The 53,512-nt window shown below is 32.4% G+C and overlaps 4 protein-coding genes across 4 annotated transcripts; 3 read left to right on the top strand and 1 right to left on the bottom strand.

Moving 5' to 3' along the window:
* The first annotated feature begins 504 nt into the window (after positions 1-504).
* LOC129905321 (homocysteine S-methyltransferase-like) lies at positions 505-2,491 on the top strand. Its single transcript, XM_055980777.1, has 5 exons — positions 505-675; positions 800-979; positions 1,044-1,306; positions 1,367-1,492; positions 2,015-2,491. The coding sequence occupies exons 1-5, from the start codon at positions 519-521 to the stop codon at positions 2,276-2,278; spliced, it is 990 nt and encodes a 329-aa protein (XP_055836752.1). The 5' UTR covers positions 505-518; the 3' UTR covers positions 2,279-2,491.
* Positions 2,492-3,926: 1,435 nt separating this feature from the next.
* Positions 3,927-4,600, top strand: LOC129905324 (NEDD8). The gene is made up of 3 exons (XM_055980780.1): positions 3,927-4,083; positions 4,154-4,284; positions 4,361-4,600. Exons 1-3 carry the CDS (start codon positions 4,066-4,068, stop codon positions 4,443-4,445), a joined length of 234 nt encoding a protein of 77 aa, XP_055836755.1. The 5' UTR covers positions 3,927-4,065; the 3' UTR covers positions 4,446-4,600.
* Positions 4,601-8,952: 4,352 nt separating this feature from the next.
* LOC129905317 (transport and Golgi organization protein 6) lies at positions 8,953-14,638 on the top strand. The gene is made up of 4 exons (XM_055980772.1): positions 8,953-9,049; positions 9,118-11,331; positions 11,402-11,553; positions 14,287-14,638. Exons 1-4 carry the CDS (start codon positions 8,983-8,985, stop codon positions 14,635-14,637), a joined length of 2,784 nt encoding a protein of 927 aa, XP_055836747.1. The 5' UTR covers positions 8,953-8,982; the 3' UTR covers position 14,638.
* A 142-nt stretch (positions 14,639-14,780) lies between these two features.
* LOC129906518 (uncharacterized) lies at positions 14,781-50,561 on the bottom strand. Its single transcript, XM_055982297.1, has 5 exons — positions 50,098-50,561; positions 16,219-16,429; positions 15,965-16,146; positions 15,267-15,908; positions 14,781-15,199 (listed from the first exon to the last, which is right to left on the bottom strand). The coding sequence occupies exons 1-5, from the start codon at positions 50,300-50,302 to the stop codon at positions 15,042-15,044; spliced, it is 1,398 nt and encodes a 465-aa protein (XP_055838272.1). The 5' UTR covers positions 50,303-50,561; the 3' UTR covers positions 14,781-15,041.
* Between the last annotated feature and the right edge of the window lie 2,951 nt (positions 50,562-53,512).

Here is a 53,512-nt window from a genome sequence, read left to right as displayed (position 1 = left end):
TGACACACACTGTATCAGACTTTTGCCCGGATACAGATTGTATAGCTGGTGGGAGAAAATATGTAAACAATAGATAAGCTCCTGCAGCATTCGCTATATTAGCTAGAGCTGCTCTTTTGTTCATGTGAAAAATTTTTTCTTCAAAGCCTGTTTTATATTGATTTTATTATTGCTATTTTCTCTGACCTGATAAGAAAGAACTGCGATGATAAGGCTACTTAAGTGCTCCTTTGTTATACCTTATCGTCAAAATTCATAACTTTTGTCTGATGATTTTAATGCGAGCATATCTCAAGCTAAATATAGCAGGTGTCTGTCTAGGTATATTTTAAAAATTAAAAACAAATACAATAATCTTGTTAAAAACAATACAAAAATTAATGTCAAGGCAGACACATAAAATTTAGCTTATCTCAAAAACCTTTAATATTTTAGAATTATTTTCGTTTTTTTTTTTATAAACAACAAAGATAATAACATAGAATTTGTTTTTTCATTTTGCAGAGTAATAATTAAAAATGGGACTTGGACGAGTAATGATCAAAGATGGGGGCTTTGCGACCCAACTAACTGTCCATGTGGGCAATCAAGTCGATGGTGACCCACTGTGGAGTGCAAAGTTTAATGCTACAAATCCACAAGCCATCATCGACACACATTTGGACTTTCTTCAAGGTACATAATACGACGATTTATTTTGAAACATAAAATTTTTAGAACGATCTTTGGACAAAAATTTCAAAAATCTTGTTTTTTATTTTCTTATCATAAAAATAATAATATTTTTGTTTGTTTACAGCCGGCGCAGACATTATCTTAACTAATACTTATCAAGCCAGTGTGGAAGGTTATGTTGAGTACTTGGAGATGGATGAGGAACAGAGCATTGAACTGATAAGACGTACTGTCGAGTTTGCTAAAGTAGCCAAGGAGAAATATCTTCGTGAATGCTATGCTACCAATCAGAGATTACAAGATGGTAATAATAAACAGACATCATGTTGTTTTAAATAGAATTTAATAAGATTATCTATTTAAATTAGGTCTTCCAATGATCATTGCATCGATTGGACCATATGGAGCACATTTACATGATGGTTCTGAATATACAGGATCTTATGCCGATTATGTTGCACCAAGAGTTATAGCCCAATGGCATAGAACTCGAATTGATGCGTGTCTTGAGGCCGGTGTTGACGCTTTGGCTATTGAGACAATTCCGTGCCAGGCTGAAGCTGATGCTTTGGTTGATTTGCTATGTGATGAATATCCTGAAGTTAAATTTTGGATCTCTTTTCAATGCAAGGTAAATAATAGTTTTTTTTTCATAAAATTCAATCTTTTTTCAACAAATTGTAATCTACAGGATGCTACAAGCTTAGCTCACGGTGAAAGCTTTAGGGAAGCTGCTTTGTCTATTTGGGAAAAGTTGACAAAGAGAAAAGCTTTAGATAATTGTTTAGCAATAGGAGTCAATTGTCTTCATCCAAAAGTAAGTTTTTGCATGGTTTTCTTGTTTTCCTAGCTTATAGGAAGCTTGTTTTTTCTGAAAACCGTGTGTCAAAAAAATCGGCAAGTGTGATTTTACAGTGGTTCAAAAAAAGCTACTCAAGCGTTTCCTCAATTAATGAGCTGTCAAAAAAATATTTTTATAGTCAATTTTGTATTGAAAAGTTGACCGGAAACTTAGTCAAGAAATCGCGACACGAGTCAATTTATGCCGAAAATCAAACTAATGTCTAACTAACAATTTGGCTTCTATAAAGCCTTACAACAGCTATAGAAGCACCTATAAAGCTTTACCGAAGCAAAATTGTCTATTTGGGGTTTTAACCTTATGATGATGACTTTTCTTTGAATTCCGAAAATGCTCAAGGAGTATTAAACTGATCTTTCGGAGCTCAAATTATAAACAACTCCATACAAAATTACAGTCACCGAATTTGACACACGTTTTTTTTTTGTATTTGCAATCTTTTTCTAATAATCAATTCTTTATTTTTTTTTGTTTAAGTTCGTAACTCAACTATTCCAAAGTCTGAATGGAAATCGTACAGAGAAAGACAAAATCCCACTTGTAGTTTATCCAAATAGTGGAGAAATTTATGATGTGAGAAAAGGCTGGACAGGTAAAGAAGATTGTGTTCCATTGGAGAATTATGTTCCCGAATGGATTCATTATGGCGCTAAAATTATTGGCGGCTGCTGTAGAACCTACGCTAGAGATATACAACGCATGGGCGATTGTGCTAGAGGTCTTAAAGGAAAGAAGATTTAGATTAAGTTTATTTACTTATATTTTAAGTAAAAAAAAAAATATATTATGTTATGAATACATAGATTGTTGTCATATACTTGTTAATATGTACCATGTACTATAAATTAGGGTACATAATTTTGAATTAATAAATTTTTATAAAATTTTAAGAATTAAATATTGTTAATACATAAATAAAATATACCTAAAATAAATTCTTTTTTAACGTTAAAATGTACTTATTTTATTAGTGAGAATTTTAAAGACTGATATACGGTTGACAGATGCATTTAAAAGCCATAGCAATAAATTGAGTGATATTGAAATAAGGATCACCTTGAAAATTTTACATTTATTATATTAGCATTTTAAACTGCATTTTGTAAATGCTCGATAATTTTTAAGCATTGAAACGAATTCTTGTCCAAAAAACGAGCACACGGAATGTTAAGATATACTAAAGTATCGAAGATGTCTCGATCCAAATTGAAAAACCCTTTACAACCACAAAAAAAGTAGCTCGGTGTTACTTCAATTTTAATGGCTCATATAAAACGTATCCTAACCTAACCTAACCTAACCTAACCTAACCTAACCTAACCTAACCTAACCTAACCTAACCTAACCTAACCTAACCTAACCTAACCTAACCTAACCTAACCTAACCTAACCTAACCTAACCTAACCTAACCTAACCTAACCTAACCTAACCTAACCTAACCTAACCTAACCTAACCTAACCTAACCTAACCTAACCTAACCTAACCTAACCTAACCTAACCTAACCTAACCTAACCTAACCTAACCTAACCTAACCTAACCTAACCTAACCTAACCTAACCTAACCTAACCTAACCTAACCTAACCTAACCTAACCTAACCTAACCTAACCTAACCTAACCTAACCTAACCTAACCTAACCTAACCTAACCTAACCTAACCTAACCTAACCTAACCTAACCTAACCTAACCTAACCTAACCTAACCTAACCTAACCTAACCTAACCTAACCTAACCTAACCTAACCTAACCTAACCTAACCTAACCTAAGCTAACCTAACCTAACCTAACCTAACCTAACCTAACCTAACCTAACCTAACCTAACCTAACCTAACCTAACCTAACCTAACCTAACCTAACCTAACCTAACTTAACCTGAATTCTTCACTCCCAAAATTTTGAAGGAGTGACGGAGTGATTACCAATACTTCTACATTTGACTTTGTGAAGGAAATTATATTTATTTATAAAAAAAAAATCAATAAAGTATTGTAAAATATCAATACAAGTGAATTTAAAAGATTGTGTTATTTTTGTATTTATTATTTAGTATTACAAACACATGCAAAGCAAACGTCAAATCACTCCACTTGTCAAATTCATCGTGAACAAATTCCAAAATTGCACAAAAAAGAAGTGACTCACTCCCAAAATTTTGGAAAACGACATAACCTAACATCAAATTAAGCCTTATCTGCGAAAATAACGCGTCTAATAATTTTTCGCTCTGCGATAAAATTATAAATATTAGTGTAAGCCTACCTTTAGTAAATAATTTTATCTTCCAATCATCAACAGCGCCACTATCAAATGAGCTTTCATCGAAACACTTCGATACTCGTTTTCAAATGACAACTTCATTTCGCGCTATCTGTCAAAAAAAATATACCAAACTTCAAACTATACCTTCAGCAGCGGCATTTTTTTTGCAAACTAATTTCTTTACACAAAAAATATAAAAAAAAGAGAAATCAATTGCTTTTTAGATTAAAATCTTTTATATTTATAAAAACAAATCTAATTCAAAATGCTCATCAAAGTCAAAGTGAATATAAATTAAATATTTTAATTAAATAAAATCACTTCTCTGACTCATGTGAAATTTATTCTTTTAGACTTTAACTGGAAAGGAAATCGAAATTGATATTGAGCCCACTGACAAAGTCGATAGAATCAAGGAACGTGTCGAAGAGAAAGAAGGTATTCCACCACAGCAACAGCGATTAATTTTTTCTGGAAAACAAATGTAAGATTATTGAAAAAGATAATTGAAATTTATTTAAAATGCTTGAATTTGTTCTTTGTCTTCTTTAAAAAAAAAGGAATGATGACAAAACAGCTGCAGATTACAAAGTACAGGGAGGCTCTGTTCTTCATTTGGTGTTAGCTCTTCGGGGTGGATTTTGAAGGAGATGTATTTTAATTTATTCTTTTTTTTTTTTATATAAATGTGCACCCACTCATTGGCAGGTAATCCAGATTGAATCTTTTTTCATTGTGATGAGTAAAAATTGATACAAAATAAAAAAAAAACATTATTTTTATTTAATAATTAAAAGAAATATTGGTAAATTTACGTCCAAATTCATTGCAGACGTATTTTTAAAAGAGAAAGAAAATACAAAGGCTGAACATGTGTTATTGGCTTTTCCTATGTCTACGACAACATCTTGCACATTTGGTTCTTCAAAAGATTGCCTACCTGTTCTGTGAGCTAAGTTGGTAGATAGAAGACCACTTACCTACGTACTCGGTCACAATATCTTAAATGCGGACCTTTATTCTTCATCAAGTAGATAATATCCTTTTTTCATGTTGTTCGTATCTAAGCAAAAGACCATGTGTGTCGTTTAAGGATTGTATTTGAAATAGCTATCTACATTCTATTTTAGCACGAATAAGAATGATATCGCACACAAAGAACATTAAAGACCACAACTTGGAATATGTATATACTTTTTAAATTCGGCACGTTTTGACCCTTTATAATAATTGAATCGTCAGTTTTAAGAACGGAATAAGTCCACTTTTTTTCGAAATTGACTTTTTGATGCAAAATTTATCTTTAGGCGTAGACAAATCTTCTTCTACAGGGCTTGAAAGATTTTATAAGTTTGGAGAACAGAATAAATCCAGGATTTCTGGTTACTGATTATGTCTTAATACGTTCACGGGTTAAAACGTTAAAAGTGTTATAAGAGAAGATAAAACCGCGGAGTCCTATTAAATGAGATGGTCGAAATTGAAGATAGGGGTGCAAAGCCCCCTTTTCAGTTTTTTTAATATATCTCGTTAACAAAGCATAATTTTGATAAATTGATTTTAAAACTTTCTGTACAGAATCAAATTCAATATCGGAAAAATGTTTTTTTTTTTAAATTGAAAAAAAAAATCCATACCAAAAAAAGTCTAAAAAACATGAAAAAATCTAAGAAAAGCGATTTTTTGAGTTTTTTTTTGCTTTTTTAACGGTATTTTTTTTCGGGCTGAGATAAGCTGTGTTTTTTTGGCATTGCTATCCGTATCCACAGTTGGCGTTTACATGCATTACAAAAACAACACGCAGCTGCCGATAGGAATAGAAGCTAAACCAAGCTGTGGATAGAAATTTGATGAAGTTTATAAATTTATGTTTTCCTTTCTCTTGGTGCGTGCATATGAATTTTTGGTCAGTGTTGATATTTGGGTAATCCTACTGCGAATAGCTTTGCCAAAAAAACACACCAAGTCCAACGTTTTTAAACCGTTATACCTGTCTACCAGAAACCGATAGAAATAATATTTTTACCTCATTCGACTCAAATCTACATAATCTTTATTTTATCTGAAGGTCAAACATCTGAAAACAGTAAAATATAGAAGCTATTCAGTTTTTTGCGTTTTCCCAACAATTTTGCAAAATGGAAAAAATTAATAAATTTTAAATTCAATTCTAAGTGGGCTTGAGGTCTTGTTCATAAATTTTTCCTATCACTTCTCCGACAGTTCGACTGTGTTTACAGTCTTCTTCAGAAACGTCGGAGAAATGGTAGGAAAAATGTATGAACAAGACCTCAAGCCCACTTGAGATTGAATTTGAATTCAAAAAAGGTCACGAATAAAGGAATTATTATTAACAATTTTTAACTCATGCCTGTAAGATCTTAGTTCTTTCAAATGCAAACTGCACGGCACTAGTTAGAAGGAATAGAAAGATAGGAGAGATTTTTGTTGGTACAGTGAATTGAGTGGCTAAATCTTCGTATCCGTTCACGAAACCTCAAGTGTACGAAAGACAATTACGTGGTACATTAAACGAGCACAGAGATTTGGATGAACGTTGGCAAATTTAATTTCGTTCGCTTCAGCTGCGTAGATACTAGGCTTAACGTACATATGCGACGATTTGAAAAAAAAATTGCTCTGGAAATGTATGTGATTTTAACAAGTTTCTGCCGAAAACTATTTACTTATTAAGGAAAATATGTTTGTATATTGATTTATCGAATAAATCAATATAAATGTAGAACTACGAACCAAATGCTTTCTTTTTAAAATCAGCTCTAATCTCATGCAAAACAGGTTGTAAGCCATTAGTCGAAACACTTGATTCATTGAACGGAGAACATTGGTATTGGGTGACATTAAGAATTTTTTCTGATTGAAAGTTGAATAAATTGGAATTATAGTTTAAAGTCTAGTAACGCAGATCGTGCTAAATTTTAGCTGACATTTTTTTCTCCGTTATTCTCTACTTATTTTACTTCCGCTGGATTGTGACAGATGCAAAATGTACAGCTAGAAAGGAATCTGTGATTTTCCAGCTGAATCTGCACACAACAAGTAGGTTGAAAGCTAAGCTAAATTTTGGAGATCATTTTGTATGGTTGCTAAAATCCAGCAGATAAGAAGCGATTTTAGTCTGGCCGACTCTAAATATTGAAAAGTACCAATGGACCCAAATTATGGAAAGCAGATTGAAAAACCAAAAACATTCAGTAAACAAAAGAACTGACATAATCTATAATCAATTTTGGCATAGAAGTTCATTTAAGCTAAACAATACGATTGGAATGAGCTCAAAAGTAAAGTTGTTATAGAATTGAATGAAACCAGAAACAATAAAAGGTGTGTTTTTTATTACCACCGGTCTTAACTGGACAAAAAAAACGCCTCGGGGCTTAACCTGAAATCTTGGCAGCACTGTATATTGAATGTTCCGAAAACAGCAGACACAACAAAAATTTAGAATTGTCATATTTTTCCTTTCGTCATTTTCTTGTATTTTTCATGTATGTTTTACAAAGAGATACAAAAATGTATGCTAGCAAAACTATTTTAATTCATTTTGTCCTTCCAAACGTCAGTTTTTACGTTTTTAAACCAATTCTAAACAATTTATGAAAAAATTAGTTTGGTAGCACAGATTTAAAACTCTTCAAAAAGTTAAGCCCAGAGAAATCTCCGGGCTAAACAACTAAGCCCAAGGGGCTAAGGTGTTGTTGTATTTAACATGGAAATTGCTTAGCCCAGACTGCGTTTTTTTTGTCTAGTTAAGACCGGTTGTAATAAAAAACACACCTAAAGACTACTTCTTCACAATTATGCAGACTTTTCCGAGTAAGCCGAGTATAGAGTCAATCGAAAATCCAACAGCGGTTACTTAATTAAAGCCAGAACTATAATTGTCGGATGCGTCGGACGAAACAGAAGGGAACAGCGCTCGCACTCGACGGATGAAAACTTGTCGAAAAGTCAAAGAAAACAACGACGAAAACGTGAATTTGACATTAGCATCCGACTGCTTCCTCCAATTATAGTTCTGGCCTAAGTTATATGGTGCTAGTCATGCATACTAGGGTGGTCCTCAGGAGAAAAAAATTGGGGACGCCCCCTAGATCGGTTCCAAATCAGCAAAAAAAAAATGCCCTAATTTTTTCAAATTTTTATTCCTAACCCTTTCTGATCCTATTTCATTAACAAGTTTATACGTATGAATGATCAAACATCCGCCATTTACCCAACTTCTTATCAAAATAGGACCCGGAAGGGTTAGAATAATATGAAAAAAATAGGTTATTTTTTTTCCTGATTTTTAACCTATGGGGCGTCGCACTCAATTTTCGCAAAAAAGTAAAATAAAAACCACCTAATATATAATAATGGACGAAACTTTAGTTGAACGAATTGATGACCTTAGCCGTGCGACTCGTGAAAAGTCGGCATAAGTTAAAAACAGTGGTCGAACTACGTCGTACGCACGTTAACGTATTGACACTATATCTGTCTATAATTTTCTTCTGATTAAATAGAGAGAGAGCAATAGTCAAAACGTTAACGAACGTATACCGTAGTTCGACCCCAGTTTTCTCATTAATTTTTTTCTATTACAATTAAAGCCTAGTACGCAGCTGAAGCGAAACGAAATTTTCCATACAAAATTTCGTTAACAAAAACTTGAACAAAATTAAGTTTGTTTTGTTTTTGCTTTAAAACTTGCATATTTTCTTTTATATGTTCTTGAATTTTTTTATTTGTATATTTTTATTATTTTACTTTGCTGTAATTACCGATGGTATTTTTTGATTAACATGTTGGTTGTCGTTTTTTTAGACTTAAAAATATTTCGTTTCGCATCAGCAGCGTACTAGTGTATTGAATTTCAAAATAATTTTTTTTATTATTATTTTTTCAATTGTGAATACAGCCTTACGTCATTTTGCATGAACCTGGAACGTTTCACAAAACAAGAATATTCGAGAATCATACTTCGAGTCTCGTCTTATCAGTTCCCCAAATAACAATCTGTCAAAATCACATCAAAACCACCAAAACAAAAACTTCTTCCTCTAATCTCTCCAGTGTGCTCAATTTGTATTAATTAGATTTTAGTTTTAATTAAATTAGAAAAAAAAACTCCAACATCGCCAAAAACACCAACCAACTTAAAAACTCATAATTAATCATGAAAAATATACCAAAATATTTATCAGCCATCGAATCAATTAATCTTATTTCCGATGATAAAGATGGTAAGTGTCAACAAAACTAAATTTTTTGTATGTACACTATCAAAAAATGTATAAACTTTTTCCATTAGAATTACCTCGAATCAAGAAAAACCTTGAAATCTTATCCACACTTATTAAACATGATGAAATTATCGATATCCTCTCCGAAGCTTTCAAACTGGAAGCAACATCACAAAATAATCCAGGATGGAGGTATTCTTTGTACATTTATCAAATTCTCCTTTCGGTTATAGACGAAGTCGATTTCGACTCTGATTCAAAAGAAGACCTCATCTCTACCAAACATGTTAATCTTCTGATTGATGCCATTCAAGATGTCTCCGGTTTTGGCCTCCGCGCCAATCTCCATTCAATTCTAATCGAACATCCAATTTTCGCGCCAATTCCTACCAAATCTCCACCCTCCACTCAAAACTTGATTGTTTCACTTAAAGCTTTTCGCAAAATCCTTGCCATTCGTAAATTCCATGTCGGTGGCAATCTAAGCATTGTCACACGCGATTACATTGCTGGAATCCTTACAATCATTGAACACGATTTGGAAAAGAAAATCCAACTCACTGAACCGCAGAGAAAACTCTATCAATCTGATTTGAATGCTATCTGGAATGAATCATCTAAATGTGATTATTTTAGAAATATCCTCTTATTCAGAGGTTTGCCAAATCTTCCACCGGCTCTTCAAAAGAGATTACATTTTGAATTGCTAAATAAACTTATGGCCAAAGGCGGCTTTACTTACTTTGTCAGTACTTTGCTGATGAAACGGACAGCTGTTGATGCAGCTGAGTGTGATTACTTTGAGGTAGTCGCTAATATTGTAGCTCATCCAAAACATTCCAATAAATTCTATCTCTGTCTGATAGAACAGATTTTTGAGTTTTTGAATCTTTGTATTTCAAATTCAAATATGGCTTTTTGCATGGGAGCAGGGTTACTGACTTTAAAGAAACTCTATGAACTTAAAGTTGATACCCAAAAAGCTATCACAGAAAGATTAGATAAAGTCTTTGAGAAGTTGGCTCATCCCGAGGACATAATTAGTGGATTGATTGTTATGGAACATAAGGAATTGACTTTTTTAAGTAATTTCCTATTCACTTGTTTTTGCTCGTCGTCGATGGAATGTTTGCCAAGTGAAATGCTTACCAAATATCTTCCTCTTCTCTTGTCTGTATATAGTTTTATTCCTGACAAGTTTAAAGAACAAGTTCAGATTCGAGGAGTTATAGTTCGTTGTTTGGCAAATCGATCTCGTAATGAGTTGGATAAGATTGTAAATGCTTTGGTAGCTAAAAAGTATCCAGATGAATGGGTACAATTACATCCGAGAGTTTCGATTCTCCCCGATTCCACATTTAGTCAGTTGACTGTGAAGATAAATTCTCCTGATGCCAAACCAGAGGAACTGAATATATCCAATGTTCTTCCAGAAATCTTGACCTTATCTAATCATAATATCCTGACTTATATCGTTTTTATGTGCCTTTTGGGCATGATGCAGGAGGCTTTAACAAAAGACGATGATGACAATCTAGATGCTTCCATAGACCTCCTTCACAGTGAAGAAGAATTAGTAACATTTCTTAATTCAAAGTATCCAATTAAAGTGGAGATTGTTCTCTGTCTTAGTACTTTGGTTAATCATTCTGGTTTGAAGGCACAAATCAGTGAGAATTCAAGTGAATTCTTGGATTTCCTTCGGACTTTTATTCAACGGAGAGGTGGTCAGTCGTTGGGAAATCAAGAAAGCACCGATCACACTTTGCTTCTTTTACTCACAATTACACAAGAGATGATTGAGAATTCAGAGATTCCTGAAAAGTACCGGGATTTCACGAAAGTTCTAAAAGAATTGCGAAAACAAACTCCAAATGAATTGATTGTTCATAGAATTGATAAGTTATTGCATTTGTTGGAAGGTGGATTAAAAGCATCATTTGTGAATCGTACAAGTCAATATAATCAAGCTAGAGATTTGATGAAGGAACGTGAAGCTCATCTAAAAGCTTATGGTATTAATTTAATGATTGAAATGCTTCGTCAAAATGATAAAGATGCTGAAGCAAATGGACATGTTACATTGGCATTGGCATTGCATGCTTTAAAAGAACCAGAATCGTATGTTTTTTTGAATTGTGTGAGATTATTTGTTGCATTGTTGAATGTTATGGAAACTGAGGTGTTGGAAACACTGTCGGATGAGTATTTGAATAGAGATAATAAAATTGATTATCGATTGGTTGTGGGAGAAGCTATTCTTAAAGTTACTAGAGAATTGGGTAAGATTTGAGTTTGTTTTCTTTTGTATTATTTAATTAAATTTTGTCTTTTTTTGTTTTGTTTTTATAGGTCAACTCTCTTATAAATATAAAGATGTTTTATTGAATTGTTTTATTAATGGATGTCGATCGGATAGTAATGAATTTCGATGGTCGAGTTTTTCAAATTTGGCTACGTTGTGTAAGCTATTGACATTCCAAGTTCATAGTTTTTTTCAAGAGGTAAGATTGTTGTTTAAACAAAATTATATACAGGGTGTGCGGTAAAAAATGGATAAGCCTGAAATGGCTGATAGCTGAACTTATGACTGTACTAAAACCAAATAGAAAAAAATTTCTATCGCAACCAGTTGAATGAATTTTTTAAATTCTTTTTCTTAATCATTTTATACAATAATTGTCTAAAACCATAAGCACTAAAAATTTTTTTTTGCTGTTGCACTTTTTCTTTGAAAAAATATTGAAATTCGTTTTTCGATGCAAAATGTAAAACAAAATATTTTAAACACCTGTGGTATAAAAAAAATCTATAGGATTGTATGTGGCAAACTTTTTTAAAAATATGCGCGTCCAAAGGGGATTGCAGATTGTAATAGTTTTTATCAAATCTAGAGTTACTAGGATGTTATTGGTACAAAAGTGCAAAAAAGCTTATTAATTTAATAATTTTCACATTGCTACGACAAATGCATGGATTGATCACTCATATTTTAAAATAATTTTTCTAATACAAAAAATAATAATATAACCGTTGAATAGTGGCTATAAAAAAGTAATTTAACTTTTTTTTTAAATACAAAGAAGTACAAATTTTTATTTTGAAAACAAATAAAAGACGAGGGTTTTGGCTTTTCAACAAGAGTATAGTCTTTTATTGTAGGAGTAACCAACATTTTTTTTTTGCCTTCAAAATTTTTTTGGAAATTATGAAAGATTTGACTTTCCTGGATCTAAATCTGGTTTCAGAATAGTTCTAGCACGTACCATTTTTTTAAAATGATTTTTGAAAAATATGAGTAGTTTTTAGAAAATATCCCTTTTAGATTCGGTTGACCTAGTACAAAAATATAACTAATATTCGTATTGAGCTCAAATTTGGAGGACTTATTTTTCATAACATGATCTATCATATGACACCAAATTTGTACTTATTAATTAAAGTTAAACACACATTTTAAGATACTAAACAGCAAAAATATTGAAATCCTGCAGTTTTCAGTGAATCCCACATGAAAAAGAATCTAGCACGTCAGGATTTTGAGATATACGCGTTAGGGAATCACAAAATCAAGTTTTTGGTTAAAAAATCTCAAAAAACTATTATATCTCAAAAACAGGAGCTGATCGAATTTTTTTGAATTCGGATTCAAAATCAGCATACTAAAATCTATTAGAAAAGTATACTTTTGTTCTTGGGAGAAAGAAATATGTATGAATTTTTAATGATCAGTTTCTTTATAGTAAGATATGCCGAAACTACTTAACTTACTTAAATTTAGATATCTCGAATAAGAAAAGGGATATTGAGGAATTTTAATAAAAAAAATAAGTTCTTTTATAAACCGTGACAAGTTTAGTTGAAAAAGTTTACTAACGCCAAAATATTGCTTCGAAAACAGCAAAAAAAAATGGGTTTTCGAGATTTTCTAACGGGAATATCCTAAAAACTTGATGTGCTAGGCCACTTTTGACTTCGGAATCAGAATCAGCACACAAAAATACTTTAGAAAAGTATAGTTTCATTAAAAGGAGGATTTCCTTGAAGACCAGTGTTATTAATATAATATACAACATTTTCCTTGTTTCAACCGAACTAATACGCTCTAGCTCTTTGACATTACATTCTTCTTGAATCAACCTGTATGAGCGCATAAACGCAAATCAAAAGGAAAAATAAGCAATTTTTTCTAACGACGGGAATTTGAAAAAAAAAATATAAAAACTGTTATACTCGTATGCATATCTTAGGCATGTTATAATGACATGAAAGTAACACCAATTTTAATAGTCCTGTTAGTGTAGGTAACAAAGTCATAAATAAAATGTACGACTGGGTCACACGAACTTGCTCTTAAAATGCAAGTTGCTTAAATTTTTAAACTTTTTCTAAACAAATTTGGTACATTTTCAGAATAGAAAATTCGTCTCAAAGGATAAAAACAACATCTTAAACTTGACTTTTAAGTTCTTTTAGAAAAAAAAATCCATTTTGTTTAAGTATGTGCAAAATCCATATCAAGTGAAAAAAAAATGTTTAAAATAGTATTTGCACATTTTTGAGCTTATGAAGTCTAGTTTTTTTTTTATTGATATCTCATAAATACCATCTTCTAAACAAATTTGCAATAAAAAAAAAAAAAAAAAATATGCCATTTCACAATGCTCAATAATCCCTACAAAAAAAAAGTAAAGCGTACTAGGTCCCAAGAAAAGAATTTTTTAAAAGTTTGTCACTCAGTGTTATTAACGTTACTTCGTCATTAAACCATTCTATTCATTAAAAATTTTAAGAATAGTATTTTCGGGTCTCATTTCATATAGCATTATAAAATACTTTTAAATAATGTCTCATATGGCCAGATTGGATGAACCAAAATTTTCTAGCCAGTTTATAAATAAACAGAAAAACAAAATCATCTCAAATAAGAATAAAACAAAATTTATTATAATTAATATTAATATTTCTTCAGCCTCGTTAATTCTGCATATTTTAAAAAAGCTACTAAAACCAAAACATATATAGTATCGAATCCTGTAAAGCAACTGTAGCGCCACATCTCATTCATAGCTCCTTTTTTCCTGGTGTCACTTATATATTTAATTATTCAATGGTTCTATGTAAATTTGAAATGCTGATCCATTAGTCCACTAGTCCACTAGTCCACTTTTAAACTTAAGTTCTTATTCAAAAAATTAAAAAGAAACATAAATTAATATTAAAACTTTTCCTTCCAGTTGCTGCTCTTGATAGAAAATGAAATTCAAACTGGCAAATATTCCCCATCTAAACGAGCTGCAGTTCTTGTCCTCAGTGAATTACTCTTAGGAATGGAAAATCTATTAGATCACGAAGAATATCTATTGCCAATTTATCGAGTTCTAAAAACTCTATCAACTGATTCGGATGATGAAAAAATTCGATTACATGCTGCCAATGGATTAAAGGCACTCGGTGATAAATGTAAAAAGTTCCTATTTCCCGAAGAAAAACGAGAAAAGGAAATTAAAATTATTGGAATTAAAGATTCACCACAAATGACGATTAAAAATAAAAACCAAAAACCTCACATTCTTGAATTAAATTAAGAAGCACAATGGAATTTGTTTTTTATAAATGTTTTTTTATTAATTTTTTTTTATTTTTAAATTTAATATTTAATTCACATAATCTTAAGATTTAAAAAAAATATTATTTATTAAAAAAATACACTAATTTATGTTAAAAAAAGGAATCATTTATAATTTAACTTAAAAAAACTAACGAGATTTTAAATTGAAATAATAGGAAGGAGCACATCAACTATGCTCAGTCATCTTGAGTCAAAAAGTGGATAACAAAACGACAATTCGACAAGACAAATGAGCATAGAAAAGTCTTTTGATTGTGATTGGATTTCAACTCGTCACCAAAATGACAAAATAAATCCAATCATTAAGCTTATCAATAAAATTTAATTATAAAAAAAAAAATTAGTTAGCTTACAACCTTTTTATGGGCTCTTAGGGAGCTGTTGCATATTACGTCGCGATATTGTATTCCGTCTTGATTCGCGAAACACAACATACACAAAAACTCCTACCATTATCACAGATAGTGATACTGTTAATACCACGCTTCCTAGGTTACCAGCAAAATTTTGGAAGTCACCTGTGGTAAAAAGAAACGTATAAGTAAACTGTTATACAAACTGTTATACAAAACTCATAAAACTTACTCTTAATTTGATGTGTCCCTCGTTCATCATCGAGTTGATTGATAAGCTTGGCAAATTTTGCCTGCCGATGATACATAACTGGTTCTTCATTTTCTTCAGCTTCAGTCGGTTCATGTTTTATGTCTTCTTCATTGACTCCAGGAATTATATCTTCAACTATCGCCACTGTTGCCATTGTACTGACTTCTTCTTCGTCAACACTAGCCTCTTCCTTTAAAACCAAGCCACTTTTGTCAACAAAATTCATTTGCCTCTGCTCTCTGCCCATTCGATCAGGCTCAAATGGATCATTCTCGACGGCAGCTGCGACTCCCCCTTTGCCAGGAACTGTGAAACTAGCTCTAACAGTTTGCATTCCTGACTGAAAACTACAAACGACTACAAATCTCCTTGTACTATGAGTAAAAATGCCTAAATTCTCTTGAACTGTTATAAAAGTTTCCACCGTATTGGTTTCTGGCTTGACTAAGCTTCCGCACATTTTGTGATCAATCCTCATCACATATTTGTCTGTGGGTGCCTTTGGATTCCCTCTGACTCCACAATTTCCACCATCGACCGCTATCTTTCCACCAAAATACGGTCCAGTTTCAACTTCAATTTCGGATGCATGTGGAAGGCATTTAGTAGCTTGGGCTGAAACTGTTGACAAAATAAGATTATTTGAATGGAGACCTACTGGAAAAATAAAAACTTACAGCCTTTAGTTGGAATAATAATAGATTGTCCCTGAAATAGGTCATTTTCGACTTCATTGTCCAACAATTCCGATCTGCCACTGATCTTTAGATTTTTCTTCTTTAATTGCGGTTTAATGTGGAAGCTATACTTGGTAGCCATTCGAAGATTATCAACTCTAGCAGTGTAATGCATAATGGGTCTGCAATTAAGGTCAATCAACAAAACTCATTTAAAATTCATGTCACTTCCGAGTTGTGTTCTATATACTCACTCATTTTCTTTGTCCAATTCTAATTTTTTATCTTCAATGACTTTTGAACGACATCGATGAGGTCCGAATGATTGCATCTCACAGTAAAATATTTGAAAAGTTTTTGGCGGTGGCAATGCATCGGTGTCATTGGTAGTAGCCGGTACAAATTCTACTTCCCACGTAAGGTTGACTGACTTGTAATTTGGTTCTCCGGAAACGGCACGAATTTCTGAAAGAAAAAAAAAAAGAAAAAAACGTAAGAACAAAGAAAAAAGACCGCAATTATTATTATTATGAGGTTTTGTTCAAGAGTTGAATTAAATTATGCAAAGTCTTTAAGTCTTTATTTGGGAAGGAAACAAGTATGAGTGTGCATTTGCATATCATGAAGGGGAATTAATTGGGTCAGTTGCATTGAGTAAACCTTCTTCGACATATCCCATCTCTATTCCCATTAGAGTGTATACAAAGTCATTAAGCTGCCCAGCTGCTGGTGTTCGATTCCACCTGGAGCTGGAGGATCGTTAAGATCAATTGAATTCAATTGAAAGAACATATTGCCAGTACAAATTGTGTCTGTTGAAGAGTGTGTGTAGAAATGTGGAACCCTTCTGAGAGAGCGCCATGTCTGCGTTAAGGCATTAGGATTTAAAAAAAGACGGTGGCGGTGGAAGAGATTTGTGTGTGTTTTTTTTATTTTGGTTTCGCGTGAGTGTGTCTTGTTTTGAATGAAATAAGGAAAACAAAAAAAAAAAATAAAACGAAAGAATCTTGATGTGCTCTGAACGAGAGGGTTATTTTACGAGCTCTTCATTTTGTATTTTATGGGTAAAGATGTGTCACTGGAAAAAATGTAAATCACTTACTGGTTCCAGTATACAAGATACCTACAATTTCTGCTAAACGAGTAGTCGTAAAATTAAGTTTTAAATGATCATCCATTTAGATTGCATTACAAATTGTTGCTTTGCAAACTAGAAATAATAATCAAACAATAAAAAAAAACATTAGGGAATGTGACGTTGGAAGAGTAGTTTTGAGGGGAATGTCCTTTTAACGTAGTGTTTATTACCTACTTGGAAATAGTTGTTTATTATTTGTACTGGATTTAAATGTAAAGTTTATGTTAAGGTTTTGAATGCATGTAAATACGTTAGGGTGTTTTTTTTTTTTTTGAAATTTTCGTTTTTGAAGTGATTTGATTGTTTGAAATGTTTTTCTTTTTGTGATTTAATGGGGGAAATAGAGAAATAAAGACACAATATTAAAAGCCGTATCGTAAGTTTCACGTTTACATTACTCCACTCCACCCTACAAATTTTTTTTTTTACTTTTCTCCTCCATTGTGAGTTAAATGCATAAGTTTGTTAACGTTGGGAATACTCCCCGTATTTTCCCATCGGGCGAAACGTCCAATAGCTTTCAAAATTCCGGGCAAGCAAAAAATGTTCGTGTTGAAAAATTTCCAAGTGATCATTTCAGTACTTTTTTAAATATTTATCCGGAAAATTGTATTTGAATTTTTGCCTATTGAGAATTTCGGGCGAAAAATTGTTCGCCTTTTTTTCATGTGAAATACAAGTAAATTATCAAGTTTTTGGTTGCAAAATCAAATCAATTTAGGGTAATTCTAAATTCCTGGCAAACAAAAATATTTTGAATGAACGTTTTTTGATATGAAACTCACAATAAGAATGAACATGAATTTAAGTTCAATAATTAAAAAAAATAGGCACTTGATTTTCAGAAGGTGAGTTTGATATGCGAAGTGTGAAATAGGTTTGCATTATAGTGAATTGCATTTGCAAAAATACTAATTTAATTTGCAAAGCAAAATTTGCATGAAGCAAATGAAGAAAAGTGTATGTAACTAAATAAATTTGTGCTACTTGATATTCTCGTGTCAGTGGATAACGGACTGGTTTAAGTAGTGTCAAGCTTTCTTCTAAAAAGAACCAAAAAAATCAAATTAAGAACATTCCCAAATTTAGCAAAAAGTAGCTGTACCTATTTATTTTAGGTATACCTACGTTCTAAGCAATTACGAAGTAAAAACCAGGCCAGAAAAACCCACCCTTATCTTTTCAAATTCTTTGCTCGGCGATTTTTTCTCCTTTTGTAACCTATTGAACAATTTCTGCTCTAGTGACCGTCTTATAGTTCCTAAGACCTCTATTTAAATAAGTAATCATAATAGTCCATAAAAATACAATTCACATCAATCAACGAGGCATGGATCACTCGGGCGTATACGTAATTTTTTGTTTAAAATTATTTTTTGATTTCGAAAGTCCACCATATACAGGGTGTCCCACAGTCACCGCCCCAAACGAAAACCATGGATTCCTGAGGTCATTTTAAGTCGAAAAACTTAAGAGGTAATTTTCTCGTTTTCGTCCCGTTTTCGAGTTACCACGGTTTTTATGATTTTTGTTCCCTTTTCCCTTATCTAGCTTTATCTTTGCCAAACTACGTTTGATTTGAAAAATTTTTTTTACAACCAATCAAGAATTTATTACAGTTTTAGTTTGTCTCAAAACTTTTTTTTCTGCGGACAACCGTTTCTCCACAATTTTGCATCAAACACAATTTTCTTCGTTTTTTAAGTTGTTTTTTACACTTTCATATCATTTAAGTCAAAAAAACACGTTAATGAGTATTAATTTTTTGTGCTTTTTATTAAAGCCCAGTTTATTTTCATAAAAAAAATAAGTTTTATTTCATAAAAAAGGCTACTGAAAGTAATTAAAAAAAAATAAACAAACTGAGTGAATTAAAAAAAAATAATTTTTAAATAAAAAATTAGTTTAAATGAATTAAAAACTTTTTCTGAGCTATTGTGGTTAAGAAAAGAACAAATAAATAAAGCTCAGAAAAAGTTTTAATTCATTTAAATAAATTTTGTATTTAAAAATTATTTTTTTTTTTAATTCACTCAGTTTGTTTATTTTTTTTAATTAATTTCAGCAGCCTTTTTTATGAAATAAAACTTATTTTTTTTATGAAAATAAACTGGGCTTTAATAAAAAGCACAAAAAATTAATACTCATTAACGTGTTTTTTTGACTTAAATGATATGAAAGTGTAAAAAACAACTTAAAAAACGAAGAAAATTGTGTTTGATGCAAAATTGTGGAGAAACGGTTGTCCGCAGAAAAAAAAGTTTTGAGACAAACTAAAACTGTAATAAATTCTTGATTGGTTGTAAAAAAAATTTTTCAAATCAAACGTAGTTTGGCAAAGATAAAGCTAGATAAGGGAAAAGGGAACAAAAATCATAAAAACCGTGGTAACTCGAAAACGGGACGAAAACGAGAAAATTACCTCTTAAGTTTTTCGACTTAAAATGACCTCAGGAATCCATGGTTTTCGTTTGGGGCGGTGACTGTGGGACACCCTGTATAATAGGTATATTTCGGTGCAGGAATTTTCTGCGTCTTCTTGGTCGATTTCAAAAAAATACAATCACCAATCAAACAATTCTTGATCGATTTGATCTTCACAACATTTTTAAAAGAGAAACATAGCTATATGCGTGTCCATAAGATTGAGGCGTTCCAGCTTAGGCAAAATGATAGAGCATCAGCTTTCAGCTCTTATATTTAGAATGGGCACGTTCAGAAAACATTAGGGACTTAATATTAAGTCAACGTCATTTTCTGAACGGAGATTTAGGTAGAGGAGGTAATCGATTTCGGGAGATATTTCTTCCCTAACTTTCCAGTCAACTTTCCAATAAAATTTCTTAAATTGGAAGAATTTTTTTTCAGTTAACCATTCAAAGAACGCGAAACATGAATAAATACATATTTCGTACATAACTTTTCTGAACCTGCCCGTTAACTATGTCTAATCCCATATTAATCCAGTCAACTAAGGGTTTAACCTCGGAATGAATGTTAGTAGAAATTTTTTTTGCTCAATATCTTCCTTTTGCCATTCTATAACATATCTCAAAAGTCTAGAAAAATCTCATGTCCGCTTGTCGCGATTTCAAGGTCAAATCGCGAAATGGAGATTTTCAAAATTAGCAAAAATAGGCTATGGTATTATATACACATATCATACATGGTTTCAAAGTATTTTTTAATGGTGATTCCAAAAAATCTAAAATCAAGGCAATCTGACGTCTCTGAAAAAAGTTATACCTGTTTTTCATCTTTCAAGTTTCAACCCATATTATTATAACAGTTGCTAACTTACTACCGAAAAACCCTTAAAAGTAATGGTAGCGGAATCATATTTTGCATGAGGGTTTTCATATCCATTATCATTAAGAATCAAAACAATGCAATGCAAAAAAACATTTATATCTATGACAAAATGGTATTTTTTGAGAAAAGGGGAAATTTTGGGATGTGCACTAAAAAACATCCTGGTACAATCTTGGAATTAGTGCTAATAGGCTAATTTTTTTGTTTCTATCTTTGTTTGGATATCTATAACTTATGTCAAAAATCTAAAAAAATCTCATGTCCGCAAGTTCTAATTTTCCAGGTTAAACTAAGTTAGGTGCAGATTTAAAAAAAATAAAAAGAAAACTTTAGATTCTTATATGTATACCAACATAACCCATATCATTTCAAGGTATTTTTTAATGCTGATTCCAACAAAACCCACAAACAAATCAATATGACCATCCCTGAAAAGTAATGTACCTTATTCATGTTGATCTGACACAAAATTTCTGAAGAGTAGTTTTTCAATTTTTTCAAATCTGCACCTTATCTTCAAACCAAGAAAATTAGAACTTGCGGACATGAGATTTTTTTAAATTTTTGAGGGTAGTTAAAGAATATCCAAACAAAGATTAAAATGAAAAAATTAGCCTATTAGCATTTATTCCTAAGATGAACAAGAATCTTTTTTAGTACATATCCTGAAATTTCCCCCTCCATCAAAAAATACCATTATTTCGTAGGTATATATATTTTTTGTAATGGATTGTTTTGATTTTTAATAATGATGGATTCTTAAATCTTCATGCAAAATTTGGTTCATCTACCATAACTTTTAAGGGTTTTTCGGCAGTAAGTTTGCAACTGTTATAATAATATGAGTTGACAGATGAAAAACAGGTATAACTTTTTTCATAGACGTCAAATTGTCTTGATTTTAGATTTTTTGGAATCAGCATTAAAAAATACCTTGAAATCATGTATCATATGTATATATAATACCATAGCCAATTTTTGCTAATTTTGAAAATCTCCATTTCGCGATTTGACCTTGAAATCGCGACAAGCGGACTTGAGATTTGTCTAGACTTTTGAGATATGTTATAGATTGGCAAAAGGAAGATATTGAGCAAAAAAAATTTCTACTAACATTCATTACGAGATTTACCCCTTTTTTCTCCTTATTTTACTGTATTATATGTGTAGAATTTCCTTAACGTGCCAAATGTGTACTGACCGACAGTTTGACTTCTTGTAAACTGCAAAATCCTAAAATTTCATCAAATCTAACTGGAACCGTCCATTCTAAAAGGTCTTAAAATAATAGTCTAGATCAAGTTAAACGTTTCTCATTTAAAACTATTCAATTCTTTATCGTTTATGTTTCTTTATCTTCCCTATTCCAACAAACAAAGAAAATTTTATTTCAAAATATAGGGTATAATGAAATTATTATGGATTTATTGAACTAACAAAATTATCTCTTAGCCACACCACACTCACCAAATAACTACTCCTCAACCTTGCTGTCCATTTCACTTAACAACTCTATCATTACAAACCTACGACTTTTTAAACGAACAAATCCCCCATTCCAATTGAATCGTGTAACAAATCAAAATTGCGCTCTTAAATTAAATCAAAGTATGAAGCTATTTCGCTTTGGATACGGATTCCGGATGGTTGGAATCGGGATCGGGACTCGGGAGGCGTATGGCTAATGGCTAGATAAATTGATTTTAAGTGGTCTCACAAGATGCTGTTTTGGTGTGGCTTTGAATCGGACCATGCGGATGTTTGCTTGGGTTTAAACGGGGCTATTACGGTCTAAGACTTTCTAATGTTTCAATTATTTGGCGCAAGGGTCAAAAGAGTATAGCATTGTCGGAATTTATAAAACAGACTTGCATAGCTACATCAACTATCAAGCTCAAATTAGATCTTCTATTTCCATTTCAATCACTTTGAGTATCTTGAGATTTTCCAGGCTTATGAATTATTTAAGACTTTCAAAAGGAACTTCCTACAATTCTGATGAGTCGGCTTGTAGAATTAATAACAGACTGCGCTCAGTACGAGCTGTTTTAATTGCGCACAACATTAAGCGGTTGTTAAAATTTATTTTAATTTGTAACTCCCGCTTGGAGCGACATTTTGACAAGACATTTTATAGTTTTGCTTTGCTTTGCAAGATCGCGCGCAATGTTCGCACGGAAAGAAGGTGTCTCTTCTACACGAGCAACGAGCATGTTGCGGTCTAGTTACTTTGGTAATAACTCACGAGTGTCATCATTACATATGCGGTTGTGTGTAAAGATTTGGTAGAATAAGAAGATCGGAGCACACAAATTCATGGGGCTCATTTTGAATGCGAAGTGCGCATTGTCATGAGAGTTAATCTATTGACGCGCTATTAAATTTAATGCCATTCAAGAACTTTTCAACAGATTTTAATGACAAAGAACAGTTTTTTAGTTGAGTTTCGAGTGGATGTTATGTGATCGCAGAGTGATGTGCATTTATGATTATGTGAGCATTTTGGGCAAGTGATCTAATTTTTGTTTGGTATGAAAAGTTTATAGTTGATGCACGTTTTATTCATCACTTTAGGTAAATTTTTTAATTCAATGATCAAATCTGGTTAAATAATTTAAAGAATTTGAATATGCATTTAGGACGAGTTAACATATGTGTGGAGAACTTTTTAAAATACAAAAAAAAAATGCTTGGAAGTAATAACCGGTCACGTTTTCAAAAATAATTTGATACAAGTTCACTTTGTAGTAAATAATTTGAACTTCATTTATTCGTTTATTTTTCATGAAGAGCTCATGAAGAACTAAGGCTCAGTGACTCATACCTCTTAATCATTCCTGTATTTGGTTATTTGTTTGCAAGAATCGAAATGTCCTTCGCAAAGGCTTGTAACAATGAAAGAGGTCGTAGGTGCACAAAAACAAAGAAATAAATGTTTTGGAAAGTCAAGGTTAGGCTTTCCATACTATTCCAGCCAGTTTTACCACAATTCTTCTGAAAAGAGGCTCCTGAGCGCTCGCGTAACCACTGCGTAACCTTTTCTAGTTATTTTTGCTACGGGTCTCTTCCATTTCTCCAGCCAGCCCAAAAGAAAGGCGAATCTTCTTCACTCCATAGTTACTGACCGATTGTAAGTCCACAATTCCCTTTTTACAAAATTTTAGAATCGCTGATCAACTGTCAGCCGATGAAAGGCGAGAAGGCCCACCGGTAATCTGATGGTATCTCATAGAATATAAATATATTTCTTATTTATGATACTCATAAGGAACCTTGTACCGAGACCCTGTTTCACGTTTTCAGTTGAGCAATACTTGAATGTTAGCGTATACAGCAAATAAAAGGTTCCGGCATTCAGTTCAGAATGGCACCGAATGACCACTGAAAGCTCTAAATAAAATTTAAGGACGGTTTTTTAGTTTTTCGCTGTAGAAATTGTAACTATTTTCACGATGATCGCTACCAAGTAACATTTTTCAAAATAATTTGCTGGTTTTCTTTTTTATTGGTTTAAGAAAGGCGTACAACTATGTCTTTTCCTTCCATTTATCCAACGGGCAAAGATTGTAGTACATTTATCATATATCAAACCCCGATAGAAAAAACTTGTTAGCCTCCAAAGATAAATCTCGAATATGTTTGCTTAATTATCCATAAAATTACATGTTATTAAAAGAAAAGCAATATTTTTATCTGCGATAGCCATAAGCCCCTACTTAACAATGTTCGACAAACAATATGAATGTCTTGGAACATATCGAAAACCATAAGTTTGCACTCTCAGCTAAATTTATCACCAATCAAATAGCTTATAAGCAATTTAAACACATAACCATTAGTTAAGAGAAAATAAATAATCAGATTGAATGTAATACCTAACTCCATGATTTTAGTTGAATTTGATCATCACCATTTAGCTTGAGGTATAAGCTAGAGATATACTCCGAGGCTCTTTCTAGGTTGTTTTTTTGTTATGTCGATCATTTAGATTAATACTGACACTATAATTACCAGCAAAATATGTCTTCAATAACACATCTAATATCGCAGTTGCCTTAACAAGAGACGACAACGCCCTCTAGGCGTGGACTTTTGGCAGAACATAGTCTATGTCTCCATAAACGAACCTGAAACCAACTTCTTGTTCTTATATACGTTTATGCACACAAAAAAAACAAAACCTAACATCTTCCAGCTTCTGGCAATCTTTATTGTGAGTGGTTTTCACGAACATTACGCAATAAACCTTCACAGAGAGTGCACCATCACACACACTCGCACAAACCACCTGCAACCTGCAATACACACTGGTTTGAAACTGGCTAAAAATCCGACAGCAAGCGATTGGCCCCTGTGGGATTCCTCTCCTTTAAAGCTTCACTCGAGTACCGGTTTTGTGTGGTAGAACCAATTTATCGTTAGTGGGACGCGTGCCGGTTGTATAGTAGTTACCATACCTACACCAGGAGGCTCTTGAAATAATAATTCGCTTGGTGGAAAAAACTTTCTTGTTTAATTGCTCCCACATGACATACTATATACGGCCATAATAGCTTAGATGCTCCACTGACTCACGACGACCTTACCAGCATTATTCCATGAACTTCAAACTCTAACCGCTTAATCACACGCGGAATGTATATGCGCGCATCTTTTCATCATCCAACTAATGACGTGCGCGGTTCGGTTTCGACTCTATGCAATGCTGTTAAACAGAAAGACAGAACACGCTATCCAAAGCAATTATATGGCTTTTGCAAGCTAATTTTCCCCGAAACAGTTAACCGTCTTCTTCTTCTTAGTCGTCTTTGTCGAAGTCATCATTGCCAGGCGAAATGTTCTCACACACACACATAAGAAAGCCTGCGGAGATAGATGATGACAAAATACCGAATTCAAAAAATTTTATATATGTATGGTGATTATGTCGCCAGTGTTAAGGTTGTTAACGAGCTGTGTGCAACATCATCGTACTTCGTCAATATGGTGGCGTCGAGACGCGATGTTAGACTTATCGTGCAAAACCCCATAGAATTATCTTGGCCGAATTTGATGCCCAGCGGTATATCCAATTTTGTTGATTAAGTTATTTGCAAAACTTCAAAATCCCCAGCTTACAACTCTCGACTCAACTCGCGGTATAAGGTCGGAATGATGATGCTGAAGCTATATAGGATGGTGAAGTTGTAACAAAACAAAAAGACGAGCTCCACAAGTATATACAATTGAGTTGACTTCAAAATACAAATCAGGAAGAGACAACGTTTTTGCTGTATGTCTGTACAATGTACTTATGTTTGTTGGTTTTTTTTGTTTTTATGCGATGTTGGTGATGATGATGATGAAGATAATTATGTTGTTGAAGCTGACTGAGAGTTCTATAGACTTTTTTGTAATGATGATGACGATGATGCAGGAATATATCTCCGTTCATTTGTCTGTCTGCCTGTCAACGAAACTTGAAAATTTTAGCCGGTACGAAGGGGTGCAGTCATTTTGGCTAAGAGAAATAATATGTACAGTGGGGATAGAGAGTAAAATCACATTCTTGATTTCGCGTCCGTAGATTTGCCAGGTTCGCCTGTTGGTTTTCCGGTTTTTTTTCGTTAATTTGACAAGTTCGCTTGTTGACTTACCGAATTCGTCCGTTGATTTGCAAGATCCACCTGTTCATTTTTTTTCAATGCTTTTTCACCCTGTTATAATTCACACATAGTTTGATGAAAAATTCGAAGTTTATTGCCCTGCATATTTATTTACAGTGTCGTTCTTCAGTGAAATATGGTTGTTTGCAAGTTCTACCATAAAGGTATGGCCAATTGCAATTTTAAATGTCGAGATGGAGAATGGAGTGCTTCTAATAACACTGGTTTACAGCCAAAATGGACACTGAGTCCCACTATTTTTTTCTTACGTACTTTGACCTCAGGGACTCGGAAATCATTTAAAAATAAAATGCACGACTGGGTCGCACGAACTTGCTCTTAGAGTTAAAGTTGCTTAAATTTTTAAGACTTTTTATATAGAAATTTGGAAAAAAAAAATAAAATTCGTTTAAAAAAAAAAATAAAATAAAATCTAAAGTTAAATTGCCCTCCAAAACAAGTATGCAGTTTTAATTGATATATTAAGATGCATTTTTAGAAAAAAAATTTTCAAAATCGTTAGAGCCGTTTTTTAAAAAACTAATTTTTTATAAATAATTTTTTGGAAAAAAAGTTTAAAAATAGAATTGGTACGCCATTCTGTAGAAATCACTAATCAACATCTAAAAATTTCCAAAAAATTCAATGTCCCGTTTTCGAAAATTTGATTTTTCAAAAAAAAAATTTCAAAATTTTTTTAAAAATCCAAAAATAATTTTTTTCAAAATTTTGTTTTTGGCTTATATTTAAATTATACAAATGCTTCTTCACAAAAAGTGTCGTTGAAATCGATTAAGTAGCTTAGGAAATAATCGAATTTGAAAAAAACGGTTCTATGGCAGGTACCGTTAATAATGATTTTCAAAAAAAAATTTTTTCATTGAAAGATAGACCTTAGCTTAAAACTAACATTTAATTTTTTTAAACAAAATCGTTGGAGCCGTTTTCGAGATATTTCAATTTTACTAAAATCGGTATATGACAAGTACCGTTATTTTTGGTCCAAAAAAATTAATTCCAAAAACCCCTCTGGAAAGTCGCCAAATAACGCTATATACCAAGTTTGACATTAATCGGTCCATTCGTTTAGGCTGTAGCTCCTTATACAGACAGACAGACAGACAGACTGACAGACAGACAGACAGACAGACGGACTTCCGGGACCCACTTTTTTGGCATTGTCTACCATCGTAATGTCATGGAAAAATGTTATCTCAACTTTTTTTTTTTGTACGAATGCATAACTTGATATATAGTACCTATATCGCAAGTAAAAAAATTAGGTACGATGGGTTACGTTTTCGAGATATGATTTTTCAAAGTTTTTTTGTCGTTGTTTTTTCCAGCCTACTTAGTATTCGGGCTATATCTTGAGTAATGTATCCTTAAAAAAAGAATTAAAATTGAAATATTGTAAAAAACTTAAGAAAAACTATTCATTAAAAAGAAAAAAACGAAATTTTTGATGATTTTACTAAATGGGCTATTTATATCATTTGAGCATTTATTGATATTGAAAGGAGAAAAAAGATACTTTATCTATGAAAACAATGTCCACAAAAATTGAATACGGCTAAAATTGGATAACATATGAACTTTTGAAACCACTTTTCTTTAACACATTTTAGAACAACAACAAAAAAACTTTGAAAAATCATATCTCGAAAACCTATCCACATATATTTTTTTAGATAAGATTTTCGAGTTTTCTCTGGGCTCAAATCTATACGAAAAGTATAGGTAACGGCCCTTGGTGTCCAAAAATTTTTATTTTTTCGTAAACTAGTGTAATTAGCACCTGGTTTCCAATAGATCAGATTTTACCTGGCAAAGGATTTCAAACGAAACATTCACCAGTTTTTTTTTTAAGTTTTAAGCGGTCAACCTCTTAGAACCTCATATCCTTACTTTCGAATGATCAGTACACGATCGCTAACCATCAAGGGATCGGATTACGAACATTTGTTACTAAACGTGCAAGTTAAAAAAAAAAAGTTCCACATACGCCACATTGACCCATACCAATTTTATTTTATACAATTGAGAGTTTAGGTGAAAATTATGCTTCGGACCTTTAGGATGAATGAAGTCCGACGTTTACCAAAAGGAGGTAAATTAAACAAAAATCCAGTGACACCGGTTTGGATCTTTTATTGTATCTTCAAACTCAAACTTTTGAAGTCTACTGTCCCGTCTGTGTGTCTCAAAAAATATTCGACCACAACATGTGTTTTATTTTCTTGTAAACAGCACAGAGTTTGGGTCTAATTGCAGTGAGCTTTTGGCCTCTTGATACACGACTGCCAATTATATTATACACATGTTGGCATATGTTGGTTTGTTTCACACATGCATCTCGGGTCTTATGCAACCGCAAGAAACTCTTACCCAGCTTGCCGATGAAGATGCGTTCACGGACCAATGACCGACGACGCAACGTTGTGGTTTTTGTCCATTAACAAACTAACTTAGAAGTCTATAACCCTGATCTTGTCAATTTTTTTGTTCAAATTAAAATCCATAAAAAGTCGTCTTATCTAAATATGTCAACTTTATGAGAGGTGCCTACATCTTGAGGGCATTTTTTATAGAAATTTCCATTTCAAAAATATCTTCCATCAGCAGCAGCTTGTGAAAAGGTTCTTTTGGTTACATTTCGAGTTAGACTTATAGCATATTGCAATGCAATCAATCAGTGGCAGCACGATTTTCGTGGTCTCTACATTGCATTTGGAATGTTTCGCCTCGTTTTGTTATAACAAACATCTGCGCCACTACTCTCTCACTCTCTCAACTACCGCCAAACCGCTGTGTTATGCTCTGCTCATGCTGTAAGCATGGTATGCATGCGATGTTCATCTAGATAAACTCTGACTTTGTTCTACTTTAGGGAATCAAAACAGTGTGTTCCCGCTAACAAGCAGCTGAAAGAGTATACAGTGCAGAAGAAATAAAACCAAAAGAATTGTAAAAAAAAAACTTTGTTTAACATTTAACTTTTGTTGTGTTATTCAAATCGCGTCCAAAAGTTCGTGATTATCACGGATATTGTTGTTACAAGCAAACAGCGGCTTACTCTTGCTTGAAGGTTTTCACTCGCAATATTGAGGGAGCGAATGAGGGTGAAAGCATTTATTTGAATATGGAACTGGGATTTTTTTTTTTAATAAAACAGGAATACAAAACGGTGCTCTAGTTGCATGACATATTTTCATGGACGGATTTATTTGGGGCCTTCCAAGAGCGCTAATAAAACATTTTATTGAGGCGGAAAGCTTCATAACATCAATAAGAATAATGTTTGGGACATAATGTCGAAATTCTAAATTCACAAAAAATAGAATCCTGAAAACCCGGAACAACGAAAACCCAGAATTCCGAAAGCATAAAATCTCGAAAACCTAAAAATCCTAAAATCCAAAGAATTTAATATGCATATCAATTTTTTAAATATTCTTCCAACACGGCAATCACACTAACTTTAACCTATAATATAAATCCGACCATGCACTATCATCAAATCCATTTGGAAACACCCATCTGATATTTGTATAAGCGAATACAAAAATACCATCGTTAACTGAGTCTGAGGATTATCATATTAACTTAACAAAACGAAGTTTCATTTGCATTAGAACTGCTACATTCTGGATGGGTTTTCCTTAAGGTTATTTTCAGACATCCTACTTTACATTATATCGTGACTTAGCGGGTGAAGTTGTATTGATGAATGGGTAGCTTGTTTGATGTAGTATGATTACAATTGAAATAAACGATCAATCTATGATCGGGGGCAATTTGAATTGAGTGTTATAGTATTTATTTTTTATTTATGACAATGGTTTATTGTCAAATACTCAAGCCTTTTTTTATATTCAGACTCTCATAAATACTTGTGATGGTTCTGAAGTCAGTTAAAAAAAAAATTCCATGAGAAAGAAACCAAAAAAGTTCGAAAAATCTGTTTTTTCCTTGTTATTGTTTTATTTTACTATGTATACATAAATATTGCTTTGGTTGGTTATTCGATTTTCTAAATCGATCGATTTATCAATTTTTGTTTTATTTTGTTCACTCTTGTAAAATGTAACTGTAATATGGTGGAAGTTTCAAAGCGAAAAAAATAGATTAACAAAAAAGTTACGTATACGCAAGAGTGCATTCATTTATGCAGCTCTTTAACACCTTAAACCTTTGTTAAACTGGTAGTAGATTCTGTAGACTACCTCTTCTGTTGAAGGAAGGTGAAAAAAGATGTAATTACCTACTGGCGGAAGCTGTTTCAAACTTTTTTTACATTTATCCCCCTCGTGACATGAGCTTTTAAACTAAAAAGACTATACTTCAGAAGTAGATAGACTACTAATATTTCAAAAAATGAATAACTTTTGAACTGCTTTATTTCTAGACCTGTCAAACCTGCAGATCTTTGGTAGTATCGCTCTATCTGTCATAATATTTTTATTTTTCTTTATTACTTTTATCTTACATTTTTAATCTTTTCTTTTATTTAATAATTCTAATATTTCTAATAATATTAAATTGTTTATAAAGTAATCCTTTCATTTTCAAAAGAATCACAAGAAATCCAATCCACTAACTATCTATCAGATTGGTCACTTTTTTCATTGTCTATTGTCTTTAAAAGTAAAATTAAATTTTCTTATTCATAAAGAAAGTTTTGCAAAAAAAAAGCTTTACTTTCATGATGTAATATTTTTCTACAATTTCATTTATACATCCAACAAAGACTGTGCGTTATGAAAACAAAAGAATATTGTAATATGAAGCTACAAGACTTTCTTTAAATGAAAACTTTTCCATAAAATACGCACAAAAAAACCCTTCATTTCCCTCTTGGAACCCAATCATAGCATCTATTTCGGGATATATAAAAAGCAAACTTTTAATGCTACTGTAAGATACTGTTGCTTTTTTAATGAAAGCAAAAAGGGCTGTCATCTTAAATTACAGATTTGGGCCAGTGAAACGAATCTACCAGATAGATAGAAAACGTTCACAGACACATACAAAGAAACACATGACTATTTTCGGTTGGCTGCTTAGATAGGTCTTATAATTGGCCCAAAAGATTCACAGTCGACACTTCGAATCAACTCCGTGAAACTGTACCCTCATATTAAAAATGAAAAGACGAAACAAAAATCTCGCATTCACTGCACAATCCCTCAACAGCACAAGAGCTCGTGTAATGACATATCCTCTCACTGATATAGAGTAAAACCATTCAAGAGACATGCACATGAAGACAATAATTGTGTCAACACCACGAGTGTCTAGAAGACGCAGCAAAAAATGATGGTCTGAAAAAAAGATGCTGGCTACAACAGAATCTAAAGAACTAGATCAACGACAAACAACCAGAAAAAAAAAATAAAGGAAGACATTATGACGCCATTAGCATTAAGATCTTAACGTGTGCGGTTTCCATTCATTGTGGCTGGATTTTGTGGTCAGAAAGTCAGTAAAAATGGGACATACACAAAAAACAACACTTTTCACTTTTAATCTGTTTTCTCACAATACAAACCAAATGCTTTCCTTCTTTCTGATGTGATTCTCCTAGTTGAATATTGTTTTTCTTAATTATGGTAACAAAAAGTTAATTTTTCTTTTTTTTTTTGTTGGTTTTTATTTTTTTGAGGCAATCTACGTCGCGCATCAAATAGGTCGAGTCGGTCGGTGGTGGTGTTATAATTCTTTGTGCCATGAAAAGAGACAAAATCTATGGCATAAATCAGTGAGATATAAAAATCTGACACAGAAGACAATTAAGTATATAATTTGGGTCGCTTGAAATGATTAATTTCCTGCGAGCAAGTTCGTCGCTCAGCTCTTTTGTTTCACACTCAATTTATTGGGTGTTTTTTTTTTGTTTTCTGTGTTTATATTGAATTACTGATGATTTGTATTGTTCTTCTTTGACCTGGTTAGATGGAAATACATATAGTTCTTTGTTGATTTTTATTGTTCAGGTCATAGAGGTGTAGTCAGTGAGATTTTTTGCAAACTGCTTCTGTTGTTTTTCTTTTTTTGAATAATTCTTTTGACTGCATTGAACAAAATCTATTTTATTACATATTTTAATTCAGTTTGATTTCTTATAAGTTAATAATTTATATAAAAAAGCTTTCTCCTCTGTTTATTGGGTATATTTTTTTGGGGATTAATAATAATTTTAAACAATCAGATAAGTCTGATAACGAAGCATTGTCTTAGAAATTTGAGAAAGTCCTATTAAAGATGGTTTATTTAGGATACTAACAATGACAGAATTAGTTTTATTTACAGTTAAATATTTAAATTTTAAATTAAGATACATTATGCAAAAAGATAATCTTGGGTAGGTAATGACTAACATTAAAGTTCGAAAGTTTTCTTTGTTGTTCCTTTTTATTATTTTTTTTAATTTTTTTTTTTTTTAATTTGCAACAATCACTTCAAATTATAAATATTTTTGTGAAAGAAGTGTTGACGATTTCTCTTGTAATATTTAGTTTACTATTGATGAGATTGCGATGTGTAAAAACGATCGAACTTAGAACCAGATTCCAGTATTTTAAATAGTTTTAGACACAGAGACTGGAGATGATTAACAGAAAATTTAACTGGAAGGAATCATGCAATTCACTTAATCGTATTTTAAACTAACACGTCGCGTCGGTACTGTTTAATTAACCAATTATATATTTGAACCAACTAAGTTCTGATCATTTTCCCTTGTCCATAAGTAAGGGCTTCATAATCCTTGATATTACAGAAACCGTGTCGAGCAAATAGCTTAGGTACTCACTAGGTTCGAAAAAAATCGCATAAAGCTAATCGATATGTCTCTATGTATTCAATAGAAACAGTTATTTTAGTGAACCCAGTCATTAACTTTTATGGAGATGGCGCAAAATTAATTAATGTATGAGCATGATCATATATACACGTCTTCATAACAAAAACGAAAGATCAATTTTCGAATCTTTTCAGGATAATAATGTTAGAATTGCTAGTTTTTTCTTTGAAAGGTGCTTTTTTATTAATTTCCGGCTTTCTCTTTAACGACTTAATGAATGAAATTTTGAAACAAATTAAAGCTTTCCTTTTCCGCCAAATAAATATGGTTGTAATTTGAATAAACAAGAAAACGTTCTTGAAACAAATGAAATACAAAACACTTGTTTCTATTCAAAGATTTAAATAAAAGAAAACAACCGTTCTAAGTTTATCTTAACACATCGATCTTTTCTTAAAAAAAAACACACATAAAATTCCTGTTTCCTATTTCAAACTTTCATCCCATACATAAATCTTTGGGCCAAGTGAATAGCATATCAGTGTGCGACATAATTAATGGACAATTTCCTGATGTCATATTTTTTTCGATTCAAATTGAATCTTCTTCTTATAACACCACGACAAGGGCGTTAGTTTTATATATAAAAGACAAAACCCACCTAATGCCTTGCAATGGCTAGAGTCTAGAGAGCTTTGTAGTATAACCAGAAAGACATCTTTGCATATCACGCACTCTAATTTTATTTTCTCTCATCTACCCATCTCTGTACTGTTGCATAGTACATGGATCGCAGATGAAACCATATCAGTAGGCCAAGTTATAAGATAGATACGAGATTTGCATATGAAATTATACAAGAGCCTGGATACGTGGACCAGGCCATCACATTGTAAAGTCCCGTTTTGTTTTTGTTGTTATTGCTGTATATTTATATTATTTTTTATTTGCCTTTAAAGATAACCACAAGGTTATGAAAGAAATGCATTCAGTTGACATGGATTTGGCCTTTTAGCTTCTTACCACTTTTGCCAAAAGAAAAACCTACACAAAGAACACGCTGACTATGGCTTTAAGGAAAACAAACTTGTTCTTGTTTAAAGCGAACGCGCATTAGAATCGTCATAAAGCTCTCTTTTTTTGTTGTCTTTTTGTATAGTTGTTAACACAGCTGATGGTCATCTTCATGGCCGCATCGTCATAAAAACCGGTACTACATTGCACATGCACATTCGCTGGATCTTCGGTGGGCGCGATGTATTTGAAATAAAACGAAACTTAGCCAGAACCATCTCACCACCACCACCGGCATCGAGAGTGCCACTTTTGTGTTTTTATAATTTGTTGCCTCGCCGGAGATTCTTGTAGTATGTTCCACTCTCTTTTTTTTTTTTGTAAAAGTGACTGGCGATGTGTTTTTTTCGGAGAATCTCACTTTGAAGCTCTAATTATAACGTGTTCACGTTCAGTGAACTTGGGTGGATGTATGATTTTATAATACAAACCCCAACTAAGGAATCAGAACCTTTCTGTAAAGGTTATATTTTTGCATACAAAACGAATGTCGCCCAGAGTTTTTAGAGAATGCGAATTCTAAGAGAATACGTGGATAGGAGAAATCCAAAATTTTATATTGTATAATAAATAGAAGATGCAAAAAAGAGGCTAATTTAAAGTAAAAATTGTTTTTCTTCTTTCTATTTCTATCCAAAATTTTGCCAAACTATCCTAGTTAGTAAATCTAGAACTCTTTAAAGTGGTCTTGCAACTCTAAAAAAGAATAAACTCTTTGAAAGTTCAAAGGAGTCACGTTCAATGAACATTTTTAACGCTCTGCTGGTTCAGTTTAGGAGTATTTAATCAAACAAACAAATATTGAAAATTCTTTAAATATGTTCAATGGATGATTCTCAAAGAAGAATTGTGTGAAATGGTATGTGCTAAGATGATGAAAACAGAGGTTACTTAGGTAATTTTTCTATTAACGAAAGTCACCTATAAGGTCATCTTTCTCTAGTTTCTGACCCAAAAGGTTTGTAATCTAGAACTCGTCAAAACCTGAAAATACTTATCTAAAAGTACACCAGCTAGATCTCGTTGTTAAATATTCTCACATATTCTCCCCGTCACATCTAAAAATGGTTACAGAGACACATTGCCTTCTCAGGAGAAAAAAAAGTGGTAACACGAGAAAGAAGCAGAGAGATTAGGAAGTTTTACAAGAAGGCAAAAAGAACATCTTAAGATGCTCAAGGCAATATCTTAGTAGAGTTCCGAGCGATATGCTGAGAATTTAGTGAAATCACTTCCGCCAACTCATCTGCCGTAACCCTGGAACAAAGCATGCTCATAGAATCGGGATTGTCTACTCAATCCTTAAGAAAAGAGACTCTCTGAGCTGCCCCAACTACATATCAACTATAAGATCCACTCTCTGTTCTGTAATGTGAAGGCCTGAAGCCCTTAATCAACAATTTGATAGCTCTACAACAGTTTCGAGGCCGTGTGTGATAAAATCTTGTACCTACAGGATGAAGATTAAGAATTCTCGCTGCTCCGTCAAGGCAGCAACTTTTCAAAAAATGTTAAATTTTGAAGAAAAGCTTTTTATACCAATTTTGTATATTTTTCCTAATTTTGAAAATTTTTTGTTTTACCTTGGTTTATCTAAAACTTAAATGATATTTATCAAAAAAATTTTCAAACAAACAAGAATTCGATTTTGCTCATAAAAAAGTTCAAAGAAGTAAGTCATTTAGACCTGCAGAAATATGGTGTTTTATTTCATCTTGAAAGTTCAAACGCTCACAACAACACAAACGCTCACAAGTATTTTAAACTTCAATAACTAAGCCTCAGTTTAATTTTATCACCCATAGCGGTAAATTTTCTAAAAAAACGTAAAAATGCCTATTTTGATAGCTTTTCTAAATTAATCTAAAAAATAAGAAAACATTTTGTTTAACATAGAAAACTTAATTCCTTTGTAGAGAATTGAATGAATTTTTAAATTTAAATGTGTCCTTGAATATTCTGTACTGTGATCCGTTGTTGAGATATTGATAGTCAAAGTCTGGTTTTTGGTTTAATGACAGATATTGCAGTCTAAAAAAAATCGTAGAAGTTTGAAAGAAAATTAATCTTAAAGCCAAATAAATAGCCTTCCAGAAAAAATTTTTCCACTTTCTTAAGAGAAAAGTTAAAACAAAAAAAAATTGGAAAATTTTGGTTTTTGAATAGTTGCAACGATTTATCTATTTTACCGTTAGAAAAAAAATATTTAAACATTTAATCCTAAAACTAGAAGAATACAACTTTCACATGCTATTTATTTTATCATGATGCGATTATTTTTTACTGAGATACAGCCTATCGAAAATCACTACTAAAAAAAATCACGTTTTTTTTTTGTTCCCTTAATTGTTTGGGCTAGTGTATAAAGTTACCGCTTATATGACAGATTTCTCTGTTATCATTTTTTTAACACTCCTTTGTGGTGAAATAATTTAAAACGATAATATACTCCATCAATGAATTCTTTCTGAAGGATCTGACAACCTTCTGTTAAAAAATAAAACAAAAAAATAGACAACAATGCTTGTTTTGCAAAATTAACAAAGTGGCAACCATACAAACAAAGTGGGGAATAAAAACAAATTAAATAACAAAAAACCCGAGTGAATTCCCCAGGAAGTCGTAAAAAATTAAGAACAATACAATGGCACACACGGATCGTTCCGCAAGACAGAACAAGCAACATTAAGTTGACATCGCATGCGCGCAAGTTCATTCCATGATGGTTGACTTCTCTCCTCGCGATCTCAATGCCTGAGTATATATCCATACCGCCAGCCGCCATCGCCAATCTAAATCCTCGCTGCCGCTGCGCTGCGGCCAAATAAACCTTGGTACTGGAATATTTCCTAATATGACAATTGTAGGCATGTTCCTCTGCGGTCTTTTGCCATGCCATACAATTATTTAGCATTTTTCTTACTTTGCTCTGTGTGCTCTCTCTCTGTGCAATGCTGTCTGGATTGACATGACAATGACTTTCTTGTGCTCGATGGCTCGATCATTCCCAGAGGATTAAACAAACCAACTCGTTGTTGGTATTTCATCTCGCATCTAACAGGCAGTTCCATTTGTACAGACAGCAGCTTTTACAATGCTTTTAGGCGAAGCAAACAACCTGGCGTTGATAGATGTGCGAATGCTTTTGTTTAATACTTTTTTTTGCGATTCCCTTTGGCAGTGTAATTCTTTATGTAATCATCGAGCACAAGGTCTTTCGCATTAACGATGATAGTTTTTTTTTTTTATTTCTTGTGTTTTTTCTGTTTGATATACTTTGCACAAATTGTCCGGATGCTTGAGATATTTGATGGCGAGCCTCGAGTAGAATCGTCTATCATCCCATCATCAATCTTTGTGAGGAGGTTTACCTAAGTGAGGTGTGCGGTATAGTTGCCAAAGTGAAAAATGGCAATTGAAAATGTGGACGATGTTGTTTCTTACAAATCCAAACTTAACACGGAAAATATCTCTTTAAACGAGAAAGAAAAAGAGAATTGTTCGATTTATTTTTCGCTAAATTATAAAATTGTTTACCTACAATCAACTTCTTGTGTTGGATGTGGAATCATCATTTGCACTGTGCAGAAGGGCAGTGCTCTATCTGAAGATCTGGTTTTCTATTTTAGTGTAGACATTCGTGCACGCCACCACTTCTTGCTTGATTATATACTATGTTGTTGAAGAAGCCTGATGAAGAAGACACAAGAGGAAGTCTCATTCAGACCATCATTTATTATTATAAGATGGCGAAAGTGTATCAATAACACGGTATTATGTGTTAAATAGCGATGGTGATTAAGAAATACTTCTATGGAATATGGTCAGCCATTAATTGGAATAATGATTTTTCAATTTAATTTGTTATAAATAATTTTATAATTGCAAATAGGTATGAAAACGAAAACATTGTACAAATATTTTCAAGAAAATACTATGAAAGAGTGTAAGTTAAAAAAAAATTACATATCTCGTTTTGTTTTCTTTAATCATCTAACTTGATTAAAAAACTTTAATAGTTAATAATCAATAATTCAAACCCCTGAAACTGTAAAAAATGCACGAAATAACAAATTTCTTTTCAAACTTTATTTTCGAGTTCGAACGTCAACTCTTTTGTTTGAGTATTTTGTGCAAAATTTCAGATACAATTTTGACTCATTTCAGTTTGTTCAGCTATAAAAACTCAGTTGTTGGCTTCAAAATTAAAAAAAAATTCTTTGGTGTTAGCGCAATTGTTAAACGAAAATGTTTTCAACATAAACCATTTTAGAGTTTCGGAGAAGCAAAACTTTTTTACTATGAGAGGTCAAAAATTTGTATGAAGTACTCGTATGTCAAAGTTCCTACTGATTAGCATTTTATTTGCTAAGCGCCTTAAATTACTCGAGTAATTTGGACAATTCATTTAAGTTAGAACTGTCACAACTTGATGAACCAGCTTGAGGCTTGATATCTAAGTTCTCTGTTCCAAATACATGGCCTTCACCAGTCGAAGTCTCTAATTTCTGAAGTTTCATTTATTTTTGGTAGGTGCGATAGAGTATTGACTGTGGACAAATCCCAAGCCAATTGGCGTCATTAAGAATTGGTTCTTTATGAGACATACAGATTCTCAAAAAATAATATTTAATCCAGTCAGAGGAGTTACTAGAGGGTTAAAGTTAACATTTAAAATTTTCAAAAAAGTAAAATAACTTTGCCTTAAGCAACTTATTTGTAACTGAAACAACTTCAAAACAAAAAAAAAAATATAAATTTATGAGCTGTTTGTAAATTAATAAAAATAATTATTAATTTCAAATTATTTGTAATTAATTTATTTTCACCTTCCATCTTGGCAGCATTTGAATCATGTGGGAAGACTTTAGAAGCGTAAAAATGTTGGAAATACATTTACACACTGTGTTTTTAGAAACACTTCTCAAATTGAATTTTAGCAAAGTATACTTTGCATACGTACATACTTTGAATTTTATGTATTTAATATTTTCATTCTTCTAATTGTTATTAAACAGAAATAAAAAAATTTCTTCTTGTTTCGAATTGAGCTGGTTATAATTTCTACAGGTTATTGGCCCAGAAATCACGTTTTAAAATATAAGAAGTTTTGTTTATTTGCAATTTGATTTCATAATGGTTGAAGGGACGAAGTTCAATCTGACGAAATTGAATAATGCAAATTCAAAAACAAAAAGGTATAAAATTAAAATCATATTTATTTTGCATTTTTAAAAAGTAGAAACAGAAAACGGAAAATAAATCATTCCACTGAAAGTAATTAACTCTATTTCTATTATACAGTTTTATTTTTTTTTAAGTGTTAATTTAAAAGTGTTAACTTAAAGCTCAATAAGAGCAAATTTGAAAAATTTCTGTTAATTTTCAAATATGCTAGAATTAGCCAATGAGGAAAGTATTAGGAGCTTTAAAATTATTATAATTTAATGTTGAAAAATATAAACATGTTAGTATGGTCATTTATATCCTAACCCGCTTATATGATGTCTAAAAGTTTACAAACCACATGCTCATTTGAGAAATTTCAAACTAATTTCAAAAAGTTCAAACTTAATAACTCCTAAAACGTTGGAAATATGTAGTCGACTCATGTGAGGAGACTTTAGGCGTAGGGCCCTTTACAGTTTCGAAAAGTACTTCAATCGTTAAATATTTCGTTATGAGAATTTTCCTCAATTAACGGCTATTGTTAAATTGCACCGCACTCCTTCCATTCTCTTGCATTTTTTCATTTAACAACTTAATCGTGGCAAGAAGATTGCATAAATGCACTTAAATTTTATTTAAGTGCAGAACTTTTCTTCTTCTTTAATTGCTTTCCCATCATCAAATCATTGTTTATGTTTTTTATTCTCTGGAGAAAACTTACTTCTTATCGAAAAGTGAGATTCTAATGGTTTTGTTTACCTACTACATCATCACCGAACAATCGCGATCTTTAAAGAAAGTCATAAAATTGTCTCTTGGGTTTCTAATGCGGGAAAGGAATTTCTTTTTCCTCAATTTTCTACAAAAAAAAACAACAAAAATATATATAAATGTCTATTTAATTATTATTTTTCTTCAAGGCGGAAGCTGATACACATCTTTAGGTTTTGTTTTGTTTTTTTTTTTTGTAAAATACAGTCTATTTTCGATAACCTAAAAAAAACAACAACAAAAAAACTATGAACACTTTCAAAGTTCTCTTTCACTTCCTCGAGTTTATAAATATAACCCTGCGCTTATATATCGTATACCTTGCCTATAAAAAAGAGATAAGATAGTTGCATCTCATCGATCATAATTCATCTCACGTAAAATATTGTTAAAGCAAAATATGAACATTTATTTTCCCAAACGAACCAAACCTCTACTCTACATCTACATCTCTCGTTTCTCTTCTTCCGAGATTATCGTAGTGCCAGCGCAGGTTCAGCGCCTTGGGCGAGGATCGTTTCGGTACAGTTCGAATCTTTATATAAGGTATCGGAGGCTGTATCGAATAGATATACCACGTGCCTTAGTGCCACATGGCGCATATTGAATACAAAAAATAGCTACCGCTGTGCTATTGCAACAAATTGCAACTATTTAGGTGCAGAAAACGGTTTCAGATTAATAATTTTTATTTTGAAAGACTTGGGCACGTAAAAGGGTCGTCCGTTGGGTGCATCCATCATAATATCATCTCAACTGGCACTCCAAGTTGTTGTTGTTGTTGCTGTTGTTCTATTATTGTGGTACAGCCCACTTTCAGTGGCGCAAAGATGGATACTACTCCTTTTGGCATATACAGATACATGAAAACCGTGTCAGCAATATAATTATTGGCAATTTGTTTCAATGAAAAGTACGTTGATTACAATCGCTGGGCCGGCCGCACCATCTGGGGCTTTTCAAGCCGGAGAGCCTGCTATTGCATCTTATTTCCTAAACGAACCTTAAAATTATACCATGACATCAGACATCAGAGTGTTGTAGGTTTCATTCGAGTGTTGGACGGAAATTGTACCATCAACTTATAGCGTCAATAGTTATATATTTTTTCTTCCACATTTTAATAATAGTCGTTCAATGAAAATGATCACTAGGTTCTTCATGTGTATGCTACATGTGTGTTAAGGATAGGGCAAAATATAAAACTTCTCAATGGAAAAGAGAGCTTGCATAAAAAAAATTGTAAAAGAGGAGCACACTAAGCTGATTAAGACAATCTAGATTGTATGTTATCAAAGGACGGATTTCCGTTGAAATAAAATCCAAATATAATCGATTTCCTTTAGCTGAAAATAAATTAACGATACGATATACAAGTAAGAAAACAAATTTAGAATATCGCATCTATAATCGTTAAGTTTATTTAAAAAGGTTGTTTGGATAAAAGTAAACGAGTGTGAAGAAAGTGTTTGGTCAATGTCAAAACATGTTATGACAGCTTTTAATAACTCCGAGAAAAGTTTACTACATTCAATGCGTTAAATGCAATCTTTTAAGCGTCTCGTAAAATTCGGTTCCAACTAAGACTGAAGATATCTTAAAATATTTTTTAAATAAAACGACCAATGTTGATATTTTAAAGTCAAATTGTTTTTATTGAAGAAAAAAAGTAAAAAAAAAGTTCGCTGCTCAGTTCTTTTGTTTAAATGAGTCCAATTTCTCATGCTCATAATCGCTTATGAAATTGATGTTCAAGTTTGCATTTTAAATTCTAGAAACGTTTTTAACCAATAATATTTTTTTTAAACTTATTTATTTGAGTGTGTTCTTTAAAACCGATTTAATCAAGACATTGATTTGTACGTTTTCGTTTTAGTCTTTTTAACATCCATCGTTTGCCAGAAATTCATGTTATTTTGGGTACTATTCTGGAACTTCGCGACATGGAGTTTATGTTTAGTTTGTGAACACAATCCTGATGCAGAGGAACACTTGGAGAAAGATACCGATCGATCTGCTTACATCGAATGAAAACAGGCTTTTGATGGTATAACTTACAATATATTTTAGAAGAATTTAAGTCTCATACTGAACAGATTTATGTATAATTCCACTGTGCTTGTGACTATGCGCGTTTTAAGTTTACTTAAGGTAACAACAAAGTACCTTTAAGAACATAATATATTCTAGATTTGGAGATTTTTATTTAAAAACAAATCTTCTTCAGTTACAACTGTAAGAGTGCTTCATCTTCTAATGCCCAAGTAATTTTACTGTCAAAGTCAGTCTTGCATAAAATTCAATGCCAAATTGTATATAGTATTTTTCAGACATCAAAACCAACCAACCTAGTATACCTTAATCTTTCACCTATTTGTACAAAGCATTCAAAAATAAATCTCTTTGCAAGCTACGAAAGCGTGAAGACACAATCAAGAAAACCCCCTTTTTCACGCAGTCAAATCGCGCAGTGAACCTTCCTATCATCACTCATATAGAAGATGTAACGTTTTAAGTATTTTTTTTGTTTTGTTTTATTTTATAGAGCAATGGTACGAAAATTATTTTGCATAAAAAGGTTGAAACTGAAACCCACTTAGTCACAACGAATTACACTTAATTCCAAGTTATTAGTCATAATTTACCATCATGATGAAGGGACAATGGGTCTAAACAACAACAACAAAAAAGTCCAGAGATCCCTCTCTGACCCTATCTTTTCTGATGGTCTTATGTTACGTTTCCTTTAAGATAGCTCAGGTATTCTTTGAAACAAATTGACCAAACAACACCACGACGACGACGTCCGACGACCATCCACTGTAATTACGTGGGCAATTTGGACTGGTTAAGTGAATTTTGCAGAGTGAACAACAACTGGCAATCACAGAACTATAGAGCGAAACTATAAATTAAATGTGATGTGATGTGCCACTTTGTCCTAAGTAAATTGGTGCTTTGCACTCCAGAATCATTTGAAGCTTTAATGCAGTGTGGAATTTTATATACATGGACCGCGCTGGATGTGACGATGGCAATAATGGAATCGTGTGAATGCCATCAAGTCTATGGATGATGTGTCGACAAAGTCAGTTTGATTTGTTCAATCTGCGTGAAAATGAAATTGATCATTGTTAAATCTGAAAGAGATTAATGATGGATTACAAAATAACAAATAATCAAAGTGTTTGTTCGATACTATTATAGTTGGTCATTCTCCATTATTATAGATATTGAAAAAAAAAAGATAAATCGTTAAGGTACAAGTTTTTCACTTGCATCAACAAAACAATATTAGTTTAACAGCAATCATCTATAAATGAAATAGATTTCTCAACAAAATGTTGAAATAAACTCGAAGAAAAAAATGTTAGTAATGAGACCTTTTCTCTTTTTGGAAGTTTTATAGTAAATGAGCTACTATTGTAGCACTTAAAAACGGGTAAAGAATGATTGCCTTCAGGGAACTTGCATATAAAAAGCCAAAAAACCAAAAAGGCAAAGAAACATGGTTGTGGAATGAACCTTAAGTGGTTAGGTATAAGTAAAAACAAACAGAAAGTCACATCTCGAAGTGGTGTATAGAATCTGCAAGAAAAAAAGGAAGAAGAAAACGGAGAGTCTGATGAAATTTCTATCCCGCCTGCTGTTGTTATTCAAGAGCAACAAAACCCAAACTCAATGAAGAATAAATGCTAAGAAGATTTGTATTCCAAAATTCATTAACTAGACTCTCCAAGTCAATTACTTATGGAGGTCGACGAAATTCTTCTTTCTTGAGTCTAAACTTGAGTAGCTAACTGAGAAAAATATAAAGGCTGTCTAATATCACTGGTGGGCAACGCAAATAGAGCTTAAACCAAACCATACTTTTCCAAAGGATTTTTTTAGCGGATCCGAAGTCAAAATTTCATTGGCACGTCACGTTTTTGAAATACTTGAATATTAACAGGTCAAAAACGTACCGTAAAATATTTTTTTGTAAATCTTCTTATGCAATTTCAGAACGCAATATTTTATCGTCCTAAATACATATATTTACATTTTTTTCAAAATAAATTTTTTTCTCAAAGATAGAAATTTTTGATATCTCAAAATCTTAGTACATATATCATAATGAATGGTTTTTTGATCCAAATTCCAGTTTGCTACTACTGATTTGGTTTTTAAAAAGCAATATTTTAAGGAAAAATGTATTTTTTCGATTAAACATCAAAAAGAACTTAATTGAAAACTAGTTTTTGTGACTTAATAGTGAAAAAAAGAGATGAGATGAGTATAGTTCAAAAACTAGACGTGATAGAACAAAACTGTAAACAGTTTAACCAGTGAGCGTTTATGCAGCTGCAGTGATCGAAGAATTCGAAAAAACAGTAGGTGTACGCCAGGGAAGCGTCTTGAGTCCTTTGTTCTTTATTACATTTCATGATTACCTATTTGAAGGCAAAGTGACGGACCAAGAGTGCATCAGTTACCTATTCTTTGCTGACGATGGAGTAAACAAAATTAGAAAAAAAAGAGGGATATGAAAGAAGATTTAACGATGAAAGGCTCCAAAGAGAGACCTTGCATTCCTCCAGATAAAGAATCTGCACAACTGCCCAACTTGCTACTACTTACTTTACTTACTTACTAAGGGTGGCCAGCGCCGTAAGGCATTAAAAGATATCTTCAACTTCTTGATTAGGAGCAGAATTTATGTTATGAGAGGCAACGTGCGAGGAAAGACCTCCAGTGGAACCAATGCATACCATATTCGGAAATCCATCAGTCTTCCAAAAACCTTAAATTTCAAAACATATTGCTATCCCTTAAATCAGGATTGAACAACTTTTAGAAATATAAACAACCTTATAGGAAAAGATCAGCCAATACGTGACCAGAAATACTGAAAGCATAAAAATAAATTGGATACTTTGCGAGGAATTTTGAAGAACATTTTACAACAAGATCATCTTCTGGCCTGATATTTTTGAATAAAGTCATGAACATAAAAATAGTACAATTTGATGATCAGCAAATCCGACCTTATGATGTTAATAAAATCATCAAAAAAGACATCACCAACATTGCACTAACTGTAAAGAAATGATATAATCGAACATGCAAGTTAGTGTCAGTTCAATATCAGTCCATGCTTAGAGTTGCATTTTATGGTGTCAATTTAATATCATTACCTCAGAATTGATTCTCTCATTATGTCATTCACTTTTTACAAGGAGCGTCCGAATCTTATTAAGACCCATGTTCACTAAAGAGTTAAAAGAGTTATATTATTAAGCTCATCACCTTAAGCTGGAAACATGTACATCTTCAATCGTTTTCAATCCATAAGCCACCATCACAACTCTCAGCAAGAATTATAAAAGCCACTGGAGGTTTCTGGCTGCTTTCGATAGCAATTTAAGCTACAGTAAGCGTTAACCTTGTCATAAATTCAACGCTAACAATGATTATATCGAAGCATAACAGCGGTAGGTATAGTTTATCCAAAGGTAGGTGGCTGTTGGTGGGCTCCTCTCACCAGGAACCGATTCGATGAGACAACAACGACATCGTGGTAACAAATAACCACCAACAACAGCAACAACAACTGCCATCATCATCATCAGCGTCATTGGAAATCGTGATCAACCAGAAGCACATTTTTCCCATTCAATCGATATTCACGTAATTTGCTCATCGTCGTCGTCGGTCGTTGGTTTCAGTTCTGGTCTTGGTTTCGGTTCGTCCAACACAATTCTAATTGGCATAAAGAGAAAAACCTCAGAACCATCTCTGTGAGTTATGACGTTTAGAATAAACGGTAGGCAATAGGCAATAGGCATACTGAAGTAACTGATTCCAACAAAACGATACCTTCCTCAAATAGTGTGGTGATAGGTAGGACTTTTGTCTAATTACGAAAAGTAACTTACGATCCAATCGACTTGAAAGTTGGGTATCTTATAGAATTTCATCTCTAGGATCGATCGTTTGTTATAGGTTTCGAATTGCTGGAATATCCATTTGACCTAATTCCTCTTGAATAGATATATGAAGATGATGCTGATGATGATGATGATGCGGTGTGGAAGGTCGTCGCGTTTTGTTGGTTTCTTTTATTTCTTCTCATTAGATGCGCGATGCCATTCGATGATGGCATTGTGTATGGGGATTGGGTTAAAAGTTCTGTTGTATTGGAAGAGTCTTCTTCAGCCAGCTTCTTTTCCACACAAGACCACATGTAACCTCAAAGTGATAAATAATTTCAAAGATAGATGCTCAGCTCATATTATGTGGGATTTTATTTTTTGGTTTGTCTTTGACTTCTTCGACTTCTCGCCATATTATCCATTAGCCAGAGAGTGTATCTAACTATTGTGGTATGGTTATTCTACTGACACATATTTATTCTTCTTGCGGTATTTTTTACTGTTTTTGTATTGTGTCTTTTTTTATTCTTTAAAGAAGAAAAATCAATATTTTTTTTTACTAGGATTTACTGATAAAATATACATATGTATATGTAAGATTTATGAGTTTTGTATTGCGTACAAATTAATTCGACAAAAAAACTGAAATCTTGAGGATTACATTTTGGGAATAGATCGCTGACCATAGTGACCATATATATGATTACCATTCATAAATTAATGAGTTCTAAATAAAAAAAAATTAGAATTCATATTAAGAAAATATATATAAGAAACAACGTTCGGTCTTGGCGGTCACTTTATTCGCATGAGTACTATAAGAAGCGAATGCATAAACCGATGAAATTAGAACAAGTACTAGGTCTGGTACTCATTATAGCTGAAACGCTTAAGCTTTCACAAACTTATTTTATTATATGAGCAGGTTGAAATGATCATTCCTCCCGCAGCTTATTTTCAAACAAATTATTTGACTATATCTCAAAGCGAAAGAAACATCATTTTTTTCTCTGATCCTATATTTATTCTACTGATAAATGAAAATAAGTTGAAATTAATGTGAGAATCAGCTAAGAACCTAAACGATTTGCTTGTTATTTTTTTTTTGCCAGATGCATTGTTTATCTAAGTGTAAAGCGATCGGGGATCAATAACACAGTGTGACAAAACAAGGTTTTAAAATATACGCGGTCGGCGACGTATCAAGTTTTGTAGAGCGAGTTGCACTGATTACGAAACGTTATTTAAAAACTCCGTAACACCCCCAATATCTGAAGTTAGGGACGAAAAACGGTTTTTTGGACCTTTACCCATTGAAAAAAATCTAGTTTCGTCAAATGTTTACTCATTTAAGATTTTTTTACAGATAGAAGACGTTTGACCTTTTCAACAATGTATAAAACATGTGCACCTAGAATTTAAAAAGCTGACAAAGTTCAAAAATTCCATTTTTTTCGTTATTCGTTAGCCGACTTCGACATCAATTTAAAGTACATGTTTTCCAAATAACATGCTATAAATATATTCTTAAATAATATTTATTTCCCAATCAAAGGAGTATTTTTTATGAAAATCAGTTGAAAATTTGCTTAGAAAAAAAGATTACGATTTAAACCCAGACACAGAAATTCGAAAGTTTAGGCACCGAACAAAAATGTTATTTTGGCACATAGTAGCATAATTTGAATGCCAGGATTTGATAACGGTTTTTTGTAGAGAAGTTTAATACAATTCCGCCATGAGGGGTAATTTTATAAAAAAATAATTAAAATAAGAAAAAACAACAGCAACACTCACAGTTATAAGTGATATTATTTCCGAAAGGCAAAATTATATATTAATTCTTATTTTTAAATCACTATACTCGTATTTCAACCAATTGTTTTGAAATAATCGATTTCAAAGTTAAAAATAAGCGAAAAAAACTAAAAAAAAACTCATTGAATACTATTTTTGTTCAAGCTGTGAATTTTAATACAAAATTGACTAATGCATAAAACTGCCTCAATTGATTGCTAATCGAACAATGAAAACTATATGTTTCTATGCCTTTTAGCTTTTGAGAAAATTGAAAAACAATTTTATCAGATTTTTCTTTTTTCAAATTATTTATTTTTTTTTATTTTTTATTTTTCAATTTAATCAAAAACTATAGAAGGCATAAAAAATATATAATTTGCATTGTTCGATTAGGAATCAATTGAGGCAGTTTTATGCATGAATAAATTTTGTATTAAAATTCACAACCTGAACAAAAATAGTATTCAATGAGTTTTTTTTAAATTTTGAATTCGATTATAATCAATATCTACAGTAAAAAGCCTCCTTTTTTATAAAGCTCTTATGAGAAAAATTGTTCATCTTTTTAAAAGTAACGCTCTACAAAATTAATTATTAAAACTGTATGAACGCATCGCAGAAAAAGAAAATATTTTTTTCAAAAATATTTTTGAAGATCATTTCAATATTCTTTTGTCTACCGCCATTAGCTTTAAATGATAGAATATATTCAATTTTTTCTGAAACTAAGTAAGATATTTCTATGTAAAAATTTATAGTAGATATAGAGATAAGAAAAGTGGAAAAGTCAACTTTGCATTCCATGACCTTTAACCTCAGATGAAAGAAGAAAAGGTTTTAGCTAACGAACTAAACTTTTGTTCATTGCCTACAGCTTTCCGATATAGAGAAGAAAATACTGACGGTATGTTACAACAAGCAACAAGCGACTTAACAATAAAGCAAAAATTAAGCCATTGTACAAGAAGTATCAGCTGCAATCAGCGAAAAAAATTGTACAAAATATTGCTCAACAACGATTGGAAACTCTTAAAAAACATCGCAATTTACTAAAAAATTCATTTTCAAGACTTGAAATCATAGTGCTGAGAAGTTTCAATAAAACAACAATATATGAAATATCTTCTTTGTATAATATTTAAGCTTTAATAGTCTATTTAATAGACCGGAGCTCCCGAGCAAAAATAGAACAAATTCGTTCAAGAGTTTTTATTGCTGAATATGAATTCTTGTCATCAAAGAATAATCCATTGGTGCATTTCGGAGAAAACGGCAACACTGGTCGGTTTTCAGTTTTTTTGCCTTAACTCGATAACCAAGCATAACTTTGAAATGGTTCAAAAACACTTTTCATAGCAAATTAAATTTTCTGTCAAGCCAAGACACTAAAATTCTAACCTTAAATCAATGACAAAAAAGTTAAAAAATTGACGATTTTAAATTTTTTTACTAAATCAAGGGGCATTTCATGTATGAAGCCGCTGCGGCTGCATCCATCAGGTTTTTGGGAAAAAGAGTAAAGTATTTCCAAAATATTTGATATCATCATCATACCCGAAAGATTTTAGTAAATCAATAATTATAATTTGTTAAAATTTAAAGAAATGCACTTTATTATCTCAAAAAATCAACATTTCACTTTTTTTTAGTATAGGTATAGAAAATCTTTTCCAACAGTTTCAATCCAAAGCTCATCAGTTACAAATGTAAATTTTTCTTCTTTTTTTTATGGTTTCACGCCAAAGGTTATTTTCACAAAAATAAAAGCATTTTCTCTTCGAATTTAATTAAAAAATAAATATAAAAAAAGAAACAACTTAACATATTTGACCACAAGAAAAGAAAATAAGAAAAGACTCTATTCGATTGTGGCGTTGGTGCTGCTTAGGGTCAACATTCATCATCATACATAAAAGTTATAGTTGAGTTGGAAAAGAAAAAAACAACAAAAATCGTTTGCCACAAAGAGCCAAAGACCATCATCATATAACAGACAGACATTACCATACGGTCGTAAATTTCCGGATCTCTAGCGATTAGCATAGTTTAACATAATAAAATGGAAACCTCTAATACAAAAACAGTGATGCATCCGATTCAAAGATGTAACAACACAACAACAAACGACGATGATATGCGGAACACCCCAACCAACAGCAAACCATACTGTAATCAAGTCTCCCAATCCGAGTTTTGTGTATGCTCTCGGAAACGGTTTTAAAATCGGGGGCCGTTCCAAATTAATGATGACAACCATAAATGGCAACCACACATTCTGTCAAGATTTTAATTACTCCAAACAGATTGTACACAGAGAAGTAACCTGGAAGCACCAGAAGGCAAACACACGAATGGGTATATAGGACGAGCCCACCTTATAAGCTCTTGTGCATATCTGACGTTTGTTTTTCAAACAGATTTCGTGACAAAATACAATTAGACTGCATACTGCAGATGCAGATGCATCCCCCATCTGCAGGGCCAGGTTTAGTTTTCCGACTTACCGTAAGTCCCTGCGTCCAAAGTATTAGCTTGTTCCTGTGGCAGATTATGCAGGCTTGAAGTGGTATTAGATACGGAGGCGCCTGAAGCAAGTCCTAAGCTGCCAACAACGGTTGCAGCCGCGACATATTGCACCACGTAGATGCAAATTAAAATTGCCAAGTGTGAACTTTGCTGATTGCAGCAGTAATTCTTAGATCGCAGCATGATGCTTGTTCTACGTTTTGTTTCCCGACTTTTTGTTGGCTTTTTTTTTAGTTTCTACTACGTTAGCGGTGTTAACACTCTGTAATCCATTAAAAAACACAGAAGATTGCCAGAAATGTGTAGAGAATGCACAGAATACAACACAAGGATGGTGTACAACACACGGAAGAAAGGTGGCTTCGCGTCGTCGTCTTGAACGATCAGTGATCAGCGCGATCAGAGAGATGCACTTAGTCGCAAAGTTGCGTTTGTTATTTCGTTTTGGTTTTTTTTCTCTTCTTTTAACCGTCAAATGCGATCTTCCAACCTTATTGGCTCGCGACTAGACTCTGACTGATTTGAAGCCCGTAGCCCGTCGCCGTAGCTTAGAGCCCATCCAGGTGAGTATGAGGCTTTGAGATGTAAAGAAGAACTTGCCTCAGAACAGAGACGATTTCTCTCTTTCTCTCTAGAATTGAATGTGGTGAGGTTATGTTCTGTGGTGACTGCTTCTTTTGCAGCGTTAAAAAGTTGGTTGGCTATGATGATGATGATCATAAAAGTAACCATGATGATGGGTAGGAGGTGAATATTAAGCTCCATGGGGCTCATAACTCTTTTGTTTTACTTTTTATTTTTAAATTCTTTCATTCTACAATTTTGTCTTCATTTTGTTGAATGAAGCTTCTGCACGTAGATGACCATGAATAATTTAGAAATGAATAAAAATTTTATGGAACACTGGGGTCAGTAGGGAGTGCAACAAATATGTGCTTCGCTATAAGACATAAACCTCAATTATGTACACGGAAGATTTTTGGTTATGGTATGTGCGCTCTGAAAGAGGTACATCACCCTATTAGATTTATGGCAAAAAAGATTTTATGAATTATTAAAAAAGTAGCAGAATATTTTGTATCAATTTTCAATTTAAGTGTTCAAATTTAAAAGGTCACTGTGGCGTATGTGTAACTTTTTTTAAAAGTTTGATAATTGAGAAAAACCATATTGTTTGTTATAAAAATGTTTCAGAGGCGTAATGCGTTTTACCTTGGTAACAAAACTCTCTTAGGATATTGAAATCTTGGTTATATTCTTCTTTAATTCATTTTTAAAAGAAGTGTGTGTAATTTTCGAGCGTTCCACTGTAAGATATAAAAACAATCAAATAAAGAAAATACAAATTTTCAAGGCAAGTATTCGAGGTCGTATTAGAACGTTGTATGGTATTGCCTTTTTAACTGGGTTCTCAGGATCTATCTTTTGAATTTGGCAATACCAACTGAGTCGTGTTTTGAGAAATTATATTTTAGCTTGAAGGTTTCCTCTGATCTTCGTACTTCCAATTCGATCAAGTTTTCCAAGAGGAATTGAGAAGAGTCTTTGCGAAACTCAACAAAGGTTTTTTTTAAATTTTTTCAAAAGAAGGTTTTTTGTTTCCCAATTTGAATACAAAACCGACTTTCCAAAGGGTTTAAACGAGGAGTTGTTTTTTCCTGCATAGGTAATCGATAGACTCAGCTGTTATTTTAAGCATTGAATGATATTTTGAACAAGAAAACACCGCTTTTTTTTATTGAAACAAATCCATACGTTCACTTTTTACTTCCTAACCTTATAACCTTTTATGCATAATGTATGACCCACGTTTGTACAACTGGCACTAAAAGGACAAATGGAGTTATTCCAATTTTTCTTGTTTTGAGATATTAATGGGTTTGTGCTGTCAGCTGATAGGGGGTATCATTGGGCACGTTCAAACACCTATCGGATAGGCTATCTGGGATACCCGTATCTGGAATATCTTTTTGAACGAAGAGCTATCCAGATAGCCTGCCCAAGCAGCTACTAAAAAATATGTAAATATTGAGATGAGCAAATTACATTTTTTTTTATTGTTGAATAATACTTGCACAATCGCTTTGACTTTATTTCTTACATTTTTTTGATTTTCAAGCTGAATAATTGCCCGAAAAGTAATCAAAATAAAAAAAAATCATGTTAGCAATTCACACACGGTAGAAGTGAAACCTTGAAAAATATTTTTTCATTAAAAAAAAACCGAAAATATCTAACTTTTTTTTGTTGTTTTATCACCTTTCAATCCTTTTGTTTATGACATCTTACAATAAATTTTATATCATCTGAAAGCTTATTGTTTCAGCTCGAAATATTTATATGGAACATGTCAATCAACATCTACAAAAAGAGCTGAAAGTTTTTGAACCCGATCAGTTTTCTCAAAAAAAAGCAAAAAAATCATTCTTTTTCTCTTCTAACACCATTAAACCCATTTTTTTAAATGACAACCTAAAATAAATTTTGTATCATCAATTTTATTTTTTCATCTTTTAAATGACGCTTCAATCATATTTCTATGATGACTACAAAAAAAGTAAGAATTTTTAAAGTCAATTATATCGAAAATTCAAACTAAGATTACGGTACTTCCTACACTGGTGACTGGTCATCGGCGACAGATCTCCACAGGTGTTTTGATGACATTTCAAGTTTTTCAATTTAAGATTGAGTAGCTTGTAGAACACGTACCGTTATCGGTTATATATCAAATGGTAATATTAACGGCATGCGTATTAACGTTAAAACAAATTTGTATGTGCTCTTGATCAAAAGATATAAAGTGTTTAGTAAAGGATTATATTTTCACCGTTATATGGGATTTTGAATATGAAGTTGACTGAAATTTTGTTCAATTATAGTTATTGTTTATTAAAACAAAAAAGTTATATTCAATTGATTTTTCCTGTCGCTTTTTCGTTTCATCTTGTTTCAAATCACTACGATACTAAGAAGTTTTCGCTTCAAAAAGGCCAAATGTTTACCATCTGATCACTCGGATACCTGAGGTATACAAGAAATTCTCGGATACAGACATGACAGAAAATGGTTCGTTTCCTTGCTAATTTTTAACATTGTTTACAACAACAAAAAGCTATCCGATAGCTTTATGTTAGCTCTTTGAACGTGTCCTCTATTCACTGCGTCGACCCCAATCCTTTATCTGTTGCCTACCAACCTAAACTATAAATGTACGTTGTAAGTTTGATGAGTTTCCAAAACTTTCAAGTCGTTTTTCTTTAAACTACAATTTTGCAGATTCGTGGTTTTGGCTTTGTGTCCACGGCATTTGGACCCAAAAGTTATTTACCAAAACACAAGAACTGCACCGAGGTAAGGCAAAAATATTAACTATCTCAGGAATAATACCTT

Source organism: Episyrphus balteatus, chromosome 1 (genome assembly GCF_945859705.1).
Source record: "Episyrphus balteatus chromosome 1, idEpiBalt1.1, whole genome shotgun sequence".
NCBI lineage: Eukaryota > Metazoa > Arthropoda > Insecta > Diptera > Syrphidae > Episyrphus > Episyrphus balteatus.
Note: the sequence above shows the minus strand (reverse complement) of the source record. Positions and strands in the feature narration are given on the sequence as shown.

Coding starts and splice junctions, on each gene's coding strand:
- LOC129905324 (XM_055980780.1), top strand. Junction 4,285..4,360: donor ATTTTTTCTGGAAAACAAAT/GTAAGATTATTG, acceptor TTAAAAAAAAAG/GAATGATGACAAAACAGCTG.
- LOC129905321 (XM_055980777.1), top strand. CDS start 519: ATGGGACTTGGACGAGTAATGATCAAAGATGGGGGCTTTGCGACCCAA. Junction 1,307..1,366: donor GGATCTCTTTTCAATGCAAG/GTAAATAATAGT, acceptor TGTAATCTACAG/GATGCTACAAGCTTAGCTCA. Junction 1,493..2,014: donor TCAATTGTCTTCATCCAAAA/GTAAGTTTTTGC, acceptor TTTTTGTTTAAG/TTCGTAACTCAACTATTCCA.
- LOC129905317 (XM_055980772.1), top strand. CDS start 8,983: ATGAAAAATATACCAAAATATTTATCAGCCATCGAATCAATTAATCTT. Junction 9,050..9,117: donor TATTTCCGATGATAAAGATG/GTAAGTGTCAAC, acceptor TTTTTCCATTAG/AATTACCTCGAATCAAGAAA. Junction 11,554..14,286: donor TTCATAGTTTTTTTCAAGAG/GTAAGATTGTTG, acceptor TTTTCCTTCCAG/TTGCTGCTCTTGATAGAAAA.
- LOC129906518 (XM_055982297.1), bottom strand. CDS start 50,302: ATGCTGCGATCTAAGAATTACTGCTGCAATCAGCAAAGTTCACACTTG. Junction 15,909..15,964: donor TATTATTCCAACTAAAGGCT/GTAAGTTTTTAT, acceptor TTTTGTCAACAG/TTTCAGCCCAAGCTACTAAA. Junction 15,200..15,266: donor AGGGACACATCAAATTAAGA/GTAAGTTTTATG, acceptor TTTTTACCACAG/GTGACTTCCAAAATTTTGCT.